General features: G+C 40.5%; 7 gene segments (V, D, J or C); all 7 read left to right on the top strand.

The window, feature by feature from the left end:
• The first annotated feature begins 16764 nt into the window (after nucleotides 1–16764).
• Nucleotides 16765–17298, top strand: LOC114682297. The segment is given in 2 exon segments: nucleotides 16765–16851; nucleotides 16964–17298. Coding segments are annotated over 2 exon segments (384 nt in total).
• A 12981-nt stretch (nucleotides 17299–30279) lies between these two features.
• On the top strand, nucleotides 30280–31015 carry LOC114682298. The segment is given in 2 exon segments: nucleotides 30280–30476; nucleotides 30648–31015. Coding segments are annotated over 2 exon segments (399 nt in total).
• Nucleotides 31016–40384: 9369 nt separating this feature from the next.
• Nucleotides 40385–41062, top strand: LOC114682299. The segment is given in 2 exon segments: nucleotides 40385–40465; nucleotides 40635–41062. Coding segments are annotated over 2 exon segments (480 nt in total).
• Nucleotides 41063–47906: 6844 nt separating this feature from the next.
• LOC114682300 lies at nucleotides 47907–48567 on the top strand. The segment is given in 2 exon segments: nucleotides 47907–47991; nucleotides 48152–48567. Coding segments are annotated over 2 exon segments (468 nt in total).
• Nucleotides 48568–50675: 2108 nt separating this feature from the next.
• Nucleotides 50676–51360, top strand: LOC114682301. The segment is given in 2 exon segments: nucleotides 50676–50765; nucleotides 50876–51360. Coding segments are annotated over 2 exon segments (546 nt in total).
• A 16309-nt stretch (nucleotides 51361–67669) lies between these two features.
• On the top strand, nucleotides 67670–68406 carry LOC119088585. The segment is given in 2 exon segments: nucleotides 67670–67924; nucleotides 68041–68406. Coding segments are annotated over 2 exon segments (390 nt in total).
• A 497-nt stretch (nucleotides 68407–68903) lies between these two features.
• On the top strand, nucleotides 68904–69785 carry LOC114682302. The segment is given in 2 exon segments: nucleotides 68904–68916; nucleotides 69419–69785. Coding segments are annotated over 2 exon segments (348 nt in total).
• Nucleotides 69786–72089: the final 2304 nt, after the last annotated feature.

Here is a 72089-nt window from a genome sequence, read left to right as displayed (position 1 = left end):
AGGGTTTCTGTTTTTTGTGTTTGTTTTTCTTTTTGTGTGTATGTGTATGGTGTGTGTGTGTGTGTGTGTGTGTGTGTGTAAGGATAAGGTGTGGTTTTGTCCACCCTCTTTGGCATGTCTATTGTTGTTGTCCTTGGTCAGGTCATGTCTAGACAGTGATGTTTTACTAAAAGGTATGCATTCAATATATCACTTTCTATGAATAAATACTGTAAATAGACTAGTATAAATTTTCTATTATTTCACATGAATATATATGTACAGCAGAACTGTTGGCAGCCTAACCCTCAAATGGAGAAAAGGAAGACAGAGTTTAAGTATGAGTGATGAAATGGCCAGAATGGATAAGGATAACATTAGAGGAATTTATCCTTGATGCAATGTTTTATTATTTTGATAGTTCATGTTCTCATGCATTTATATATAAACACCAATAAAATCATGAAAACCATTCAAACCATTCTCCCCCCCCCCATTATTTCCATAAATGTGAGTGTGGGAAGAAACTGAGCTTGCCTTCCTCTGAGTCGGACCATCTGTGTGGGCATTTCTGCTGTTCCTGGGATCACACAACTCTCAGTTTATGCTCTTCCCTCATCCTGTTTGTTTCATTCAGATCCCAGTATTTTAGTCTTCTTCATTAGAGAGTAAACCAGTGTCTCCTCACCTTTTATGTGTTCTTAATATTCATTTTCAGTAAAACTTTAGTCAATGCTTATGGAATTATTTTGAACTAAATTATAGAAATCTAATAAATATCACATAAGAAATATGAGCTTATTTAGAGGTTTAATCTTTATGATGTATCACTTTCAAAATGATTCACATTTACCCCCCACTCCATCTTGACTGTCATGTCGTCTGACCATCTTGTATGGTAATATTTTATTTGTGCTGAAATGTGATTTTATTTGTATGTTAATAAATAAAGTTGCCTGGGGTCAGAGCTAATAGCAAGCCATTTAGCAGAAGTCTGGCAGTGGTAGCACATGCCCTTTATCCGATCACATGGCAAGCAGAGTCTGTGTGTTCAAGGACATAGCCAGCATGGAGACACACGCCTTAAATCTCAATACCAACCATAGAGACCTGGAGGACTGTATAGACAGGCAGTGACAAGAAAGTCATGTGGTTGGGTTTACAGTCAATGAGAAGGCAGAACAGAAAGGCAATAAAAAATACAGACACTCAGGAAGTAGGTCTCTCTTTCTCAGGGAAAGGAAGGCAGTGGCTGGTAAGCTAAAGGCTATTTGCTAAGGCTCTGTCCTCTTGGGTTTTTAACTCTTTATTTGGCTCTGTGTTTCTTATTTAATAGGATTGTTTAGAATTACATCTGCAAACTTGCATTTCCTCCATCAGGAACTATGGAGTGAAGGGGGTTGCTTTTGTGTGACATGTGGAGTTATGGCCTGAAGTCACCTTTCCTGATGGTGTTGATCCACTAGGGGGCACTGCAGACTTCCTGGAAATGACTTTCTGAAGTGCCTGAAGGGTTGGGCAGTTAAAGAGACTATAGAGAACATGTGAGGCTGTCAGTCACAGATGCAAAGTTTGTTCCTGGTTGTTAGCTGTGCTGTTCTGTGGAACAATAAAACTAGAGAAGCCTGGAGATCCACTGTGAGGATGATTCCATGAGGAGAGGTAAGGAAATAGAATTTTACTGGTCAACATGACCTCTGAAGCTCAATAGAAAACATCTAACTCCATGACTTCAAGTTTTAAGATTTTATGATGAAAATCTCCAGAGTTCATGGACCCAGAAACTATTCCAATACCTGTGATAGCCAAACTTTTTATTGACTCCTCTCAGACCAGCAGGAACACAAATAATTAGTTGAGAAAAGCAAAATAATAAGGCACAAAAACAGAAAAAAAAACCCATAGAGAATACGAATGAACTTAACTAGCAATGTGTGGGTCTGCAGGGTGCAGGGAGGGGACTGTAGATAAGGACAGAGGTGGAAAATGAATCAGGGTGAATGTTGTGTTCATAACCTGATTGTTTTAACAAATGAAAGTTTCACTGGAAACATTTGTTTTGCAGATGGTGATCTGCTGATTTCAACCAAGTGTATTTATTCCCTAGCACAAATTGCACTCCTTTAAAGAGTTTTCTTTTATAAGAATTTTCATACAACTGATTTCTCAAATTCTGTCAAATTATGGAATTTAAGAAATGGCTTACTCTATCTGTCCTTTTGTACCCTGTGATATATGGAGAACTTGGCTCTTATCTGATATATCATCCCCTCCTTCTCACAATTTCTCTCAAATGTCTCTTACTGTACAAACTGTTACAAACAAACAAACAAACAAACAAACAAACAAAGGAACAGGACAACCCAACCAACACTCTTCAGTTTCACCTGTAGGTGGCATGCCTTCCTTCCTGCTTCCCTTCATGGTTTTCATCCACAGCTTGTGAGGCCTCACTGGGCTGCTGTGGGTGGGGTTTTCCATCAGGATGAAAGAGCTCAGATTTTATTGGTGCTCAGTGGGTGAGGGAGAGCCTGCTGTGGGTTGGAACTAAGCTAGACATTGTCTGGAATTGGGGTAAAGGCACCTCAGCAGTTTGACCAAAGGATCCATGGAGAGGAGCCTGGGAGCTGTGCTGGGGCTGCTGTGGGTGCAGGTTTGCTGTGAGTTGTGGCTCTCCCAGAATGATTAGGGGTGTTCCACAGCTGCCATTGGGAGGGGCAGAACACAGCTGACCCAAAGCTCCTCATGGCTGTCTCCCAGGATATATGACAGAGTGGAAACTGCGGAATGATTGCCCATCATAAGGTTTGTTTTCCTTTCTCTGAGCAGGGGTCAGAGGGATGCAGGTGGAGCAGAATCCTACAGCCCTGACTCTTCTGGAGGGAGCCGGCTCTGCTATGAGATGCAATTTTTCTACCACCACGAGGAGTGTGCAGTGGTTCCGACAGAATCCCGGCGGCAGCCTCCTCAGTTTGTTCTTCACGGCTTCAGGAACAAAGGAGAATGGGAGGTTAAAGTCAACATTCGACTCCAAGGAGCGCTACAGCACCCTGCACATCAGGGATGCCCAGCTGGAGGACTCAGGCACCTACCTCTGTGCTGCTGAGGCACAATGCTCCCAGCAAGCCTGCAGCCTGGCCCCAAACTGCAGCTGTGTGTGCAGCAACAGCCCTGCCCCAGGCAGACTCTGCAGGAGGCTTTGCACAGCTGTGGGGTTTCCAAGTTATGCTGTATCTCTGTCATCTCCACTAACATAGACAGTTCAGGATTGCTGTTTCCCATCAGTGCACCCTTTCCTTACAGATTCCCGTTTTCAGGAAGAAGTTCTCATGAAGAGTACTGGGACAACTGACAAAGATGACAAGGTTCACAGTGCTGTCAGGTAGACCCACTGCACAGTGTTCACTGCTCTTCAATTATTGCTCTACAAAGGCATCAAACAGACATGCTGTTCAGCAAGCAGAAAAAAAATGATTACTCAATGTTTCGGTCAGTTGCATATCTTTCAATTATTGGAAGAATAGAACTTTTATTTGTTTTTTTGAGAATTTCATACAATGCACTTTGATCATATCCACCATTTCCTACCAGTTCCACCCCTCGTCCATACTTTCCAGCTTTTCTTTCTTTGTTTCTGGAAAAAACAAAACTTGGTAAGTGCTGTCCTTACCACTTGGATGTGTGGCCTTCACTGGAATGTGGTTGACCTACTGGGGCCACGCCCTTAAAGAAAATAGATTCTCCCTCTCTTAGTAGCTATCACATGCCAACATGTCCTTAGTTAGTGGTGGGACTCTCTGCCCATGACCCCATGCTGGAATTTTGTGTAGCTTGAGTATGCGTAGGTCTTGTGCATGCTGTTACAGCTGCTTTGAGTTCATATAAATTAATTTTCTTTAAAATTGAAAATTCAATGATAAAAATGCATCAATAAGGATTCTCAAATACATGCAAATTACATTGGTTTAAATGAAAATTGCCCCCATGTGCTCATATCTTTGCAGGCTTTGTCCTCAGTTGATGAACTATTTGGAAAGCATTAGGAGGTGTGGTCTTGTTGGAGGAGGTGTATCTGTGGAAGTGAGCTTTTAGGTTAAAAAGCTCACACCAGGCCCAGTGTCTTTTTCTCTGCCTCCTATCTACTGATCAGGATGGAAAAGATCTCAGCTATTTCTTCACGACCATGCTGGCCTGCTGCCATGCTCCCAGCCATGATGATAATGAATTTACCCTCTGAAAATTTAAGCAAGTCCTGAATTAAATTTCTTTTATAAGTTGCTTGGTCATGGTGTTTCTTTACACCAATAAACAGTAACTAGGATGCAAGTAATGTAGCCATTTTTACCTTATCAGATTTCCACAACTTACAAAAAATGTCTCAGAACATAATTTTTCATTAATAAATGTTTATGTTTACAATAAAAGAAGACTTGCACAAAACTCATTTGTACGAGTAATTAAATCATTTCAGAAATAGTACTCCACTACAATCATCAAATCTAGATTTAATAAAGTCGGTGTTTTCAACTATTCATCAGCAATTTTTATTATTTTTTGAACTGTTTATACAATATGTATTGATTATATTCTTTCCCATCTTTCTTGTCCTCCCTTACCTCCCTACTTTCCTAACTCAATCAATGTTCTCTCAAATAATCCTCAAAAACAAACTAACAAACAAACACCCCCCAAAAACCAAGAAGACAAAACAACTTCCCTCCAAAAACAAAATCCCACTATAGCATAACAATAACAATAACAACAAAAGCATACACACAAAAATGTTTGTGTTGGTCAACTACTCCTGAACTTGAGGTCTGCCCTGGAATGTGATTAAAATACCTATTGTCACTTCACTGGAGAAAACTGATTTTCCCTCTCTCAGCAGGTATCAGTGGCAAAAGGTTTCTGGGTTAGGAATGGGACTTTGTGTCTATTCCCATCTCTGTGCTGACTTGGATTTGTTCAGGTTTTGTGTACACTGTTACAGTCTCTGTTAGGGTGTGTTTGCGTCAGCAATGTCCTTTCAGAGAATATTGTTCAGAGAAAAGTAGATGGAGTGTAGTGAATTCAGAGTGGTTAGGGTAGTGCTGGCCTGTAATCTCAGCACTTGGAAAGCTGAAGCAGGAGAATCATAAGTTAGAGGCCAGCCTTGATTTCATAGTAAGATTTATCTTCATTCAATGAGATGGAGTGTGTCAGCTCATCCAAAAGTAAGTGAAAGCCCAGAAGTAATGCAGAAATGGTTGTGTTGCATTCAAACTTGATGCTATGTCAATATATTCTAACCTGGACCAGCCTTTCTGCAATGTTCTCTGTAGAGCTTGTGCTGTACATGCATCAGCTGTCATAGGCACCCAACTGTAGCAGGCTTTCTTTGCCCGCCAGCCCGCAAATCATGATAAGGAGACTTATTATTAATTATGAATGCTTGGCCTTAGCTTAGACTTGTTTCTAGCCAGCTTTTTAAAAAAATGCTTATTAAACCATTTCTATTAAACTATGTACTGCCCTGAGGCTTGTTTACCTCATTTATGGACTGTTCATCTTGCTATCCTGCTTCCTCCATGTCAGGCTTGCGGACTGGACAGGCTGCTCTGGATGGTTCTCCCTTTTTTTCTCCTTCCTTCTCTCCCCAGAACCTAGATTCCTCCTCCTACTTATTCTCTCTGCCTGCCAGTCCCACCTATCCCTCTCCTGCTTACCTATTGGCCATTCAGCTTTTTATTAGACCAATCAGGTGTCTTAGGCAGACAAGGTGAAACAGCAACACATCTACATAATTAAACAAATGCAGCACAAACAATGTAGCACATCTTTACATCATTAACAAAGGCAGGAGAAACAAATGTAACACACCTTCACACAGATAAAGTAATATTCGGCAGCATAGACAAATGTAACACATCTTTACATAGTTAGAATAATATTCCACAACATCTGTGGGCTTAAGGATTAGTATTTAGAATGTGGTTATGGATTATACTGGCTTAGGAAAATGACAGTGGGAAGTTCTCTTTTAGAGTTTCTGCCCTCTCCAGCCATGGGTGGTTGTTGAAGTTGACAGTATCCCCCCATTGAGTGGGCTGTAAGCCCAATTCAATGGATGTTGGTTACCTCCAAGATATAAGTGACACTATTGATGATTTGGATGTTGTGGCTCTTAGGTATTACAGCTGGATAGGACTATTTTATGCCCTTTTCCATGGCTGGTTTTGGAATATCTCTGGATACTATGAGAGTCCTCAGGAAATAGACTGCTAGGTCAGTTGTAGCACATTCTTCCAAGTCCTATGTCCAAAGTGTGTAACATCTTTAGGAATAGGGAGTTATCCTCAAATCTGTGAATCAACTAAAGACAATAACAATAGTCTATGTTGTTTAGGGAGTCCTGTCTTGGGCTGTCCTGACTGAAACTAAAAATGAGGTTTCTCATGCCAGGTGTTATGTTAAACAGTCTATGGCTGTAGAGGAACTTTATCATCCCATGTGGCATAACATCACTTTGATTATTTATTTATAATACAAAGTGCACTGTATACAAATGCGTTATTAATGGCAGGGATGAGAGTAATTCTAACTCAGTGGTTATCAAGTGAGTCTGTTGATATGATTCAGGTCTACGTTTGTGTGCTGGTGCAAAAGCTGTTCAAGTCTAGCTATGCCTGAGAGTGTGGTGGTCACACACACACACACACACACACACACACACACACACACACACACACACACAGGTTCTGGAAGACTTACCAGTCTGGGTTGATATGAAGGCTGCAGGACCCAAAGCAAGCTTTCTGGGAGTGTGGGGAAGATATGAGTGGATGGGGATCTAGATACTCAACGGGCTGGAAGGTGCACAGGATGTGTAACCATAGTTAGGCCTGGGAATGTGAAGATTGAGTGGGCTAGTGGGTGTTGCTGGAGGGCTTCTCTCCAGGTTCCCCAAGCCCCGCAGTCCCACAATCCACTTATAAAATAATCACTCAGACGCTTATATCACTTATAAACTGTATGGCCGTGGCAGGCTTCTTGCTAACTGTTCTTTTATCTTATATTAACCCATTTTTATAAATCTATAGCTTGCCACGTGGCTGGTGGCTTACCGGCGTCTCTACATGCTCTTCTCCTGGCGGTGGCTGCAGTCTCTCTCCTCCTTCTTCCTGTTTCCCCAATTCTCCTCTCTCTTTGTCCTGCCTATACTTCCTGTCTGGTCACTGGCCATCAGTGTTTTATTTACATAGAGTGATATCCACAGCAAGTGGGGATCTGGAACACTCACCTGGCTAGATTGGTTCACAGTTATGTGACCCTAGGTATGAGAATGTGGTGCTCACATGCATGAGTAAGGAGTTGGTGCACTCAGCTGGTTGAGCAGGTGCACAGTCTGTTTGAGCACAGCTAGGTTGGAAGTGTAAGGATGGTGGCATAGGGCTGACTTCACAATCTTTCCTAGAGTAAGAGAAAAACAAAGTAGATTTCTGCAGTTAGCAATCTAACCACAGGATGGCAGTGCACCTCAGCTGATGCACAGAAAGTTCCAATTGGTCCTTTGTTGTTACAACAACCATGCATGCTGAGTTATTTGCCCAGCCAATAAGAAAAAAGGCTGTTCATTTAAAATTCACTAAGATGGCTTCTAAATGAACAGGCTTTTTCTTATTGGCTGGGCAAATAATTCAGCATGTACGGTTGTTGTAACAACAAAGGACCATTTGGAACTTTCAAGTTGCTCAGCTGGCTAGAGACTGATCACCTACAACTGATCCAAGTAGAAATCACAATGAAGACAGATGTTCATGCTTTATTCATTTTCTTCTGGTTGCAGATGAGTTGTGAGTTGAGGAGTATAAGATGACTGACTGTGTATGTTAGTGGGAGGTCTGTGGATATTCAGAAGAATGGCTTCATTTGGATTTTCTCTATTATAGGAAAAAGATAAGGAAACATAATGACTTGACAACCTTTCTCCTTTCTCTCCATCTTTCTGCAAAGGGGAGAGCCGAGGTGAGCAGGTGGAACAGCATCCTTCCACCCTGGTTGTCCAGGAGGGACACAGCGCTGTCATCAACTGTACTTACACAGATAGCACCTCAGTCTACTTCCCTTGGTATAAGCAAGAGCCTGGGAAGCATCCTCAGTTCATCATTGACATCCGGTCAAATGCGGAAAGAAAGCAGAACCAAAGACTCATCCTTCTGTTGGATAAGAAATCCAAACACCTTTCACTGTACATCACAGCCACTCAGCCTGCAGATTCAGCCATCTACTTCTGTACAACAAATACACACTGCTCCCCAGGCACCTGCAGCCTGTCTTAAAACCTGCCAGCAGATTTGGAGTGACACCTTTTTTTTTTTTTTTTTTTTTTTTTTTTTTTTTTTTTTTTTGCTATGTTAGACATTCTACGACAACATTTTCCACATTGTTCGAGAGTGAAAACTAACATATAGATATTAAAAGTACATAAGACAAGGCCCAAGATGAACCAGGATGTTTAGTACATGTTGTTGTTTGATGCTTAATACTTACTTGGAAATTCGTATTTATTTTATATAAAAGTGTGCTGTGCACTATGATGTCTTAGTTTAAGTAAACAGTGGAAATGAATAGTTTGATGAGTAGGTGTGGAGATTAATGTCTGAAGTAAAGGGTAAGCCTTCACCTCCTTTCTGTGTGAGCTGATTCTAGCAAGTCCATGTGTTCAGCATTCCAAAAGCTCTGTATAACGTTTCTTACAGGAATTGGTGATATTCTGTTTAGAAAACAATGCATCTAGTGAACTTAAATTTGTCATTCAGATTTCTATCTTGTGTAAATCCCTGTAGTTTCAATAACATAATCCCTGGTACCTCTGGACTTTTGGCTCTTCAGATCAATGCTTTTGCAATTTTTGTGACTATAATTGACTTGCCAAATATACATATACATTAAAACAAAATGTATCAATGTGATCTTTTTTCTCAGACTCTAAGTTGCTTAAGTTTGTTCAAAGGTGAGTAATATATTGTATCAATATATCCAATGACCTATTATACAATGTCAAGGCCATATTTAATTAAATTATGGTAAAAATGGATTTTTTAATTAAATAAATAGTTTTGGGTAATCTTGTCAAACATCCAGAAAATAACTGAAAAGGATAGGGATGTTGATTCACTCCATTGTGTGATTATGTGATTACACACATGTATCATATACCAGCCATACTTTGCAAACTTCAAATATGAACAGCACAGTTTATTTTAAAGAAACACATTATTTCTTTCCATTTATATGTTTTATTAAAGATTCCACATTTTCAAGAAAATTAACTCTATTACTACGCACTCATTTTCTGTTGCTACTTTATTTTTCTGGTGTATGTGAAAAAGTGTGTATCAATCACTTATTCAACTCTAGTAGTGGATAGCGAAGGAAATGGACTGATGTTCTATTTACCAATAGTTTTCTACAGATTTCTCTGCTTTATATTCATGTTCTGGAGGAATCAAATATTAGTGTCATTTAAGGTGTATTTTTGAGTGGTGGATTAATCAATGATAATAAAGTGTATAAAAAATTAATTCCTTAATATTCCTACTTCTGACAAAGTTGGAATAATTTCAAAAGCATCCATATTCTTCTAAGAGTAGATATAATTAACTATTGGATTGCTGAATGTGATTTCCTCTTGATAGTCTAACCCTCACTGACTTTTCTTACTTGCCCCTCTGTACCACTTGGTCCTGCACTAGAGAAGCAAGTTTACTCTTGATTGGTCCATTTCCCCTATAGATGATGATGCTGTGAAGGGCAAATATGGCTTACATTTTACTATTATAAGAGAAAAAGTATAATTAAATGATTATTGATTTTCCACAGTAGCATTTAAAGGCATATCTAATAATATCTAGGGTTGTAGCACCGGTGATGGTTTTGTAGGGGTGAATAGTAGTGTAGCTACTGCCTAAGTAAATTCTGTATTAAGAAAATTAGTAAAGAAAATTAGGATAAACTAGAAACACATAGCATTCTACTATTAAAGTAAGAAAAAACACCTAAAGGAAGAAAAACGAGTGATTCTGAAGGAGAATTTGACAAGTAGTGGCTACTGCCATTGAAAATTCTACTATAACAATCATGGTGGGCTGTCTACCTCATGCAAGTGCACAGCATGTGTGTTTCAATGATTCGGAGTCAGTTCTCATCTTCTGAGGACTATGTAGATTTGCTGTAGATTAGTAAATATCTTAACTATGAGTAACTTTTTGATTACTATTATTTAAGGATGATGTCATACTATTTTGCAAAATGTAAACAAGGGGAAATATCTTGTGCTTTGTCTGCTGACCTGGCTGAAAACTGTATTGATGTGGTAATTTCAGTGATGTCTTTCTCCTGAACTGGTTTAAACTACCACCTCATCAGGGTTCGGTCATATAAAGAAAGAGTAGGAAGGTCAAATTTTTGGATTGCTGATGAAGGTACTGTTCTTCATTATTTTATCTTGCTAAGTCTGTGGAAGGATTTCTGTATGTGTTGTGATAATCATGAATGCACAGGTGTCTCTCTCCATTTATGCTGACTTTGATTTCTTCAAGAATTTACACATAAGTGAAAGCATGGAGCCATGTGGTAATTCTATGTTTAGTTTTTGACATCCTTCATACTGATATTTATAGTGGTTGTACAAGTGTACATTCCCACTAGTATTGTGCAAGATTTCTTTTTCTAATACTTCTCACCAACATTTGTTGATTTTTATTTTCTATAGATTATCATGTTAATCAAAATAAGTCAGATTCAAAATAAGACACATACTGAATGTTTTCTTTCATATGAAGAATCTAGATTTGAAAACAAAAAGATATGAATTGGGGGGAGGATACTATTTGGGACAACTAAGAGGAATATAGGATATGGGAGGGTAGGTCAGACTGGGCTATCGTGGAATGGATCTAGTTATAGTACATTATACACAGTCATGCTATTTGTGCAATTAGCATACAGTAAAGAAGTAAATATACATACAATTTAATGTGCCTGTTAGTGACTAGTTCATGGAATATAACATAAGACTCTCTAAGGAAGAAGAGTGCAAAGAGAAGGAATGCTTTGCACAGCCACTGGGGTTCAAGAACAAACTCAGTGATGCATTAGAGCCTTTGCTTGGCGTTCTGGGGATTGAAAGTAGAGTCTTGAAAATGCTCAGCAAGTGTTCTAGCATTGAGTTATGTCCCAGCATAATATCATAATTAACTTCAGATTTAGCATATTCTTCATTTCCACTTTTTCAGAAGATAGCAAGTGATGAAAAAGTGAAATTTCTGTGTGAGTGTAAGGTATAACTCAGTGCTCCAGGAAACATTTCTTAGCAAATAGAATGAATACAGGTAGAGAGCACAAAATGAAACTGGATTTTAGCCATTATGAATGTTGTAGACGGGAGTGTTTCTACTCTTGATGAGCACAAATCTATGTATATATACTTACTTTTCAAACAGGGAATGAAATTTTATAAAACCACTGTGGAAATATTTCAATGATCCCATTGTAGCAGGAATCTTAAAAGTTCTTATTAATAAAATCAAACCTGAGGCAAGTTATTGGGGTCCATGCTGGTAGATCAGAGAGACAGAACAAGCCAGAGCTATCTCACCTCGCCAGATCCTCAGCTGGTCTTGTCTCCTCAGACTGGAGGCCTCTGAGTCCTCATCCGGAATGGGTCTCAGCTGAATTACTGCTCGAAAGCCTGAAGCTTAACCAGGCCAAATGCTTAACCAGCCAAATGCTTCTAGTTTTTAGTCCTCACGCCTTATATATCTTTTTGCTTTCTACCACAACTCCCTGGGATTAAAGGCTGGCTTTCTGGGATTAAAGGCGTGTGTCACCTTGCTTGGCTATTTCCAATGTGGCCTTGAACTCACAGAGATCCAGAGGGATTTCTATCTCTGGAATGCTAGGATTAAAGGTGTGAGTGCCACCATTTTCTAGCCTTTGTATCTAGTGGCTGTCTGTTCTCTGACCCCAGATAAATTTATTAGAGTACACAATATTTTGGGGAACACAATACCACCACAGACGGAGTTCTTGTTAAAACACCAGCTTTTCAGTTTTTATGGGATGTTTGTCATTTCAAAGACAGAACTGCACAATTCCTGCTATTCTAGAAAACATTTCGTATGAACAATTAAGTTGCAGCTATTATATCCATTCCATGATGAGCTGCCTATGCAGGGTTTCACTCCATGAGACTACATTTCTGGCTTGATCATTTCCTTCCTCTATTGATAAAACAAACTAGTCCTTTGTCATGTTTCTGTACAACACATTGGATCACATGTTAGATGCAGGTTTTTCTGTAATTAAGATGGACTTATGACCTTTCCCATGTATTTTTTGGCTTTAAGATGTCCTTTATTAAAGATAGGAGTAACAAAGTCATGTTTAATTACCACAATCATCTTCTCAAGTGGTGGATTAGTTTCAATATTGATGTTGATGTTGTAGGAATTTTTTATGGAATAAATATCTTTGAGTAGTACTAAGATTCAAACAATTCATGCATTTATTGCTCATTTACAATAGGGATACATAGTTTCAAGAAGGTTAGGAAATATCACTGTCACCATAATACATGGAAGTTTTAGACATCAGCATTTTTATCCCACCTCTGCATATTTTTATAATTTGATATACCCAAGAGGGAGCCATACATTTAGCTGCATGATTAATTTTGCTTCTCTGCAAGGATTGGATTTTATACAGAAGTCAAGAGTAATTATTTGCATTATCCACATCAACAGCTAGCATGTTATGACAACCCTCTGGGAGTTATAGTGACACACACATCATAGCAACCAACTAATTTATAATTGGACTTACGACCTACTTAACAAGATGTATACCATGCATACCTTGTACTGGAAAGCTAGCTAATACTGAGTGCTAGTGAAATTATGGTAATATGAGGAGAATTTATAATCACCAGTTTACTACACAAGCATAATTCCTAAATACAAGCTATAAACATTTATTCTTATAACCATAGGTATGTGCATTCTTCATTCCTCATCAAGGGAACGTCTCTTTGCAGTAGATAGAGACTACTACAGAAAACTGCAACCAATCAAAATGCAGAATTGTGGAACCCAGGTCCAAAGGATACACAATCTCTTAATTTTTAAAAAGGATTTATGAATTACAAATATTGTGTGGTGGTGGTGGTGTGTGTGTGTACATATGTGCCTGGTAGACATGAAGGTCAGAAGAAGGCATCATATCTCTTGCAACTGGAGTAACAGGTAGTTGTGAGCTGCCATATGGGCACTGGGTATTTAACTTGAGTCTTCTGCAAGAGCAGCAAGTGCTCTTAACTGCCAACCACACTCTTTTAATTTTTAAGATAAGACTTACTAAAAAGGGATCTGGGGAAATGGCTCAGCCATTGAGAGAACTCCCTGCTCTTGCAGATGACTCGAGTTCAGTACCCAGTGATCTCACCAGGAGGGCACACAACCTCATATCACATCAGCTTAGGAAATCCAAAATGCTCTCCTGCCTCCATGGACTCCTGCATTCCCTGCACAGACCATACACAGACATACAAGCATATACCCAAGTAACAATAAAACAAACCTTGAAAAGTCCTTTATAAATCCAAAATTAATTTAAAATTGGGCATAGCAGTATCAAAACTATAGAATAGAGTGACATATATAATGTAGTTGTATTCTACGAGAAGAAATTATCATTCTTAGCTAACCTGCCTGTAGACAACTGTCAACTATTTGCAGAGAAGATAATGTTATGCAGTCAGTGTGTCATCAGATTGGATGGAGATTTCAGCACAAAGTCTGGAGGTCTTCAGTCAATCTAGACAGTTCTGAAATTACTTGGAGGCAAGGAGACTAGGCTTTGACTAGTATACCTGTCCTAGTTTGATTTCTGTTGCTATGATGAAGTATTCTGAGGAAAAGCAAGTGATGGGTGGTGACCAAGGACCAGAAATTAAATTGCCATGCTACCTGTCACCTATGGATCCTAGCTTCAGATCTTTAGACTTTTATTTTTAAAGTGGAGTCACTGTAGAAGCCAGGAAACTACAATAAGGCCACTGGAGAAGAAAAATTATCTAAATATAATAGTGACATTGTCACGGACTGGCCCATCGGGGGTGCCATGACCTTAGGGGGACCAGGGCTTGGGTAGTCTGGGAGGCAAGAATTCGGCAAATGACAGACAGACAACATATTCAGAGGTGGTTTGAATCTGTTGTAATTTTACTTTTGTAAATCAGTAGATTATATACAGAAAAGAAAACTATCAAGTCATACAGGGAACAACAAGAGCTTGGCAATAATTTAATTACATCATCTTTAAAAAACAGCAAGCATATAATTATTAATCGGCGCTAGACATATCCCTTTATCCATAAGAACTTTATGACCCAAAGAGCAGTCTGTGTTTTTTAAATTTAGCACAGTCCCTAGACTTGTATAGTCTTTTTGTAGTTGTGTCCTTTATCTTTATCTTAGCCACTCTCTAGTTTATTATGCATTTTTATTTTTTTGGTTCTTATGACCCATTTAGCCAATTTAGATGTTGCAGATCCTCCCTAAGTTTTTCTTTAGTTCTTTTATCACATACCTGTTTTAATTTAAAACCTTTTTACCTGTTGGAATATGGACTCTTGTATTTTTATTCCTGTAAGGGGAAGGGGTTGTGTTGTAGTCCTTAAGTTTTTTATGTTGAACTTTCTCAACAGAGGGGCCCATCATCTGTCTCCTATGAGATAATGTTTTCTGCCATAAATCACTTTAGTTGGGATTCCTAAAGGATTTCTACTGGGTGAGTGTTCATTCCCTAGAAGTGCCTGAACTATTATACTTTCTATTATCTAGTGTCTTGGGGTCTTTAAGGAATAGTTCATTCTGTTACATCTAAATAAGGTCCATGTCCAGCTTCCCCTTTCCTCCATAGTTCACAACCCAAGCATTCATTAATTTTGGCTGTGCTTCATAGATTAATTAGAACATTATCAGAAAAGCAGTTATACACAACCCATAGCCCAGGGAGCTCATGATCCGTGAAGTACGTCTTTTTCGAGAGGGAGGCATAACACGGGCACTCTGCCAGGGACCTCCAGGGAGCTTAGTCCCATGGGACACACATCTCCCATCTGCTATCATTGACATAACTGTTCATGTCACACAGATGACACTGGAGTTGGTGTGGCATGACATGACTGTTTTTAGGGGCAACTAACTACCTTCTCATTGAACTTGAGGCCTACTCTGTGGGAGAAGGCAAATATTCAGTGTGTCATCCTGTAAAAAAGCCTATGGATATGAAATTGTAAAAATAAAAGGGAAAAAGACAGAAAGAAAAGTAAAAAAAATGGAAAGAAGAAAGAAAATGTCTTTTAGTACACGATTCTACATCTTATTTAGAAACACAGTGTGAAGAGACCATTCTGAATCAGCTATAGTCCCCATGGGCTCAACCTTCATTACCTTGAATTGTAAGACACAAAGGTTCTGAACCTAAGGCTGACATTTACAGATTACATTTATAACTTAAAAAAACTAGAATTAGGAAACATATGTGGACAAAGGTGAGAAAGAACACCTTTGTAAGAAGACCAATTCTGTCAATAAGGAAAAATTACTAAGACCAAATTGAAGGACAGAAAGACCTCCCACAGAAACATGGCAGACATGAAAGCCAGACTCATGAGTAGAAGCTTTGACACCTGAATGAAGGAGCTTTTCTGAAGACACGTATGTGATCTGGCTGCTTGGAATGTCCTCATCAGATCTGCAAGGAAGTGTCACAAATGTCTCCCCAAACCCAAATGATAGTCAGCTTTGTGATTCCTAACAGCACACACCACTGGTCACAATGACATTTACAGAAATGAGTTAAGAAAATGGTCATAGCCTATGTTTGATGTAGAGTATGGAACAATATGAGTCCTACATGACAGTCACAACTGCTTCCTTGTTGTCATTGTCCTGTACAGTTAATCTTCAAACATTGTTTCAAGACACCAATGACCTTCTGAGTAAATGAGTAGCAGAACCCATTATTTCAAATTTCTAGAATGTAAAGGAGCAGTTTCTAGTCATTACACATTCTTAGGGCCAGTTAATAATTACTATATTTCATAATAACTTATAAATTTTTAAAGACATATTTATTTCACTTTATATACATGAGTGTTTTGCCTGCATTTCTGTTTATGTACCGATGTGTGTGTCTGGTACCCACAGGGGTCAGAAGAGAGAGTCAGTTCCCATGTAAGTGGAGTAACAGATGGTTATGAACCACTATGTGTGTTCTGAGTATTAAACCTGCATCTTCTGCAAGAGCAACAAATTCTTTCAAGTGCTGAGCCATCACTCCAGGTCCACATAGTATCTTAATACAAATTTGAATCAGTAAAAATAAACTAGGAAAATCTACTTCTTTATTTTCAGTTTATATGCTAAAGACCACAACAGAAAAACCATCAGTTGCTCCACTACAACACTTTCATGTCAGGTAGAATCCCAAGAAGGACAACATTGAATATATTTATGGCCACTGTTTATGTTCTTTACATTAAAAAGGGTCGCTTGATGTCTGACATGTCTTGCAAATGATGTTGAGGATGAGAGCACATTTCTGACTTCTGGGAGGTATGTTTAGACAGAGTTTAGTCTCTGTCCACCAGGGGGTGGAGTTTCCTAACACAAGATCATTATCTTTGTGAATTATAAGTTTCCTAGGTTCATCATTTAATGTCATTTCATCATTTCTTCTTGTGAAGAGTCAAGAACATTACTTGGGTGACACTAAAGATGAACATTTCTCCAGCTTTAATGACTGTGATGCTGCTGTTCATGCTTGGTAAGTGAAGTGACTTGGAATTTAGACTTTTTCTTTTATGATGTCAGAAAAATATTTAATCATCTAAGAGCTTTGTCCTTAGTGTGACACAGGTATCCTCTTCTTCCTCCAGAGAGGACCTGTGGAGACTCAGTAACCCAGAAACAAGGTCAAGTGACTCTCTCAGAAGATGACTTCCTATTTATAAACTGCACTTATTCAGCCACATCTTACCCGACTCTTTTCTGGTATGTCCAATATCCTGGAGAAGGTCCAGAGCTGCTGTTGAAAGTCACAACAGCCAACAACAAGGGAAGCAGCCGTGGGTTTGAAGCTACATATGATGAAGGATCCACCTCCTTCCACTTGCAGAAAGCCTCGGTCCAAGAGTCAGACTCGGCTGTGTACTACTGTGCTCTGAGTGACACAGTGTCACAAACTGCAGGGGGAGCTGAGCACAAACTCTGAAAAGCGAAAGAAAGCCTGACTTCTGATCACCTGCCTTTCAGATGACTCTGTTTTCTACAATCTGTGCTGTGTGCCTCAATATTTCTCTGTCTGATGAAAATCATACAAATGGCCAGAGCAGAACAAGAAGTAGATGTTACCACAGCTGGATTTCATAGCAGAAACTGAAAGCCTAGGACATCAGTGGTTCCTCATGGAGGGTCACAGTGATTTCATAGGCCATGGAAACAATGAAGTGGTCAGTTGTGTTTATCTCCATATACACATCATTGTCTTCATACTGATGTGTGTCACCTCTGACCTTGGTTATTCAGAGAGGGCTAAATATGACAGAAATGGTGGCTTCTCGATAATGTCTACCTAATGCTATGGAAGGATAAATTATCAGAGGGCTATAATCCTTCCATACCTCAAGACTTCTATTTAAAACATTTGGGTAGAACAGAATGGAGAAAGGGGGGCTGGAGCAGGTACATTATCTTCAGAGTTTAACTGTCCCCCCTCTTCTCTAAATCTACCCCAGTCTCACCCCCAGCTTTGGAGCTGACTACTTGCTATGGTTTCTTTCCCCTCTTAGTCCCCATTCCCAGAGCACTAAGCAGATCCTGATGGCACACCCTGGTTTCCTCCCTATTGTGGATATCCTAAACCTGCCCATCTTCAAGCCTATTCCCTTGCCTAAGTGTCAGCTCACAACTCCAAGAAACTCATTATATCTGGAACCCTAGTGACCACACCTGGCAGGATTTCAGAAACATTTCCTACCATGCCACCCACAGCCCACCACAGTCTCCTAAGAACCAGAGAGGACAGCACAAACCAAAGAACAGAACATGCATTCAATAAACACAAGACCAGCTATCAGCTCCAGGAATTACAGTGATTCCAAACCCAGATGCCTAGATTTCAGCATTAAAACAATAACAGCCAGATGATATGTTTCCACTAAAGTCCAGAAACCCTACTATAGTAAGCCCTGAGAAATGCAATATAGCCGAAGCATAAAACCAGAACTTCAGAATACCTTTTATGGATATGTTAGAGCTACTGATATCAGAAATGAGTAAATCCCTTGAGGAAACCAAGAAAATACAAACAAACAATGGGTTGAAATGAATAAAAGAGTTTAAGACTTGCAAATGGAAAGAGAATCAATAAAGAAACAAAAACTGAGGGAAAACTGAAAAGGAAAAATTTAGGAAGTCAAACAGGATGCTCAGAGGAAGCCTCTGCAAGAGAATAAAAGAGATGGAAGAAAGAATTTCAACCAATGAATGTATGATAGAAGACATGAATACCTTGGTCAAAGAAGGTGTTAATCTAAAATTATCCAAGCACAAAACATCCAGGAAGTCTAGAATAGTTTTTAAAGACCAAATAAATGAATAATCAGAACAGAGGAAGGAGTAGAAACCCAGGTCAGAGGCACAAAAATATTTTCAACAGAATCATAGAAGAAAAATACCCAATCCTCAAAAAGGAGATGTCCATCAACATACAAGAACATACGACCTCCAAATAGACTGGACCAGGAAAGAAAGTCTCATGGTACATAATATTCAGAACACTTAATGCACAGAAAAAAGAAAGAGTATTGAATGTACAAGATAAAAAGGACAAATAACATATAAAGGCAGATACTTCTAAACAATGCTTCAGTTCTCAATGGAGACTCTAAAAGCCAGAAGGCCCTGAGCAGATGTTGTACAGGTTCTAAGCGACCATACATACCACCCAGACTACTATTTGCAGCAAACTTTCAATCACCATAGATGGAGAAAGACTTTCAATGATGGACCAAATTAAACAGATTCTATCTACAAATTCAGCCCTACAGAAGCCACTAGAAGGAAAACTTAAACCTGAAAAGATGCTCTGCCCCAGTTGCCAGCCAGCAGGGAAAACTCCTGTGGGTAAGCTCCCACATCAAAACCACCCATCGGGACCCTGCAATCTACAAGACCCACACTCTACAATACCTACCCCTTGCCACCCCAGTGGCTTCCTGAGGCATGGAATCTGCCAGCTGTCATTGGACCAAGAGGTGAGTGATTCTTTTCTGACCCAGAAAGTCTTGCCTTTAGGACCTAGGCTTTGGGACACAACCAGTCCCCGGGAACCCCCACCCATCTCTGTCCAGTTACCAGCCAGCAGAGAAAACTCCTGCAGGCACGCTCCCCCACCCAAACCCCCAACCAGACCATGCAATCTATAACGCCCATGCCATACCCCAATACCCATCCGTCTGTGACACCAGTGGCTTCCTGAGATACAATCTGCCAGCTCTCATTGGACCAAGAGAGGCTTCCTGAGATGCAGAATCCACCAGCTCTGACTTGATCAAGAGCTCTGATAAGACCAAGAGTGGTTCCCTGAGCCACAGAATCAGCTAGCTTGGATTGGACCAAGAAAAGCTCCCTGAGATATAGAATCTGCCATCTCCAATTAGACCAAGAGCTACGATTGGACCCAGAGGGGCCTGTGAGACACAGACACATCAAGCACAGATTGGACCACCTCTTGCACCTACTGGAGGAAGAGATGAGTAGACGTCAGTGCAAAACTATACACAACAACATAAAGAGCAACATGGCATCACCAGAACCTAGCCTTTATACAACAACAAGACCTGAATATCACAATGTAGAAGAAGCAGAAGAAAGCAATCTTAAAAATAACTTCATGAAGATGATAGAGCTCTTTAAAGAGGAAATGAAAAATTCCCTTAAAGAAATTGAGGACAAGACAAACAAAAAATTGGAAGAAATCAATAAATCCCTTAAAGAAAACCATGAAAAAGCAATTAAACATGTGAAGAAACAATTCAAGACCTGAAAGGTGAAATGGAAATGATGAAGAAGACATAAACAGAGGGAATGCTGGAAACAGAAAATCTGAGTCAATGAACAAGAACTACAGATGCATGCATAACCAACAGAATACAAGAAATGAAGAGAGAATCTCTGATGTGGAGGATACAGAAAACACTAAAGCCAAAAAAGACATAACACAAAATGTCCAGGAAATCTGGGACACCATGAAAAGGCCAAATGTAAGAATAATAGGGATAGAAGAAGGAGAAGAATACCAACTCAAAGGCACAGAAAATTTATTCAACAAAACCATGGAAGAAAACTTTCCCAACTTAAAAAAGAAAATACTTATGAAGATATAAGCAGCTTATAGAACACCAAATAGACTAGACCCCCCCCCAATAATAATTAAACCACTAAACATACAGAATAAAGAAAGACTATTAAGAGTAGCAAAATAAAAAGGCCAAGTAATTTATAAAGGCAGACCCATCAGAATAATGCTTGATTTCTCAGTGGAGACTTTGAAAGCCAGAAGGTCCTGGACAGATATAATGCTGACACTAAGAGACCATGGATGTGAGACTAGACTAATATAACCAGCAAAACTTTCAATCACTGTAGAAGAAGTGAACAAGACATTCCAAGACAAACCAGATTTAAACAATACCTATCCACAAATCCAGCCCTAAAGAAAGCACTACAAGGAAAATTCCAACCTAAAAAAGGCAGATACACACTCAAAAACACAGGCAATAGATAACCCCACAGCAGTAAATCCCAAAGAAGGGAAATACACACACACTACCACCAAAACACAATAGGAATTAACTGGTTATTAATATCCCTTAATATCAACGGACTCATTTCACCTATAAAAAGACACAGGCTGACATAATGGATATGAAAACAGGATCCATCCTTCTGTGGCATACAAGAAACACACCTTGTTTTCAAAGACAGACACTACCTCAGAGTAAAAGGCTGGGAAAAGACTTTCCAATCAAATAGACTTAAGAAACAAGCTGGTGTAGCTATCCTAATATCTAACAAAATAGACTTCAAACTAAAATCAATTGAAAGAGATCAGGAAGGACATTATATACTTATCACAGGAAAGATCCACCAAGATGAAGTTTCAGTTTAGATTTCAACATCCCACTCTCACCACTGGGCAGATTGGCCAGTCTGAAACTTAACAGAGAAATAAGGAACCTAACAGAAGTTATGACTCAAATGGACTTAATAGATATCTTTAGAACATTCGACCCAAACACAAAAGAATATACCTTCTTCTCAGCACCCCACGGCACCTTCTCTAAAATTGACCATATACTCAGTCACAAAGTAGATCTCAACAGATAGAAAACAATTAGAATAACCTCCTGTGTTCTATCAGATCACCATGGCTTAAAGTAAGATTTCAAAAACAACAAAAAATTACAGAAACCCTACAATCTCATGGTAGTGAATAATGCTCAACTGAATCACCACTGGGTCAAGGAAGAATGGAAGAAATAAATTAAAGATTTCCTAGAATTCAATGAAAATGAATGTACTACGTACCCAAACTTATGGGATACCATGAAAGCAGTGCTAAGAGGAAAATTCATGGCACTAAATGCCCACATAAAGAAGTTGGAGAAATCTCACACTAGTGACTTGACAGCACACCTAAAACCTCTAGAACAAAAAGAAACAAAGTCACCCAGAAAGAATAGATGCCAGGAAATAATCAATCTGAGAGCTGAAATCAATAAAATAGAAACAAAGAGAATAATACAAACAATTAATGAAATAAAGACTTGGTTCTTTGAGAAAATCAACAAAATAGACAAGCCCTTATCCAAACTAACCAAAAAAACAGCGAGAGATCTTCCAAGTTAACAAAATCAGAAGTGAAAAGGGGGACATAACAACAGAAAATGAGGAAATCCAGAGAATCATCAGGTCATACTTCAAAAACCTGTACTCCACAAAATTGCAAAAATCTAAAAGAAATGGAGAATTTTCTGGATAGGTACCACATACCTAAGTTAAATCAAGACCAGATAAACTATTTAAATAGATCAAAAACACCTAAAGAAATAGAAACAGTCATTAAAAGTCTCCCAAAAAAAATCCCAGAACCAGATGGTTTCAATGCAGAATTATACCAGAGTTTCAAAGAAGAGCTAATACCAATACTCTTTAGATTGTTCCACATGATAGAAACAGAAGGAACATTACCAAACTCCTTCTATGAGGCTACAGTTACTTTGATTCCCAAGCCACACAAAGATGCAACAAAGAAAGAGAATTACAGACCAGTCTCCCTCATGAACACTGATGCAAAAATACTCAATAAAATATTGGCAAATAGAATCCAAGAACACAAAAAGTTATCCACCATGATCAAGTAGGCTTCATCCCAGAGATGCAAGGATGTTTCAGCATATGAAAATCTGTCAATGTAATGCACCATATAAAAAGCTGAAAGAAAAAAAAAAACTACATGATCATTTCAGTATATGCTGAAAAGGCCTTTGACAAAATTCAACACCCCTTTATGATAAAGGTCTTGGAGATCAGGAATATGAGGAACATACCTAAACATAATAAAGGCAATTTACAGCAAGCCAACAGCCAACATCAAAGTAAATGGAGAGAAACTCAAAGCAATTCCACAAAAATCAAGAACAAGACAAGGTTGTTCACTCTCCCCATATTTATTCAATATAGTATTGAAGTTCCAGGTAGAGCAATAAGACAACAAAAGGAGATCAAGGGGATACAAATTGGCAAGGAAGAAGTCAAACTTTCACTATTTGCAAACAACATGATAGTATACATAAGTGACCCCAAAAATTCTACTAGGGAACTCCTACAGTTGATAAACACCTTCAGTAATATGGCAGGATACAAGATTAACTCAAAAAATCAGTAGCCCTCCTATACACAAATGATTAAAGGGCTGAGAAAGAAATCAGAGAAATATCACCCTTTACAATAGCCACAAATAATATAAAATACCTCGGGGTAACTCTAACTAAGTATGTGAAGGACCTGTATGACAAGAACTTTAAGTCTCTGAAGACAGAAATTGAAGAAGATATCAGAAAATGGAAAGATTTCCCATGCTCATGGATAGGTAGGATTAACATAATGAAAATGGCAATCTTACCAAAAGCAATCTACAGATTCAGTGCAATACCCATAAAAAACCCCAACACAATTCTTCACAGACCTGGAAAGAACAATACTCAATTTCATTTGGAAAAACAAAAAAAAAGCCTAGAATAGCTAAAAAAAATCCTGTACAATAAAGCCACCTCTGGAGGCATTACCATCCCTGACCTCAAGCTCTTCTTTAGAGTTATAGTAATAAAAACAGCCTAGTATTGGCATAAAAACTGACATGTGGACCAATGGAATCGAATTGAAGACCCTGACATTAACTCACACATCTATGAACACCTGATTTTTGACAACGAAGTCAAAACTTCATAATGGAAGAAAGAAAAAAGAAATCATCTTCAACAAATGGTGCTGGCATAACTAGATGCCAACATGTAGAAGACTGCAAGTAGATCCATATCTGTCACCAGTCAGAAAACTCAAGTCCAATTGGATCAAAGACCTCAATATAAAACCAGTTACACTGAACCTGATAGAAGAGAAAGTAGAAAGTAGTCTCAAATGCATTGGCACAGGAAGAGACTACTTTCTAAATAGAACATCAGTAGCTAAGACACTGAGAGCAACAATGAATAAATGGGACCTTCTGACACTGAGAAGCTTCTATAAGGCAAAGGTCACAGTAAATAAGACAAAATGACAGCCTACAGAATGGGAAAAGATTTTCACCAACCCCACATCTGACAGAGGGCTGATCTCCTGAATATATAAAGAACTCAAGAAACTAGACATCAAAATACCTAACAATCCAATTAAAAAATGGGCTACAGAGCTAAACAGAGAATTCTCAAAGGAAGAATTTCAAATGGCCAAAAGATATTTGAGGAATTGCTCAACATCCTTAGTCATCAGGGAAATGCAAACCAAAATGACTCTGAGATACCATCTTACACCTGTCAGAATGGCTAAGATAAAAAACACTGAAGACAGCTGGTGTTGGAGAGGATGTGGAGCAAGGGGAACACTCCTCCACTTTTGGTGGGAGTGCAAACTTATATAGCCACTTTGGAAATCTGTATGGTGGTTTCTCAGAAAATTGGGAATCATTCTTCCTCAAGACCCAGCTATACTGCTCTTGGGCATATATTTAAGGAATGCTCATTCATAACACAAGGGAACATGCTCAACTATGTTCATAAAAGTATTATTCATAATAGCATCAACCTGGAAACAACCTAGATGCCCCTCAACTGAAGAATGGATTAAGAAAATGTGGTACATATATACAACGGAGTACTACTCAACAAAGAAAAACAATGACATCATGAAATTTGCAGGCAAATGGATGAAACTATAAAGTATCATCCTGAGTGAGGTAACCCAGACTCAGAAGGACAAACATGGTATGTACGCACTCATAAGTGAATAGATGTAAAGCAAATGATATCAGACTACGACCCACAATTGTAGGGAAGCTAGCTAACAAGGAAGACCTAAAGAGGGATACATGGATGGCCCTGGGAAGGTGAAATTGATGAGATCTCAATGAGTAAACTGGGGATGAGGGGTGGGCAATGGAGGGTAGGGGATAGGGGATGAGAACACAAGGGAACGAGATGATCAAGCTGGAACAGGGATGGAGTGGGAAAACAATAAAAGAGATACATGATAGAGGGCAACATCATGGGGACAGAGAGAAACCAGGTGCTAGAGAAATTCCCAGGAATCCCTAAGGATGACCCCAGCTTGGACTACTAGAAATAGTGGAGAAGGTATCTGAACTGAAATAACTTACCCCAGTGATCAGACCAGTGAATACCCTGTCATTACAGAGCTTTTCTCCAGTGACTAATGGAAGCAAATGCAGAGATCTACAGCCAAACACCAGGCAGAGCTCCAGGAGTCCAGTCAAAGAGAGAGAAAAGGGATTCTGAATATGAGCAAGGGCATCAAGATCATGATGGGGAAACCTGCTGAGACTACCAAACCAAACTAGTGGGAACTCATGAAAGTTGGATCAAAGGCTATGGAGCCTGCATGGGCCTGGAGTAGGACCTCTGCATGGTGAGACAGTTGTGTAGCCTGATCTACTTGGGGAGCTCCCTGGCAGTAGGATCAGAATCCATTCCTGGTGCATGAGAGGGGCTTTTTGGAGCCCACTACCTATGATGGGACACCTCCCACAGCCTTGAGGCAAGGGGAGGGGCTTAGACTTGCCTCTCCTGGATGTGCTTCCCCATGGGAGGCCTTGTCACTTGTGAGGAGGAGTAGAGGGGGTGGCTTGGGAGGAGAAGGCTGGGGGGTTGGGAAGAGGGAAGAGGGGGATCTTTGATTGGTATGTTAAAGGAATGGAAAAATTTTCTTTTTTTATTATTAAGAAATTTTCTATTCATTTTACAAACTAATCATAGATTCCTCCCTCTTCCCTCTTCTTCCCCCCCAGCCTCCCCCCTCAACTCACCCCCTGTTTCCACCTCCTCCAGTTCAAGTTCTCCCATGGGGAGTCAGCAGATCCAGGCACATTCAGTTGAGGGAAGTCCAAGCCCCTCTCTCCTGTATCAAGGTTGCACAAGGTGTCACACTTTAGGTACTGAGCTCCAAAAAGTCAGCTCATTTTTTAATAATGATAAAAAAGAGCAACCCCCCCAAAAAAAGATAACCACACCCAAGAAGACACAGGGAATAAATAATGTCAGTCTAGCAAATCTTAAGAACAGTAAAGAAACCCACCACCACCACCACCACCACCACCACCACCACCACCAAAGTAGGGAATTAACAAACACTGCTCATTGATAACTCTCAATAGCAAATGGTCCCAATTCACCAATAAAGAGACATAGACTAACAGAATGGGTTAAAAAAGAAAAAGCAGGACCCATGTTTCTGTTGCATCCAAGAAACACACTTGCTGATGGATGGTCTGTATGTCAAATCTGTTGCTCTCATTGGTCAATAAATAAAAACACTGATTGGCCAGTAGCTAGGCAGGAAGTATAGGTGGGACTAACGGAGAGGAGAAAAGAAAGAACAGGAAGGCGGAGGGAGTCACTGCCAGCCTCCACCATGACAAGCAGCATGTGAAGACGCTGGTAAGCCACGAGCCACATGGCAAGGTATAGAAAACTGCTCAGAAGAGATATGTGCACTATACATACACATCAATAAAAAAATCCACTAAGAAGATGTTGCAATTTTTATTGTTGCATCTAAGCACCCAAAACTTGGCCACCCAAGTTTGTTAAAAAGAAACACTGCGGCAGCTTAAATCATACATTGACATCCACACACTGTTAGTGGGAAACTTTAATACCCTACTCTCACCATAGACAGGTCCCCAAACAAAAACAAACTAGACTGATTGGGCATAATGAACTGGTTCTAAGAGTTAAGTTCAGGGCACTAAGTGCCTACATAATAAAAAATAGAGGAATTTTATAGTAGCAACTTAACAGTACACATGATAGCTCTAGAATAAAAAGAAGAAATAACTTGGAAGGGAATAGATGGGAAGAAATAACCAAACTATGTTTTTGTTAGTTAGTCTATGGCTCTTGTGGGAACATTGTCAGCACAAGTGGCATAAATTAAGATATGTGTGTGCTTATAATTTAAAGTGAACATATATAATACAATTTGAAACTTTATCAAACATCATATATTCTGTCTCTCCTCCCTCCCTCTGCTTCTGTATTGACATCCTTTTCTCTTTCTCAATTCAAACTCCATTCTCATTTTTCCCATTTCCTCCTTCATATCACCTATATCCCACTATTTCCCTCTCTAGATCTCCCCTCACATGGTCCCTTTTTACTTTGCTTGTGCCTGTAATTATTTTCATATAAAACTTATATCAGCAGATTTTGAGCTCAAAACAACAGATGAGAGAGAACATGTGACCTTTGCCTTTCTGGGTCTGGATTGTTATTGAAAGGTGTGTATGGACTTCAATCATTTTGTTGTATTTTTACTATTAGTGATCTTAGTCATAACTTTATGCTTCCATAATTATTGCTTCATTTATTTTTCTTTCTATACTTTCTTGGCCTTATTTATACATCTCCTCCACTTGAAGAATTGCTTCCAGTATTCTTTGCATGTATGGTCTCACGGACATGAATTCTTTTAGCCTGTTTGTATCATGAATAATTTTTCTTTCTCCTTCATCCATGGCAGATGATTTTGCTGGGAACTGTAGTTTAGGTTGGCATGTAGAGTTTTTTTAGAAGTTGGTACACTTTGTTCCAGTCTCTGATAGCTTTCAACATTTCTATGAGAAATCATGTGTTATAATGATAGATTTTCCTTTAGATATAACTTGTGTTTTTCTTTTGCAGCTTTCAATACTCTTCCTTAGTTTTTTTATGTTTAGTGTTTCAAGTATGATATTCTGTGGGGAGAATTTCTTTTGTTTTCTTGTTTGTTTGATGTTCATGTGGTTCCTGTATCTATATGAGTTTGTCTTTTTCTATTTAGGGAAGTTTTCTTCTATGATCCTTCTGAAGAGCCATTCTATGCTGCTGATCTGAGATTCTTCTCCATCTATAGTTATGATTTGAAGACATGATTTTTCAAATTATTATTATTACTTATTGTTTGGTGTGTATGTGTTCTTTACCTGCATGACTGGGCCTTGAGATTGGATATAAACAGTAAGTTGTTTCTAAAGAATATTCTCCCCCTTGGCCCCAGTGAACAGGCTAGTAAGTAGAGAGGGCCCATTCTCCAGTTTGTACTTGCTGTTAGCCAATATTAGGATCCTTAGTTTACTTTATGGTTTACAGCTTAGCAGTTGGGATTTCATCTGGCTCTGTTGTTTACTTCTTCTGCATATTGTTCCACACCTCTGCATATTGCTCCCCTCACCTGGTAGCCACACACTTGATGCTTTGTTTCAGGTTCACAGTGATGCAGGAAAGTGCTGTGTGTCTCATAGGTCATCTTCTTGCTCTTCCATGAGAACTATTAATCCAGTTTTACACATTTTATTGGAATTCTATTACAGGGAGGTGTGTATCTTACAAAACTGTGCTTCAAATTTAGTTTCATGTTTCTTTTTTGACATTTCCCAAGGCCACTATGCTTGTTCTCTTCATTCTTGTCTCTTGTCCTTTAGATTTTTTGAGACAAGGTCTCCCTATATGTCTCAGGCAGGTCTCAAGCTCACATTCTCTTGCTTCAGCCTCCCAAACCTGAATCCCTTCTGGGATTATAATCATGTGACACTATGATTACCTCCTTTCTATAATTTCACATTTACTGAGAAATGATTGTTATTGTAATTGTCATGGACAATGCACTCTTGCAGAAAACAGTTTGAGTCTGAGCATCTTTCCATCATTCTGTTCCCTTTGTACTTGATGCCAAAGGAAGGGTATGATCAAACCATGTTTTGTGTATGCTAATCCATGGCTCTTGAATAGGAAAAGGTCTTTAGTTACCAGCTTCTGCAAGGTCTGAAAGCCCATTGTGGGACAGAGTAGGGGGCACAGAGTTCCTTGTGCTCACAGATATCACTAGAGGTAACCTGGAGTGTGAAAAGTACAAGGTTGTTGCTTCAAAGGAAGGAATACATAATCTGTTGTCTGCCCAGAGGGCTGGGAGCAGAAGTGGTGAATAGCCTGGTAACCTGTGTGCTATCTGTGTGGCCAGAGTCCTCAGAATTCACCCCTTCAAACCCATTCACTCTAACATAAGCTTGTTTTTCTCAGATAGTATATTGAACCCATCTTTATGGAAGGTGTCCCATGTACTTTAAAAAGAGTTTCAATGTTGTCACTTCCAATCTTTATTTAGCTTACCTTGTGTCTCAAGGTGATTTATGTACGCTTTATGGTGCACCACACAGGATTGGGGTAGGGGAAGAGAGGAGGTTGGTGGGTGGGACTAAAAGGAGAGGAGGGATCGTGATCAGGCTGGGAACACTTAATTGGTTAGCTAATTAATTAATAAAAATAAATAAAGAGAGTTAACATTCACTAGAAACACTTCACCAATTTTTGTTGCACTGAAATATGCTTAAAATAAAGTACTCATGATCATTCTGCCAAAGTGTGAACCGACACCTGGTCCTTATCTGTGCTGAACCAAAATGCCTTCTTGCCTCTCTTAGATCTTTTCTTTACTGGCTGTGGAGGTCTCACAGTCTGCTTCAGGACGGTTGTTTCCTGACTTGTTTCTATGTGGACCCAGTTCAGCTCTGGCATTGATGTTCCCTGGGTACACAACGCTTGATGACTGTGTTAGGAATGGTGAGTGGGAGAAAGTGAAAATATTAGGGAAGAAGAGAAAAGGAAGAAAGCAGAGAGATGGAGACAGAAGTCTGTGTCAGAAAGAAGGAAAGTGAGAGAAATTAGATCTAGAACTATTACAGATCATTCACTACACAACAGGACTTCACTCAAGAAAGGAGAATAAAAATTAGATAAACAAACAAGTTTCTTAGGTTTTATTTAGAGTTGAGGTAATGAACACAGCTCTGTCTCTCCTTGTCCAATACAAGTAATATTCTGTTTAGATGCAAATGTGCTCCTGGTCCAAAATGGAATGAATTCCAGGCCTTCCTAGGCTCTGGCCAAGATAACCAGTTTGTCAAGGACATTTGTAAAACTTGAAGATGGATTTGAATGAGGGTGTCTGGAGTAACAATAGTTAGAGCTATGCTGTATGAAAGAACCACACTCAGATTTCAATGCAGACATTTCACAGGTGATTTTTCAGTACAGGTGCCTGTCTGTGTGTGATATCTATGGAGGAAGATAACATGGGCTGAGTGTGCACACACGTGCTCACCTCACTCCCCACCTGACTTGGAGCACATGTCTCTTAAAAACACCTACTGAGCTCTCAAGGACTTTATCTTTTCATGGTTAGGTTAGAAGAGTTTACAGCTTGAATATTTCTTTGGTCACTCTCATGAGCCCACAAGGTGGCAGTGTTTTCTTAGGGATCCTGAGCAAAGTGCTCAAGTGAAAGAGAAGGTGGTGGGGGGAAGAGGGAGGGCAGGAAGAGGAGGAGGGGTAGATAAAGGGTTCTAGGAGAGGCTTGGTGCTGCTGAGGAGGTGAAGAGTCACTTTTCTGATTGCTAACAAAGCTGCTTTTCATGTTTCCTTAAGCAGGAGATGTGGAAACTTTTGAACGTGACTCTATGAGTTTAGATTTGAGAATCTGAATCTTCAGTGAAGAGGGAGGAAGAGAGGATGAAACCCTTGATTGTTTCTGTAGTGGTGCTGTGGCTTCAGTTAAACTGTAAGTTTGGGAATTCCTGTGGGATACCTGTGTGATATGTAAAGTTGTTGCTCACTAAAGCTAATGGTAGAAACATCCATTTTCAATCTCTAGTTAGGGAATCCTAACTAGGCCCATGAAAAGCCATTCTGCATCCAGTCCTGTTTGTCTGACCTTTGTCTTTCTGCACAGGGGTGAGCAGCCAGCAGAAGGTGCAGCAGAACCCGGAATCCCTCAGTGTCCCAGAGGGAGCCATGACCTCTCTCAACTGCACTTTCACTGATAGTGCTTCTCAGTCTTTCTGGTGGTATAGACAACAACCTGGGAAAAGCCCCAAGGCACTGATTTCCATCTTCTCTAATGGTGAAAAGGAAGAAGGCAGATTCACAGTTCACCTCAACAAAGCCAGCCTGCATGTTTCCCTGCACATCAGAGACTCCCAGCCCAGTGACTCAGCTGTCTACTTCTGTGCAGTGAGCACACAGTGCTCCCCAGGCACCTGCAGCCTGCACAAAAACCTACTGGGCCTGTCAAGGCTTTAGATAGAGCACAGATCACAGGCTGGGGAAATTCTGTTCCCATTCTATAGGTAATGGGAATTAAAGGCAAGAGTAGAGAGGGCTTGATTGATTGGAAAAATATTTTGACATTTTGAAAATAACCAGTCTTAAAGGGAAAGGCACACAATTGGTTTGGCTGAAAATAGTTTCCACTCTTCTCGTTTCCTCTCTCCTCTGCTCTCCTCTTCTTTTCTTCTCTTCATTTCACTTCTCTTCTATGTTGATGGTTCTACAAGAATGTACACACTCTTCATGTGGTTATCTTTGTGAGTTGGACGACATGCACATGGCAATGAGACTTACCTTATGCCATGTCATAAAGACCACCATCACCTCTACAGCAGTGTGACTTGCTTGCTTTTTAAAACCTTTCAATTAAAAATATTTGTTTTCTAATTTTGAAAAACTTGCTTACAGAGTAGCACTTTTTCCTCTAGCAATTTCATACATACCCTTCCCCAAGCTAATTTCCTCTGCCATCTCCTTAGTCCCCATTCTTACTGACACCTTCTTGCTCCCAGTATCCCCCCTTCTGCTTACATATCACATGTTCTATTATCTTCACACTCATCTTTCTTAATGCCTCCTTTTCTTTCTTTTTCTAGCTTCCCAGAATCTACACACACTCATAGTCACATAAATACATACAGATAAAATTTAGAAGCTAAGGTTTGCATTTGTTTGTCTCTCTGAGGCTGAAATAACTCACTTAGTATAGAATTTCCCAACTGCATCCATTTTCATGCAAATTCTATCATTTCATTTATTGATGAATTATATTCATATATATATTTGACTTTTTGGCAGACCTATGCTGAAATTGTTGGACCTGGAATTGGAGGACCTGAAAGAATAGGGTGGACTACAGTCTAATGCTGTAGACAAACTTACTTCAGTTTTATTCAGTTTTATTTTACTTTTATACACAAATGTAACAAAGAAAGCAATGATTCAAGGAAGGTTGTTTGAGTTCATAAAAACATGATCAGAAAAAATGTAAGCAAATGTCAATAAGCACATACTAAATATTATCAGAGGAGCCCTTTCTCAGGACAGACCAATTTTTAAAAATTTTATTATTAAGAAATTTTCTATTCATTTTACATACCAACCACAGATCCACCTCTCTTGCCTCCTTCCACTCCCCAGCCTTCCCCCAATTCACCCCCCATTCCCACCTCCTCCAAGGCAAGTTTTTCATTGGGAATTAGCAGAGCCTGGTACATTCAGTTGAGGCAGGTCCAAGTCCCTTCCCACTGCACCAAGGCTGCATAAAGTGTCCCACCATAGGCACTGGGCTCCAAAAAACCAGCTTATGTACCAGGGATAGAACCTGATTTCGCTTCCAGGGTAGCCCCCTAAACAGTTCAAGCTAAACAACTATCCAGAGGGAGTCCAGTACCATGGGGGCTCCACAGCTATTAGTCCACAGTTCATGCTTTTCCACTAGTTTGGTTGGCCATCTCTGTACATTTTCCCACCTTATACTACTAACAATAGTCAAGAGGGTGCCTGAACTGGCCTACTCCGGTAATCAGATTAGTGAATACCCTAACTGTCATCATAGAGCCTTCATCCAGGAACTGATGGAAGCAGATACAGAGATTCATGACCAGGCGCCAGGCCAAGCTCCAGGGGTCCAATTGATGAGAGAGAGGAGGGATTCTATGAGCAAGGGACATTGAGATCAGGACAGACCAATTTAAACACAATTGCCTGGCCCATACATATCTGGGAAAGCATGAAAGCAAAGCAGAATCCACAACCATGTTCAGGGTACATTGACCCGATTGGGTTCTATAGCTATTATCTGACATCCAAGTCATAGCTATAAGATCTAAGCATGTCATTAATTGAATGTAAATGTTTAACACAGGAGGCATGAAATCATGTCCAAGAACAGACCAGTGAACAAAACGCACCTGAGGTAAAAGGCTCTCTGTCTTTTTTTCCTGCAGCCTCTCACAGTTCCTCAAGACACTGTTCACCATGTGTCCTTGTTTTGACTGTGTTCCATATATATATATATATTTATAAAATCTCCACAAAACTTTCAATATCCATCCTTTTATTGATGAACATCTAGGCTGGCTGCATTTCATAGAAGTTTTGACTAGAGCAGTAACAAACATTGTTGAGCAGTTATCTCTGTGAGGTGTATGGAGTCCTTCAGATATATAAGCAAGAATTACAAAGCTGGACCCTACAACACTCCCTCTTTTAGATTTCTGGGAATGCTTCACATTGATTTCCATGGTTGTTACATCAGTTTGTGCTTCTGCTCATGGTGAATGAAGACTCCTTTTTTCCCAGCATGTTCCCCAGCATTTGCTGTCATTTGATTACTTTATGACTGTTTTTCTGGATGGGGTAAGATGAGTGTCATATTAGTTTAACTTTCATTTCACTGATGACTAAGAGTGTTTAATGCTTCATTTATTGGCGGTCTGTATTTCTTCTTTTGAGAGCTCTCTGTTCAGTTCTATGCCCATTTTTGGTTGATTGCTTTCATTGTCTAGTGGGTGAATCCTCTGTCAGAGGACTAGCTCACAACATTTTCTCTTATTTGTAGTTTGTCTCTTTGCTCAGTTAACTGTCTCATACATTTCTTTTCTGTATGTATTTTCATTAATTCATTTATTTTTGAGACAGAATTTTATTTTGGAGCCTAAGCTGGCCTAAAATCTTCTGTTTCATCATCCTGAGATCTGGGATTACAGGCCTGTGCCAACATAAGTATTTCCATTTACTACTTTGTAAGTTGTAGTGCTGAAATGGTCCCCTCACTTAGCATATTCACCCTGGAGCTCACTGAAAATTTCCCACAAGTTCATTCACTGGTTCTGATTTTTATTATGCATTAATACATGGAAATGTTTCATACATTAACAAATGTCCCTTAGAGTTAGTAATATACTTCTTTTTCTTTAGTCTTTCAAGATATTTGGATATCATATTTGGAATGCACTAACAAAACAGAACTAAAAAGGTCATCAAAATTGTCTTGAGAAAGTTGTAAGTTAGAAACTAACTTTATAGTTATAGTTATATAACTATGTTTTAGTTATAGCTCTCACCGCATTGCTTTTCTCAGCTGCAACCACACAACCACATTAAACACCTACATTTATCATGAGCTAAAGGAAGGATCAGAGTGAGTGTGAGAACTGGATGAAACAGCAATAACCACAAAACTTGTATGGCCAGAGAGATCAAAGAGAGGGTTTATGTTGTTTTTATATAGTAAGCTCTGAGTAAGGCTCTATTCCTGTCTGAATCTTGATGCACTGAGTCTTTCTCTCTCTCTCTCTCTCTCTCTCTTTCTTTCTTTCTTTCTTTCTTTCTTTCTCTCTCTCTCTCTCTCTCTCTCTCTCTCTCTCTCTCTCTCTCTCTTTCTTGGTGTAGAAAGAATGTTAACGTGCTCTAGACACTAGTGGGATTTGTCCTGGAGAACATAGACCTGCATAGATCTGTCTCAAAAACACGTTGACAGGCTTTAGATATATGTATGTGAGCAAGTGTGAAGACACTGAAGATCTTATTACCACCCTCTTCTCTGGGCACAGTGGATTTTACCTGGCTTGAGTGCCAAGTCCAGGAAAAATATCTGATGTAATAAGTTCCTGTAACAGATTGAATTACACCTATGAAATGAGGTTACAACTTACACTAATGTAAAGTTGAAGTGGTCTGTATGTTAGAACACTGTTTATGTAGTTTATGGGTTCAGAAATACAGGAAGGATTGGATATTTAATTTGTAGTTTACTATAGAAGAGAGATATAAAGGATGGGATAATCATTCATTTTTAGTTTTTAAGATTTTATGTGCATTGGTGTTTTGCCTGCACATATGTCTGTGTGTTTCAGGACCCATGGAACTGAAGTTATAGACAGCTGTGAGCTACCATGTGGGTTAAGGGAATTGAACCCAAATCATTTGGAAGAGTAGGCACTGTTTTTACCTGATGAGCAATCTCTCCAACCCCATGAGATAATCATTCTTATTTAAGCACATCTCTAGTGGTGAGTTTCCAGTGTTCCAGTGGATGCTCCCATCATGGACATGTGGGTAGCACTAACTGGACTTAGTAGGTTAAAAAAAAGTCCTGAAATTTGAAGAGGAGCTTCATATATATATGATGTGGGAGACTAGGGGTAAATATATTTCATTGTGTACATGTATGGCATTTTCAATAATAAAAAATTTAAAAAGGCATTGAAGAAGAATAAAACGGTGTTCCAGAATAAAAAATAATTTGTCCAGCTTTTTATTGTCTAATTCATGGCATTATGACAGATTGGTAAGAATACAGGATAAGGTTCCAATTTGAATATTGATTGTGTTATTATAGGTCTGTGGTAGTTTGAATGAGAATGTTCCTCATGTTCTCATTATTGAACACAGTTGGTAGCATTGTTTGAGGGAACATTCAGGAAGTGTATCATTGTTGAGGAAGTTAGTCCCTGGGCTGGACTTTGAGAGTTGTAACCTCACCCACTTCCAGTTCCCTCTTTCTGCCTCATGCTGTGGGAAAGATGTGATCACTCAGCTTCCTGCTCCAGCTACTGCTTGCTGACATGTCTTCCATCTGTGAAAAGATAGAAAGAAAAACTATTATCTACGCTTACAAATGGGCTTTGCTCAGCCCCCACTTAATGGGGCTTCCTAGCAGAGCTCTGCTTACCGCCTAAGAAATTGCAGAAGTGTGCCAATCTCCTCTGGCTTCAGAGAAAAGCTCTCTCTTGCTTTGTCTACATAGGGATGTCACAGCAAGGATCTCCTGTTTATCTCCTCCTTGCTCTGTCCACTATGGGATATCTTATCAAGGTTCTTCTGTTTAGTTCCCCCTTGCTCAGTCCACTATGGGACGTTTCAGCAAGGTTCTTCTCTGCACCAGTGAATGAAGATCTTCACACCCAAAACTGTTTTGAGAAAGAGATTTATTTGGGAAGGAGAAGTTCATGAGAGTAGCTGCCTCTACCAGGGTGGAGAGAACAGTTCATAACTGACCAGGCTGGACAGTTTATATAGGATGTCTTGGGGGCAGAGTCAACCAGTGATTAGTTAGTTTATTTTCTGCCCAGGGATTGGCCAGTTTTGTGGGCTAGGGACAGAGATGGCCCTGATTTCAGGGCCAAACTGTGTTTCTTTCACTGGAATTACTTAGATTTTTGACACTAAAACTAAGGCCAGGACACATTTCTTTCACTGACTTTGATTCTAGGGACTAGGAGTGTTTCTTTGGCACTAGTTTCAAAGTCAGGGCATGTTTTCTTGATTCTGGGTTTGGGGCTAAAGTGTTCCTTTCTCTGGCTCAGGTCCTAAACCCAGGCTGTGTTTCTTTCCCTGCTTCTGGGCCTCAGGGCCAGGATTCTGCTGTCCTGATCTGTGATTGGTTCGTTTCACAAGTCAGTTGGCCAGGGGCAGAGATGGCTCTGATTTGAGTCAAACTGTGTTTCTTTCACTAGCCTTATCTGAACCATCCTCCCCTAATTTTGGGCTCCAGGTTCAGGGTGAGTTTCTTTAGCCAGCCCCTTTTCCTTACAACCATGGACCTCACTCAGGATGTGGAGAATTGAACGTGAGAATGCTTATTACTCTGCTAGCTTTCCCTATAGTTGAAAACTCCAGAGCAGGGAATGTTGCCACCAACTTCCAGGCAGGGTCTTCACACATCAGTTGTGTCATCCAAGAAAATCCTCCAGAAACAGGCTCACAGGCCAACGTGATCTAAACAATCTCGCACTGAAGCTCTTCTCAGGTGAGTGTATTCTTGGTTTTTTTGTTTGTTTGTTTATTTTTTATTTCCTACTTTGTAGTCCTATCTTCTATCACATTGACAGATACTTAAAATTCTTTACCACTTTAGAACATATAATGTGTATTTTGCCTTATAATAATCAGTCTTAGGTTAGATGTCTGTATACATAAAATTGCTTCAGTACTGTACATTTCCTTCTGTATCATGCTGTTCTTTTTTCTTCCCACATAGTTGTTCTAAGAAACTCCGTTCCTATTTTCCCCTTTCCCAGCCTTCTATCTTCAGAATCATCTCAATGGTTGGTTACAGAGACTGCACATGAACTATACACAAAGCAGTAATTTTAGAGTTCCTCAAAATAGCTGATCAACTATAGCTACAATTCACAAATCACAAATAAGAACAAAGCCGCATGATACCCCCTGACCTCAGGGACTGTCTTTCCCTTCTCCTTGTCTCTCCTGGTAGGAAAACATGCTAGTGAATAAAGAGGAAAACATGTTACATGTGAATAAAGAGAGGATCCTTAAAGAGCTGGAGCGATGCTGTCTCCCTAGCTAGACAAACAGCAGTGTCTGTGCTGATCAGTAGAGGCTGACACAAGGTAGCAGTATGCCCTTGTGTGCTAATGTAATGAAGCCCACGAGATTTATTAGTACATTTTAATTATGTTTTTATTACTTTTGGTATTATGAGATTATTGCATAATTACATCATTTCCTCTTTCCTTTTTGTCCCTTCAGATCCTCCCACATTACCCCTCTTTATGCTCTCTTTCAAATTCGTGGCCTTCTTAAAATTAAAGGCATATATGTATATGTACATGTTGTTCATGTGTATGTTTATATATTCCTAAATATAACTTGCTCAGTTTGTATAATGTTTCTTGTATGTACGTTTTCAGGACTAACTGTAATTTTTTTTCCTTTTAATTTTATCTTACAATACCATTCAGTTCTACATATCAGCCACGTGTATTTTTTTTAAATTACTCTTCATTCTTTGTGGGGCCATCAACCCAGCTCCCTCCCAAAATTATATGGAGTCTTATTGTTTCTTATAAATGCCTGGCCTTGACTTGGCTTGTTCCTAGCCAGCTTTTCTTAACTTATCCTGTCTATCTTTTGCCCTTTGGGCTTTTATCTTTCTCTATTTTATATACCTTTCTTTAACTCTTACTCTGTGCCTTGCTGTGTAGCTGGGTGGCTGGCCCTTGGTGTCTTCTTCTCCTTCTTTTGATCTTCAATCTTCTCTTCCCAGATTTCTCCTCCTATTTTTCTCTCTGCATGCCTGCCCAGCCTATCCTTTCTCCTGCCTTGTTATTGGCCATGCAGCTCTTTATTAGACCAATCAGGTGCTTTAGACAGGCAAAGTATCATAGCTTCACAGGGTTAAACAAATGCAACATAAAAGAATGCAAGAAATCTTTGCATCATTAAAACAAATGTTCCACAGCATAAATGTAACATATCTTAAAATAATATTCCACAACAGCTAATAATTTGTTATTGGATAGCCAATCATTGCCCTCTTCTCTGGATAAGACTATTTCTCTAACTCTCAGCAATCTTTAGTTGCCTGTAATTTTTTATGTGTAGGGATAAGGTGTGGTATTTGTCCATCCACTTTGGTATGTCTATTGTTGTTGTTCAGGTCATGTGTAGGCAGCCATGTTTAACTAAAAGGTATGTATATAATTTATCACTCTTATAAATAAATACTGTAAATAGACTACCATAAATTTTCTATCATTTCATGTACTTTGTCCATGATTATAAAACTATAGCAAAACTATTGGCAGCCCAACAGCCGAATCGAGAACATGAAGACTGAGTTTCAGTATAAGTGGTAAAAAGACCAGAATGGATAGGGGTACCAATAGAGGAATTTAGTTTTGATGCAATGTTTTGTAACTTTGGTAGTTCATATTATCATGCTTTTTTTTTTTTGTATAAACACTAGGAAAATAAAAAGGCTTCACAATGATCCATGCCTATCATTTCCATAAGGTGTGCTTATGAGAAGAAACTGTGCCTGACTTCTTCAGAGTCTGACCATCTGCATGTGGGCATTTCTTCTGTTTCTGAGATCACACAACTCTCACTACGTTCTTCTTTGATCCTGTTTGTTTTATTCAGGTCCCTGAATTTTAGTCTTCTTCATTAGAGTGTAAACCAGTGTCTCCTCACTTTTTATGTGTTCATACTACTCATTTATGTAAAACTTTAGTCAATGCTTATGGATTTATTTTTAACTAAATTATAGAAATCTAATAAATAGCACATGATAAGAAGTATCAGCTTATTTAGAGGTTTAATCTCCATGATGTATCACTTTCAAAGTGATTCACCTTTACCCCCAACTCTATCTAGACTGTCATGTCTTCTGACCATCTTGCATTTCCTCCATCAGGAACTAAAGGAGTGAAGGGGGTTGCTTTTGTGTGACATGTGGAGTTATGGCCTCAAGTCACCTTTGCTGATGGTGTTGGTCCACTAGGGGGCACTGCAGGCTTCCCAGAAATGACTTTCTGAAGTTCCTGAAGGGTTGGGCAGTTACAGAGACCAGAGAACATGTGAGGCCGTCAGTCACAGACAGCAAAGTTTATTCCTGGTTGTTAGCTGTGCTATCTGTGGAACTATAAAACTAGAGAAGCCTGGAGATCCACTATGAGGACAGATAAGAAAATAGAATTGTACTAGTCAACATGATCTCTGAAGCTCAATAGAAAACATCGAACTCCGTGACTTCAAGTTTTAACATTTTATGATGAAAATCTCCAGAGTTCAGGGACCCAGAATTATTCCAATACCAGTGATAGTCAAACTTTTCATTGTCTTCTCTCTGACTAGCAGGAACTAGAATAATTAGTCGAGAGGAAGAAAATTAATAAGGCACAAAAATAGAAGAAGAAAATAAATACAGAGAAACACTGAATTTGACCAGCAATGTCTGGATCTGCAGGGTACAGGGAAGGGATTGGAGAAGGACAGAGATGGAAAATGAACCAGGGTGAATGTTGTGTTCATAACCTGATTGTTTAAACAAATGAAAGTTTCATTGGAAACATTTTTTTTTTTTTTTTGCAGATGGTGATCTGCAAAGATGGTGATGCTGATTTCAAGAAAGTATATTCATTCCTCAGCACACATTGCACACCATCAAAGAGTTTTCTTTTATAAGAATTTTCATACAACTGATTTTTAAATTCTGTTAAATTCTGTAATTTAAGAAATGGCTTACTCTCTCTATCCTTCCAAGCTCTGTGATGTATGGAGATCTCAGCTCTTTCCTGACATATCATCCCCTCCTTCTTACAATTCCTCTCAAATTTTCTTACTTTAACTGTTACAAACAAACAAATAAACATAAAAATCAACCTCATCAACCCTCTTCAGTTTCAAGCTTTTGGTAGATGTCATGGATTCCTGTTCCCTGCAGGGTTTTCATCCACAGCTAGGGAGCAGTTATTGTGAGGCCTCACGGGGCTGCTGTGGGTGGGGTTTTCCATCAGGATGAAAGAGCTCAGATTTTATTGGTGCCTGGTGAACGAGGGAGAGCCTGCTGTGGGTTGGAACTAAGTTAAACACTGTCTGGAACTGGGGTGAAGGAGTCTCAGCAGTTTACAGGATCCATGGAGAGGAGCCTGGGAGCTGTGCTGGGGCTGCTGTGGGTGCAGGTTTGCTGTGAGTTGTGGCTCTCCCAGATGGGTTAGGGGTGTTCCACAGCTGCCAGTGGGAGGGGCAGGACACAGGTGACCCAAAGCTCCTCCTGACTGTCTCCTGGGATATCTGACAAGGTGGAACCTGCAGAAGGATTGTCTGTTATATGGTTTGTTTTCTTTTCTCTGAGCAGGGGTGAGAGGGATGCAGGTGGAACAGAATCCTCCAGCCCTCAGTCTCCAGGAGGGAGCCGGCTCTGCTCTGAGATGCAATTTTTCTACAACCATGGTGAGGGTGCAGTGGTTCCGACAGAATCCCAGGGGCAGCCTCGTCAGTCTGTTCTTCATGACTCCAGGAACAAAGGAGGATGGGAGGTTAAAGTCAACATTCGACTCCAAGGAGCGCTACAGCACCCTGCACATCAGGGATGCCCAGCTGGAGGACTCAGGCACCTACCTCTGTGCTGCTGAGGCACAGTGCTCCGAGCAAGCCTGCAGCCTGGCCCCAAACTGCAGCTGGGTGTGCAGCAACAGCCCTGCCCCAGGCAGACTCTGCAGGAGGCTTTGCACAGCTGTGGGGTTTCCAATTTATGCTGTATCTCTGTCATCTCCACTAACATAGACAGTTCAGGATTGCTGTTTCCCATCAGTGCACCCTTTCCTTACAGATTCCCGTTTTAGGAACAAATTCTCACGAAGAGTTTTGGAACAACTAACAAAGACGACAAGGTTCAGAGTATTGTCAGGTAGCTCCATTGCAGTGTTCACTGCTTTTACATTACTATCTACAAAGGCCTTAAACAGACATCCTGTTCAGGGAACAGAAAAGAAATGACCCAATGTTTCAGTCAATTGCAAATCTTTCAATTATCCAGAAGAATGGGACTTTTATTAGTTTTTTTTTTTTTTGAGAATTTCATACAATGCACTTTGATCACATTCAGTTCTCCATCAATTCCTACCAGTTCCACCGCTCGTCCTTACTTTCCAGCTTTTCTTCCTTTGTTTCTGGAAAAAACAAAATTTTCAAGTATGTTTTATTCTGTCCATAACTCCCAGATGTGTGGCCTTCCTGGAGTGTGGTTGATCTACTGGGGACATACCCTTAAAGAAAATAGATTCTCACTTTCCTAGTAGCTATCAAATGCCAATTACTCATTAGTTAAGGATGGGACTTTGTACTCATACCCCATGCTGAAATTTTGTGTAGCTTGAGCTTGTGTAGGTTTGTGTGTGCTATTCCAACTGCTTTGAGTTCATATAAATTAATTTTCCTTATAATTAAAGATTCAATGATAAAATGCATCATTAAAGATTCTCCATTACATCAAATTATATTGGTTTGAATGAAAATTGCCTCATAGGCTCATATATTTGTGTGCTTTGTTCTCAGTTGATGAGCTGTTTTGAAATGATTAGGAGGTGTGGTCTTGTTGGAGGAAGTGTTGGAGGAGGTGTGTCCCTGGAAGTAGGCTTTGAGATTAAAATGCCCACACCAGGCCCTGTGGCTCTTTTTCTGCTTGTGGCCTACTGATCAGGATGGAAAAGGTCTCAGTTACATCTTCAGGACCATGCCAGCCTGCTGCCATGCTCCCAGCCATGATGAAAATGGACTTACCCTCTGAAACATTAAGCAAGCCCCAAATTAAATATTTTTGTAAGTTGCTTTGGACATGGTGTCTCTTTATACCAATAAACAGTAACTAAGACACAAATAATGAAGTCATTTTTACCTTATCAGACCTCCTCAACTTACCAAAATGTCTGAGAAAGTATTAAATCATTAATATATAAGTCTATGTTTATAATAAAAGACTTACACAAAATTCATTTGTATGAGTAGTTAAATCATTTCAGAAACATTTCTCCACTACAATCATCAAACCTAGATTTAATAAAGCCTGTGTCTTCAACTGTTCACTAGATGTGTTTGCTGCTATTGCCACAAGAGCTCAAGTGTCAGCTTTGGCCTTTTCAAATTCAGAAACTGTCAAATGTTCATTTGGAGTTTTAAATTTCTGAGGAGCACCTGGCATCATCCAATTATATAACTTGAAAAGGAAGTTGCTAAAAGAATAACACTGTAAACACTAGTGAGTGAAACTCTACAGGGTGATTCCAGGAAAGTCACAGGATATTGTACATCATTGCACCGAAACCCAAGATACACTAACAGAGCAATGTCAGTATTTTATATTACAATTTTTAAATCAATTTTTGAACTTATTACACAGTATGTTTTGATTATATTATTTCCATACCTTAAGTCCTTCCAGATCCTCCTCATCTCCCTACTTGCCCAACTCAATGTTCTCTCAAATTAATCCACAAAAACCAAAAAATCAAGACAAAACAACCTTCCTCCAAAGACAAAACCCACTAAAGCATAACAACAAAAGCATACACACAAAATGTTTCTGTTGGACGTTGAAGCAGGAGAATCATAAGTTAGAGGCCAGCCTAGATTTCATAGAAAGATTTATCTTCATTCAGTGAGGTGGGGTGTGTCAGCTCCTCCAAAAGTAAGTGAAAGCCCAGAGGTGATGCAGAAATGGTTCTATTACACTCAAACCTGATGCTATCTCAATGTATTCTAACCTTAAACCAGCCTTTCTGCAATGCTCTCTCTAGGGTTTGTGCTCTACATGTATCAGTTGTCATAGACACCCCAATGTAGCAGGCTTTCTTAGACCTCCAGCCCCCAAATCATGATAAGGAGGTTTATTATTAATTATGAATGCTTGGCCTTAGCTTAGGCTTCTTTCTAGCCAGCTTTTTTTTTTTTTCTTAACTCAAATAAACCCATTTCTATTAATCTATGTACTGCCCTGAAGCTTGTTTACCTCATTTATGTACCGTCCATCCTTCTATCCTGCTTCCTCCATGTCTGTCTGTCTGTCTGGCCAGCCGACCCTGGATGGTTCTCCCTCTCTTTCTTCTTCTTTCTCTTCCCCAGAGCCTAGATTCCTCCTCCTAATGATTCTCTCTAACTGGTAGCCCTGCCTATGCCTATATTCTGTAGCTAGAGTTTTCCTGCCTTGCCCACAGTCAGGACAAATCTTTGTCACCCGCCAGTCCCACAGCCGCTCAGACCCAACCAAGTAAACACAGAGACTTATATTACTTACAAACTGTATGGCCGTGGCAGGCTTCTTGCTAACTGTTCTTATAGCTTAAATTAATCCATTTCCATAAATCTATACCTTGCCACATGGCTGGTGGCTTACCGGTGTCTTCACATGCTGCTGGTCATGGCGGCAGCTAGCAGTGTCTCCCTCCTCAGCCTTCCACTTCCCAGAATTCTCCTCTCTCCTTGTCCCACCTACTTCCTGCCTGGCCACTGGCCAATCAGTGTTTTATTTATTGACCAATCAGAGCAATTTGACATACAGACCATCCCACAGCACTTCCCCTTTTCTTTTTTTAAAAAGGAAGGTTTTAACTTTTACACATCTCCAAAGCCAGCTTGGTATATTTGGGAATTTGGGCGTAGCTTCTCTTACTACTTCCTGATGGAGGGGGGCGCTGTATCTTATGGGGACACAAAGACAATTTTGGGATCATGGAGTAGTCCATGAGGCTGTATCGTCTGAGCCAGTTGCCTTGAAACGATTCTGGATGTTGGATCATCTGGGCCATGGTGTCATCGGAGACCTTCAGGTGGTCTTGGCTGGTCAAACTTGATGTATCTTAATTTGGAACAAATCCATAGGCTCCGGCTTTCTGTAGAAACAAAAGCAGAGCCTCTTTTTCAAAGCAACATATCCTTATAGCCAAATTTTGAAGTCAAGGTACCTTTAAAATACACATTTTGGCATAACTTAACAGCTTTTGCAATCAAATGTTTTTCTTCAGTTACGAATATCAAAGACAACATAATCCAGATTCTCTGTGTGGTAGCCATCTTTACATGGCTTATTTTTTATATTACCTTGAGCCTATTGCTGTAAACTGCAGCCTTTTAAGTCTGCTGACTCCGTCCACTTCAGCTTCCCAACATGGCGGTGGTACGTTTTCCGCCAGCTCTGGGAGCCATTAATTCTCAGAAATAGTGGGTCTATGCTTCTACCAATGCAGCGTGTAGCCCAGAAACCTCTTTTTTTGTTTTGTACTAGCAAAGGCTAAATCCGCCACACAGCTTAATGTGCCACTTGCAGAGGCCTCATTCTCGCCATACTGCAGGTCGAGCTCGCACACTAGGAGCCCACCAGTAGCTCAAACCGGCAGCTGCCGCTCATTTGAGAGAGACAATTAGGAACTGTTTTTAGCTCTGTTTTAGAATCTTTTTTCTCAGGTTTTAGGTGGAAACTCTTGCCAACACGTTGGGCGCCATTTGTAGCTAGAGTTTTCCTGCCTTGCCCACAGTCAGGACAAATCTTTGTCACCCGCCAGTCCCACAGCCGCTCAGACCCAACCAAGTAAACACAGAGACTTATATTGCTTACAAACTGTATGGCCGTGGCAGGCTTCTTGCTAACTGTTCTTATAGCTTAAATTAATCTATTTCCATAAATCTATACCTTGCCACATGGCTGGTGGCTTACCGGTGTCTTCACATGCTGCTGGTCATGGCGGCAGCTGGCAGTGTCTCCCTCCTCAGCCTTCCGCTTCCCAGAATTCTCCTCTCTCCTTGTCCCACCTACTTTCTGCCTGGCCACTGGCCAATCAGTGTTTTATTTATTGACCAATCAGAGCAATTTGACATACAGACCATCCCACAGCAATATTCCCTAGCTATTGGCTGTTCAGCTTTTTATTAGACCAATCAGGTGCCTCAGGCAGGCAAGGTAAATCAAAGGTAACACACCTCTATCTAGTTAAACAAATTCAGCATAAACAAATGTAATATGTCTTTACATATTCTGTAATACAAACAAATGCAACACATCTTTAAAAAGTTAAACAAATATTCTATCTCACAACACCCCTTGGTCAGTTGTTCTCTGCATTTTGAATTGTGTTTTCTTTTCTGGTCCCCTACTGCTGCAAAAAGAACCTACTTTGATGAGGTACACTTATTTGTGTATAGCAGGTTTTTTCTTTTAGGCCACCAGCCAGCTCCCAAATCATGACAGGGAGATTTGATTAATTATGAATGCTCAGCTTTAGATTAGGCTTGTTTCTTGCTAGCTTTTATAACTTAACCTGTTTCTCTTTATCTACATTTTGTCTTAGGGGTTTTTACTCCCCCCTTCCTTCTGTATATCTTACTTTCCTGTTGTCTCCATGGCTGGCTGGCTGGCAGCAGCCTGGCTTCTGGTCCTGGGCATGTCCCTCTCTTTCTTCCTCTTTCTCTTTATTCTTTTCTTTCTCACAAACCTAGATTTCTCCTCCCACTTTTTCTCTCAGCCTGCCAGCCTTGCTTATTTCTCTCCTGCTTAGTTATTGACCATTCAGGTTTTTCTTTTTAGACCAATCAGGTATCTTAGGCAAGCAAGGTGAAACAGCAACACATCTTTACATAATTAAACAAATGTAGTGCAAAAAAGTAACACATTTTACATCATTTATAAAGACATCAGAAACAAATGTAGCACACCTTTACATAGTTAAAGTAATACTCTGCAGCATAAACAAATGTAACACACATTTACATAGTTAAAATAATATTCCACATCTGTGGGCATAAGGATAAGTATTTATAATGCTGTTTGGGATTACACCAGTTTAGGAAAACGGCAGTGAGAAGTTCTCCTTTAGAGTTCCTAAACTCTCCAGCCATGGATGGTTGGTGAAGTTGACAGTACCAGGTATGAATTCCCTCCTACTGAGTGAGCTATAATTCCAATTCAATGGTTCTTGGTTACCTCCAAGACAGAAGTGACACTATTGAAGATTTGGATGCTGGTCATTGTTGTGGCTCTTAGGTATTACAGCTGGATAAGACTATTGACTGCTTTTTTCCCTTGGGTGGTTTCAGAATATCTCTGAATACTATGAGAGTCCTCAGGCAATAGACTGCTAGGTCAGTTGTAGCCTATTCTTCCAAGTCCTGTGTACAAAGTATATAATATTTTGGGAATAGGGACTTATCTTCAGATCTTTGAGTCAACTAAAGACAATAGCAATAGTCTATGTTGTTTTGGGAGTCCTGTCGTGGGCTGTCTTGACCGAAACTTAAAGTGAGGTTTCTCATGCCAGGTGCTATGTTAAACAGTCTATGGCTCTAGGGGAGCATTATCACCCCAAGTGGAACAACATCATTTTGATTATTTATTTATACATACAATTGCACACACACACACACACATTACATGTAATTTGGGGTAAATAGAAAATAATATGATTGCCTGTGCCTTTTTCAAACACCCTGAAATTTATTTATCCCTCCTCTCTCCCTCTCCCCCTACACTGATCTCTGTCCTCACTCTCCATTTAAAGCCCCCTTCACTCTTCCCATTTCCACTTAATAGAAACTGTGTCCTGCTATTGCTCTTTCTAGAGCTTCTTTTTCCCATACCCTCTTAGTCCCTCTTTACTGTCCTGGGGTTCATGTAGGTAATTCCCTTTGCAGAACATTTCTATAGAACTGGTGGGTTTTTTGGGTGTGGGAGTTGCCTTGCCTTTCATAATGCTTGTGTTTTGTGATATGGTGTAGGCCTGTAGACTTCTTTCACTGTGTCTGATACTGTAGCCTGCCTTTGTTGAGTAGAATTTGGTTTCTGTTTTTGCTATTGCTCAGGTCAGGTTGGTTTCAGATCAGATATGAAGAGTTGGTAGGTCAGTCCTTCAAATAGAGATACCCATTATTGATGGCGGGAATGAGAGTGCTTCTAACTCAGTAGTTATCAAGAAAGTGTGTGACTATACCTCAGTTGTATGCCTGTGTGCTGGTGCAAAAGCTGTTCAAGTCCAGCTTTGCCTTGGAGTGTGGGGATGACATGCAGACTTTTTTGGCAACTTACTACTCTAGGTTGGTATGAAGGCTGCAGGACCCAAAGTAGTCTTTCTGGGAATGTGGGGAAGATGTGAGTGGATGGAGATCTCACTTAACTGGCTGGGCTGGTGCACAGACGGTGTAACCTTAGCTAGGCCTGGGAGTGTGAAGACTGAACGGGATAGTGGGGATCTGGAGCACTCATCTGGTTAGACTGGTTCACAGGCTGTGTGACACAGCCAGGACCAACAATGTGGTCCTCACATGGGAGTTAGCGCTCTCACCTGGGTGAGCAGGGAGTTAGTGCACTTATCTGGTTGAACAGATGAACAGTCTGTGTGAGCACAGCTAGGTTGGAAGAGTAGGGATGGCAGAGTTGGGTTGAGTTCAGAATCTTTCCAAGAGAAAGAGAAAAACGAACTAGATTTCGGCAGTTATAAATCTGACCACAGGGTGGCAGTGCACCTCAGCTGATGCACGAAAGGCCATCTTCGTGAGTTTTAAATGAACAGCCTTTTTCTTATTGGCTGGGCAAATAACTCAACATGTATGATTGTTATAACAACAAAGGACACTGCTAGGTAATGACCAAGCACCAACAACTGATCTCATAGAAAGCACAATGAAGAGAACTGTTCATACTTTATTCATTTTCCTCTGGCTGCAGATGAACTGTGAGTTGAGGAGTGTAAGATGACTGGGTATGTTAGTGGGAGGTCCTTAGATGTCCATGAGAATGGCTTCATTTGGGTTTTCTCTATTTACTGCAGGAAAAAGATAAGGAAGAAAAATGACTTGACAACCTTTCTCCTTTTTCTCCATCTTTCTACACAGGGGAGAGCAGAGGTGAGCATGTGGAGCAGCATCCTTCCACCCTGAGTGTCCAGGAGGGAGACAGCGCTGTCATCAACTGCACTTACACAGACAGTGCCTCAGCCTACTTCCCTTGGTATAAGCAAGAGCCTGGGAAGCATCCTCAGTTCATCGTTGACATCCGGTCAAATTCGGAAAGAAAGCAGGAGCAAAGACTCACCCTTCTGTTGGATAAGAAAGCCAAACACCTTTCCCTGTACATCACAGCCACTCACCCTGCAGACTCAGCCATCTACTTCTGTGCAGCAGATACACACTGCTCCCCAGGCACCTGCAGCCTGTCTTCAAACCTGACACCAGGGCTGGAGTGGCACCCTTTTTGCTGTGTCAGACATTCTAGGAAAACATTTGTAACATTGTTTCAGAGTAGAAACTAACATACAGATATTAAAAATACATACGAATAGGTCAAAATGACCAAGGAAGTTTAGATTATATTTTTGATTGATGCTTAATTTTTTAAAATTCACATTTATTGTGTATGTTAAAGGTATATTGTTCACTGTGGTATCTTGGTTTAAATAAACAGTGGAAAATGAATTGTTGAGGAGTAGGTTGAGAGAGCAACATCTGAAGTAAAGGGTAAACTTTCACCTCCTTTCTGTGTGAGCTGATTCTAGGATGTCCATGTGTATGGCAATCCAAAAGCTCTGTATAACAGATTCTTACAGGGGTTGGTGATACTCTGTTTCAAAATCATGCTGTGTGCTGTGGCCCCAGTGTTCTAAATGACAAACCTGACAAGCAAGTTGTGCCCACTGGTGCAGTGGTGACCTGACGATTTGTAGGGGTGACCAAGCACTTTCTCCTGGGATTGAGGCCTGCTTTGTAGGAGGAGGAACATATGCAGTGTGTCAGTCTGTGCAAAAGTCTAAGGCTGCCGGGCGGTGGTGGCGCACGCCTTTAATCCCAGCACTCGGGAGGCAGAGCCAGGCGGATCTCTGTGAGTTCGAGGCCAGCCTGGGCTACCAAGTGAGTTCCAGGAAAGGCGCAAAGCTACACAGAGAAACCCTGTCTCGAAAAACCAAAAAAAAAAAAAAAAAAGTCTAAGGCTGTAAAGTTTGTAAAGTTGTACAAATAAAAGAAGAAAGAAGAAAGAAAATACTTCTTTAAGAAATAATTCTAAATCTTATATAGGAAAATAGTATGAACCACACATTCTGAAGCAACTTCAGAAGTTGTAAGTGAGGATAGTCCAGATGGGCTCAACATTCATTACCTTAAATAGTAAGAGACAAAGTTTCTGAGCCAAAGGCTGGCATTTGCAGATTACATTTATAATGTAAAAACAAGAATTAGGAAACAGATGTGGACAAAGGTGAGAAAAAATAGCTTTGTGAGATGACAAATTGTGTCAATGATAAAATATTACTAAAACCAAATTAAAGGATAGAGTGAGCTACCAGAAAATCATGGCAGCCATGAAAGCCAGATTCATGAGTAAAAGCTTTAATACTTGAAAGAAGGAGCTTTTCTGAAGACTCTTATGTGATCTGGCTGCTTGAAAGGCCCTTGTCTTGTCTGCAAGGAAGGGTCACAAATGTCACCCCAAATCCGAATGATAGTCAGCTTTGTGATTCCTAAAACCCTACACCACTGGTCACAATGTCATTTACAGAAAAGTGTTAAGAAATGGTCATAGCCCACATTTGATATAGAGCATGGCACAGCATGTGAGTCCTGCATGCCAGTCACAACTGCTTCCTTTGTTGTGGTTGTCCTGTACATTTATATTCAAAACTTGTTTCAAGACACCAATGATCTTCTAAGTAAATGGACAACATAAATCATTATTTCAGATTCCTAAAAGGTAAAAAGAGCAGATTTTAATGATTACACATTCCTTGGGCCAATATGTAATTACTCCATTTGTTAATAACTGTAAGAAAATTTAAGGATTTATTTTATTTTATGCTTATGGGTGTTTTGCCTGCTTTTGTATTTAGATACCATGTGTGGTCCTGGTGCCCATGGAGGTCAGAACTCGAGTTATAGATAGTTGGGAACCACTATGTATGTTGTGAGAATCAAACCTGGGGCTTCTGTCAGAGCAACAAGTGCCTCCAAGTGCTGAGCCTTCAGTTTAGGCTCATGTAATATCTTAATACAAATTCAAATCAGTGAATAGAAACTGGTAAAATCGACTTGTTGCCTTTAATTTATCCTATGGTAAAAACCAAAACAGAGAACTCATCAGTTGCTCTACTATAAAACTTTCAAGTCAGGTTGAATCCTAAGAATGACAACATTGAATATATTAATGGCCATTGCTTATATCCTTTCTATTTATAAGGGGCACTTAAAATTTGACATGTGCCTTATGAATGATTTCAAAATGAGAGCACATTTCTTACTTCTGGGAGGTATGCAAGAGACCCTAGTTTATTCTCTGTCCACCAGGGGGAGGAGTTTCCTAACACAAGATCATTATCTTTGTGAATTATAAGCTTCCTAGGTTCATCATTTTATGTCATTTCATCATTTCTTCATGTGAAGAGTCAAGCACATTACTTGATGACACTAAAGATGAACATTTCTCCAGCTTTAGTGACTGTGATGCTGCTGTTCATGCTTGGTAAGTGAAGTGACTTAAAGTTTGCACTCTTTCTCCTATGATGTCAAAAATATTTAACCATCTAGGAGTTGTGTCCTTAATGTGAGACAATTATCCTCTTCTTCCTCCAGAGAGGACCCATGGAGATTCGGTGACTCAGAAACAAGCTCAAATGACTCTCTCAGAAGATGATGTCCTATTTATAAACTGCACTTATTCAGCCACAGGGTATCCAACTCTTTTCTGGTATGTTCAGTACCCTGGAGAAGGTCCAGAGCTGCTTTTGAAAGTCACAACAGCCAACAACAAGGGAAGCAGCCGTGGTTTTGAAGCTACATATGATAAAGGATCCACCTCCTTCCACTTGCAGAAAGCCATGGTCAAAGAGTCTGACTCAGCTGTGTACTACTGTGCTCTGAGTGACACACAGTGGCAGAAACCACTGTGGGAGCTGAGCATAAACTCAGCACAGGGGCCTGATGCTGAGCACCTGCCTCTGGGATCTCTTTTGTTTCTCTGTGCTGTGTGCCTCTCCATTTCTTTAGTTGGCACAAAAATCATAGGAATAGCTACAGCAGAAGAACAAGAAGTAGAGTCTTCCGCACTCAACTCTTGATTGGGACCAAAGCAAAATCTGATACAAGAAAATCTTATCAGAGCATGAGATTCTCCCAGTAAAGCCTGTGACTAAGGGAGTTGTCTGCTTGTTGTAGGAGATGAAGTCTGTCCTCCACATTTTCTTCAATAGCTCTCTGGAAGAGTTCACTGTATTTTATATTTGCAGGGGAGAGGACATGCTGGGAAAGGGGGCTTCTGCATAATATTTTCTGAAAGTAAGGTGGGAAGGATGACAGGAGAGCCCAGTGTCCCCAGTCCTAGGATTCCCGCAGAGAAGGAAGAGAAAGAAGGAAGGGGCAGAAACCAGAGAGGAATGGGACTTCCACTGCACAGAGAAAGTTCTCCTTTCTGTTAATAAGATCAGGCTGATGCCCAAACACAAGAGTTTGAGAATCACAGGTGGAACTTTTGTGAACTCTGAGCAGTTACAGGGCAGCTGGCTCTCTAAAGAGCCTCAGAAACAGTTTCAGTGCTTGGGGGAGGGCAAGCATACAACTTAATATACTATCACATAAAATACACACACCATAAACTAGATGCCGTCTACACTCTCCCAGTCTTTAAATGGCTTTATGTTTTTTTCTTTCTAGATGCTATGATACACACTGTTGCACAGAATTTGTACAGGCCTGAACTGTCAATGTCAGCTTTTTGTGGGGGGAAGATCCCAATTCTCTACAGCAGCAATGCTGGTCTCTTTTGACTTGCTGAACTTCCCAGATGTGGTCCTAGGCTTTCTGAATAGGAAACACTCTCTGTCTAAAACTTGGTAAACCAGACTCTCGACCATCTTTAAGTCTCAGCTCAGGTATCATTTCTGTGAGGAAACCCACAGATTCTGCTGGTCTTCCCATGTAAAGTTGCATGCCCCTTACTCTGTCATAGTCCTCCTGTTACTCTATCACAGTCCCCCTGTTACTGTATCATAGTCCTCCTGCTACTCTGTCATAGTCCTCCTGTTACTCTATTATATTCCTCGTGTTACTCTATCATAGTCCTCCTGTTACTCTATCACAGCCCTTCCTACTCTGTCATAGCTCACCACATGCTCCATCATATCCCACTTTTATCTGCATTATAACCCTTATTTTAAAATATCATAACTCTTGGGCCGGATGGTGGTGGGACTTGGGAGGCAGAGCCAGGCGGATCTCTGTGAGTTTGAGGCCAGCCTGGTCTCCAAAGCGAGTTCCAGGAAAGGCACAAAGGAACAGAGAAACCCTGTCTCGAAAAACCAAATATATATATGTATATATATATATATATGTATATATGTATATATATGTATATACATATATATCATAACTCTTTTATTCCATTAACACAGCCTTCCTCCATCTCTACCATAGCCCTTCTCCTAAACTGCCATAGCTCCCACTTACTCTATCATACCCCCTTGCTTTATCATTGCTCTCCCTTATTCTACTTACTCTATTATAACACTCCAGTTATCACTCTGATGCTGAGACTCATAAAATTGAACTATGCAGTTCATTTGTGTGTCCGTGTGTTCACTGTCAATTTCACCAATTAGAATAAAAATTCTAAGATGTCAAGGTCTTCCATTTGTAGCAGCATTATTCTTAGCATATAGACTTGTGAATAGTTCACTGTAATCAGTTCAGAATTATCTACTGATTACATGAGTCAGGAGGTAAACAAGCAAAGGTCACTTGACTCTTTGTCCTTTTCCTCTTCTCCTTATTCCTCCCTGACCTACTGTGTGCTCTCTGTTTGGCTCCATGGTATACTAAGATGCTCTAGGAACTTTCCATCCACACTTACATTTAACTTTCCTGTGCTCATGGACATCTGTCTAATAATTACATCTATTCAGAGTCCTAGACTTCCCTCACATAACTAACCTCTCCTTAGCAGCTGTAAACAGAAGGGCTGAGTCAAGCCCTAATGCAAGTATATCAATGGAGAAACCTCAAAAAGTAAAAGCAGGTATAATTAAAAGAGGTGCAAACATAAAATAGCTCTAAAGTCAGGAGATTATGAACACATTTTAAATTTTACTTCAAAACAAAGCAAGGTAGAAAGGTCCTAGGGAATTAAAATAAGACCTTGGGAGACATTTTATAGGATATTTGATTTTTTTATATTGTATTTATTTTCTTTTAAAAACTAAATATAATCACCCTACTTCCCCCTTCCTTTTCCTTCCTCAAACCCCAGTGTGGATGTCCCCTTGCTCCCTGAAAATCATGGTCTTCTTTTACCTGTCATTATTACACAAATAGACAAACACAGACATACTGAAACACAGACAGACAGACAGACACACACACGTGGTGATATATTGTGTCCCCCAATATATTATGCATTCTAATAAATTTATCTGGGGTCAGAGGACAGAACACCCACTAGACAGACATAGAGGCCAGAAAATGGTGGCACACATGCCTTTAATCCTATCACTTGGGAGGCAGAGATCCATCTGGATCTGTGTGAGTTCAAAGACACACTGGAAACAGCCAGGCATGGTGACTCATGCCTTTAATCTCAGGAAGTGATGGCAGAAAGCAGAAAGGTATACAAGGCATGAAAACCAGGAACTAGAGTTAGTTAAGCTTTTAGTCTTTTAGTAGCAGGTCAGCTGAGATCCATTCAGATGAGGATTCAGAGGCTTCCAGTTTGAGGAAGCAGGATCAGCTGATGAATTGGCAAGGTGAGGATAGCTGTGACTGGTTCAGTTTCTCTGATCTTTCAGCCCAATACCTGGCTCCACTTTTGTTTTTATTAATAAGACCTTTAAGATTTGTGCTACATACACACATGCACACATGTATACACATATGCACTCGTACACATGTACATGCCACAGGCACACAACTGCCTAAATACATTAATAAAATCTGATCAATCTTTTTAGTGTTATGTATAGGTATATAATTCAGGGCTGGTCATTTGGCCTTGGTAACGAATTAAGGGGTTCATTCCTGTGGAGGACAATTTCCCACTCCCAGCACTTCTTAGTTGCCTGTAGTTGTTTCTCAGTGGGTAGTGTCTCATGAGATTTCCCATTTCCATGTTAGCAATTTATTGGTGCTGTACTTCTTCAGGACTTGTTTAGATACAGAGAACAAGAGAGGTGCCCAGCTTCAATTGATACATTTACAACATAATTCCTTCACTGAAGGCTCAGGGAGCAGAAAGAAGAGAGAGTGGAAAGATTGAAGGAGCTAGAGGACCAGGAAACTTGCCATGAAATTGTGTCTCTTTAAATGACAGGAAACCTCACTCAAGAGATTTTATTTTAAAAACATATGGTTAAGGTTACTGTAGTGGCCAATGAACTGGTAAAAACTGTCTTCCCTTCACTCTCTCTGCTGTGACTGTAATGTTCTTCCTACATTTACTAGTCATCTGGGTGTGCAGCACCAATTTCACAGGAGTTCCTACTATTGAAGATTTGTTTATGTGTGTCAACAGAAGTAGTAATTAATGTCCATAAATAAATATATTTTCTAACCTTCATAAAGAGGTCAAGTACTTTTGGGAATGCTAACTCTTTCGATTGTAATTCCAAGTTCCTGGTGTGTCTTCTGCTTATACCACAGGACCTTTTCCATCAGGGCCCCAGCGCATTGGGTTGGACTCACTGTAAGAGACTCAGACCCCACATAAGTCTATCATCTTCCCCCAGGAACCATGTCTGCAAAGTCTCAGTCCCCATGGTCTCACTCAGCAAGACTGACCCAGCTCCAGTGTGGCTCTGGCCCCTCTCAACCCCTCCAATCCATCACCTTGCAGTTTCAGCTCAGGATTCAGGATCAGTGGGCTAAAGTCTCATATCAAAGACACAACCAACAGCTTAACTCTAGATGGAGTGTCTCATAGGAAAAAGAGAATAATAATAAAATCCAAAACAATATCTCCCTTCTCCAAAAACCTAACATGTTCTATTGGTTCCCAATGAGAGGGAGTTAGAAGAAACTGGAGAACATGAATCACAAATAACTATGAAGATGGTAAAAGAATTTGTGAATTACCAAAAAAAAACCTCCCTAAATAACAAGTAGTGGACATAAATGAAATTTTGATTGATCCAAGAAAACACAAATAAATGACTTAACGAAATAATGGGATTATTCAGGACATGAAAACTTAATTCAGTAAAAACTAGAAATGCTGAATGAACACCAGGGTTGTTTGATAATGGCTCAAGTAGTTATACTTTATAAATATAACCTAAAATTATATATGTGCAGATGTTTTATACTTTTTATATTGTACATGTGTTATATACTTATGATATATACATATATTTTAAGATACATACATCTTAAAGGAATACATACTATTTTAAGATATATAGTAATAAGATAATATCTACCTTAATATGATAATATATAAGTCTTAATGAAAGATTAAGTTATATATTCCTTTATATATAAATATATCTATATCTTAAAGGAAGTTAAGCCATTTGGGTTGAAAATGCTCTCCACAAGAACCAGAGACTAACCAAAAACAACAGTACCAGGCGTGAAGAACCAGTTCTTGAATGACTGATCTGGTTAGTTAGTCTAATTGACTCCCAAAACAATATAGATTATTGATGTAGCCCTTGATTGCCTCTCAGGGCTGAGGCCCCTTTTGCTGAAGACACCCCACACTTAGGACGCATGACTTGGATGATTCCACCTGGATCTTACCTGAAAAGCTCTTTCATGTGGTCTCTCTTCCATGGTTTCAGAAAATACAATGCAAACTGCCAAGGTACAAGGGATGGAACAATAAACTGACCAACCCAACTGTCAACACCCATGAACAATGACAATTACCAGTATGTCAAAACATCCATAAGGGTACAATAAGTAGCACTCACAGGTTGCTGTCTATTGGACTTAAGGTCCACTCACAAGGGAAATCACATCTGATACTGAAAACCTAGCATGCTTTCTGGGGCTGGCAAGGTCTTGGTCTTTAGAGAATAAATTACTACCATCACTTTGCTAGATGAGCATAATTTCTTACTACGTTCTAAATCTTATCTTTTTACTCACAGACAATTGCAGTTACTCCATTGTATAAATGTACCACATTTCCATTATCCATTCTTCTAGGATGCCTCCAATATCTGACCATTATGAATAGAGCAGCAACGAACATGGTTAAGCAATGTCTCTCTAGTAGGATGGAACATTCGTTGGGTATATGCCCAAGAGTGTTACAAAAGGATCATAGGAATATTGATCCCATTTTCCTGAAGAACTGCCACACTGTTTCCATGGCTCTATTCTTAGGAGGAAGTGTTATCAGTCTCTATCAATTACTATTCATCCTGTGAATAGTTCTGCCCATGTTCTTGCTTTAGTTGTGGTTTAGAGTCTCTGGTTTATCTTCACAGTACCTCTCAAGATGCTAAGGGTCATGTTAATAAAAGGGAAACAGGAAACTAAAATGAAGGTATAGATCAGAAGCTTTCTTCATGCCTTGATTGTCAAAATTCCAAGTTTATAGAAAAAAAAAAAAGAAAATAAACTGGTGGTCACAAGAGAAAAGGACTGAGTTTCTCATATAGGCAAGAAACTCCAAAGGCCAAAAGAGCATAATGACAGGCTTCATGCCCTGAAAGAAAACAACATCTATCAACCAAGATGACTGTATCTAAAAAACTATCCTTCAAAATTAAAGGCTATAAAGATCTATCCTAAGTATAGTAGAAACAATCTGTGATATCCAAGTCAGCATTACAGGAGATTCTAAAGGAACATTGCACACAGGTAAGAAAGCCAGAATAAAAGGGAGATCTCTGGAAATAATAGACAAATTACTCAACAATAAACCATTATTTTAGTAAACCAATAAGATACCAAGATGAGCAAAGGATGATCAACAAAAGTAATTGAAATAACCAGAGAAGAAAAGAATGTGGAATTGGAGTTACCCTATTATCCTGCAGCTGCATGATGGACAGTTGCCCTAGCACCTGGAACTGCCCTGGGATCCCTTGCCTGCATCTTAGGAAGCACAGGGAAAGAGACTGCAGAACTGCTCTAGCCTCTCATGGATGGAAACAATCCCCTCCCCCACCCTTACAGAGTCACTGCCATACTTTCTCCACACAGACACCCTGCTTCCTACAGGGCAGTGTCTGTCCTTCCCTGTAGAGATCAGGCTCTAGTCTCTTTTTCTGCCTTCTGTCTCCCTATGCTTCTGAAGAAATCTAACAATAGTTTAATAAACACAGAGAGTAGAACATCCTTGTAGTTTCAGCTGTGCCCACTCCTCACCATTGCAGGCCATGCTCTCTCACCAAGATGATGTGGCCACCACCAGATGTCTCCCCTTCCTCACACTCCCTTGGTTTGATATCAGAGAGATGGGGCAGAGGAGGGTGGAGGCAAGATGGTTGGGGAGAGACAAAGGGAGGGGGGAGGGAGGTGTTTGAACTTGCTTCTGAGACTCTTCAAGGCAGATGCTCAGAAACCAATCAACCTGTGATCAGGCTGGAGCTGCATCTCTTGTGGTCTGCTCTTCAAAGAGAAGAATGGACAGACTCCTGGGAGTGTGGATGGTGACACTATGGCTGCAACTGACTAGTGAGTTTGGGTTTCTGGTGAGGGCAACAGGGACAGCAAAGTTCATAGTCCACATCCATGTGAGATGAAGCCTTCTTATTAATCTGGAAATGCAGTTTGAAAATGTAACCACTGACTCCTGTTCTCTGGCCTGTGTTTCTACGTAGGGGTGAACAGCCAAGTAGGAGAAGAGAATGCTTGGGCCTTGAGCATCCAGGAGGGTGAAAATGTCACCGTGAACTGCAGTTATAAAACAACCATAACTTTCCTACAGTGGTACAGACAGGAGTCAGGCAGAGGCCCTGCCATGCTGATCTTAATACATTCAAATGAGAGAGAGAAACGCAGTGGAAGACTAAGAGCGACCCTCGACACCTCCACCCAGAGCAGTTCCCTGTCCATCATTGCTGCCCAGGCTGCAGACACTGCTGTTTACTTCTGTGCTACAGATGCACAGTGTGCAGCAGGCACCTGCAGCCCTGACACAAACCCTCAGAGCTGTTTCCTCAACCCCGATAGTGGATGGAATGGTGTTTTATCATTTCACAATAAGAGTATACTGGCAATGAAAGAGAATTCTTTCAAATTTGTGATTTTTTGACTTTATTTTCCTAATCAGTCTTGTGAGGAAAAGATATAGGAATGAGAGTCTTGACACCCTGACATTCCAGGACGGAGGTGGTACTGACCTCCACTGAAGTTATACAGAATTACACTGGTTTAGGCAAGGTCTTGGGAAATGGCCAGACTAGATTCCTTTTCAACTTATATCCTGCTATACCTTTTCCTGTGGATGAAAACAGAAAGGCTTAAATCACAATATCAAAGAAGTAAAGCTCTCTGCACAGCACTACTTCTAGGCCTGAAGACCTCTGTGCCCTCTCAGGCATCTAAACCTAAGCCCTGGGCTTTAGCACAAGGGCAGAAGCCTCCCTGTCATTTGTCTCTGCAAACCAGTAATTATCCCATATGCAGGATCTCCTTCCAAGCAGCATTATGGACAATAAACCTGTGATGCAGCCAGAGGAGAGAGATGCCTGTCAATCTCATTCTCTGACCCAGACTGTTTCCTGTTCATGGACATAGGTCTACAGAGCTTCCCTTCCATGAATCTCAGAGGTACAGCTGGGACAGGGAGCAGCAGGATTCTAGTATTGGGTGTCATGGAAGGAGACTGTACAGGTACACATGCTTTTCTGAAATATTATTCTTTGCTGTTCATAATAATCTAGCCACATGGTTAAAAGGGAAACCTCTATGTTTTCTAACATAGTCCTTTTGTAGACCAAGATGGCCATGAGTTTCATCTTTGTGTCATCTTCAAATTATTAGAAAGAATTCTGTGTAGTTAGTACCTTTATTTTCTTAAGTCAATCTTGCCTTCGCCAACATCAGTTCAAGACATGGCCATGGTAATATCAGTGTCCATTAATTTAATAATGCCAGGGGATGCTTTCAGAATACATTTTTTCTTCATATTTTGGCACTTTCCTTTCTTCCTTCTAAAATTTATTTTTTATTAAAAAGGCACATATGTTTATAAGACAATGCGATGCTGTACTGTTGGAACCAGGCTGCACACTTTATCCATGCCTCCCCGAGGAGTAACTTTTTATTATCAGGATGGTAATGGTTCTGTTTCTTATCTCATGATTTTTAAAGTCTGTTTTTTTCTTTCCCTTTCTTAATTTTAAATACATTAGAACACAAGTACAGAAATGATAGGCACAGAGGTCAATGAAAATGAATGCTTGTTTATATCCAAGTAGGACGATTGTGTCATGAGTTGAAAATTTCCTCTGCTCTAGCTTTCCATGAGCTCCTTTAACAGCTCCCCACCCTTCACTTGAGGGACAACAATTTAGAGTTCTATCATTTTCTCTTGAGATTTCCCAGGAGGCTGGAATAATATAAAGCCACAGTGTAAACCCTCCCATATTTGGCTCCTTCCACTTAACCAGCATGCTGCAATTCATTAATTGTGTAAGTCGCCCACTTAGCACATGAACACAGGAAGAAAATATTGTATATTCACAGAAGGGTAGTACTTAGGCATAAAGAATGAAATCCTGAACAATAGCTACACCCATGTGGCTGGGGGACTCAACCAAATGCAGCCTGGCATTTCTAACTCCCGGCCCAGGAGAGGACTCTGCAACACCAACCAGGTGAACTCTGTTCACCAACCAGGAGCAGTGCAGGGAAGTTGGTCACTATTTTGATCTCTTTGTGATGCGGAAGCATGGTCCTGCCTAGTGTCATGATGGAATGAACCAGACAGAGACTCACATACAGGTTTGAAGCAGTTCGCATGGTTGGTGAGCAAATGCATGGTGTAGTGTGGGAGGAAGAAAGAGACAGAAGGGTTCATATCCTGTGGACAGAGGCATGTCTGAAAAGGTAAAAGAGGTGAGGAATGGGCTAAGGTGGGTGGCTTGATTGCTACACAGGGCCATGGTGATGTCTGTGTCTGGGTTGCTGCTGCGGCCCATGTCTGAGTTCATGGCTCTGTTGCAGTCACGGTCTCTGTTGATGTCCTTAACTCCTGATACCCCCAAAGGCAGAGAGGATAGGATTGTACAGAGTTGGCTCTGCCCCTCACCCACTGAAGCACTCAAGAGAGAGGGTCCTACACCTCACCTGGGTTGCACAATAAAGATGATCCTGTTCTCAGGGGCATGGGGAGCTGACCCTGAGGGAGTGAGAATGAGAGATCAGGTAGCACCCCTCCTGTATGCCTTGTGGTGGCATGAGTGAGGGAAAGATGCCCTCTGCCCCTTGACCCTGCCACCTGTGGTGGGTGAGGGAGCTGATCCTCAGCCTCACCAGCTACAGCACTCAGGAAAGTGGACCCTGAACATCACTTGGACAGCACAGCAGAGCTGACCCCATTGACAGGGGTGAACCAGCCCCAGGAGCAGGAGAGTGGGAGACCTGGCCCCGCCCCTCATCTGCCATATGGTGGTGTGCCCCACCTCTTCCCTGTCTGTGACAGGTGTGAGAGTTGTCTCTGCCACTCACCAGCGGCAGCATTCAGGAGAGTGGCCCCTGAACCTCGCCCTGGCAACAGAGTAGAGCTGGCTCTGACAGTCTAGATGTTCGCGTCCTGACCCTGAGGGCATAAAAGCAGAAGAACTGTCCCCACACCTTGCTTATCACTGCAAAGGATGAACTAGCAAGAGCTGGCAGGGTGACCATCCCTGCAACTATCCAGGCCCAGAGCCAGGGTCATGAGTTCTTCCACCCCAACATCTATCTCATCTGTGATCTGCTGGAGGATGTGTGGTGGGAGGAGTCTCTGGACCTAGGGCCACAAGATCTCCATGACACAGGGCAGCACATAGAAACCTCTTCAAATTCCAGAATGTCCTGATGTCCTGTGAAATAAAACAAATCTTTTTTTAAATTATTCTTCTCTCATCCCAAACGGCAGTTTCATCTCCTTCCTCTCCTCCCAGTCTCCCATCCCCCAACACCCCTCTCCTCCAGATCCATTGTTGCTCCATTTCCCTCCAGTAAAGAGTAGGCTTCCCAGGTATATGAACCAAAACAAGGCACAATAAGATACAATAAGTCTCGACTCAAACCCTCCTATTACGGCTGGTTGAAGGAACCCAGTTAGATGAAAAGGATCCCAAGAGCAAGTGAAAGTATCAGAGAAACCCCTTCTACCACTGTTAGAAGTTCCCTCAAACACAAAATTAACAACAATAAAATGTACAGAGGACTTAGTGCAGACCAATGTGGGGTCAATCTCTGTGAGTACCTACAAGACCTGCAAAATTGATTCTGTGGGCCATGTTCTCCTGCTATCCTCTATCCTTCTGGCTCCTACAATTCTTTCTCCCCCTCTTCTGTAGCATTCCCTGAGCTCCAAGGCAGGGATCAGATGGAGATCTCTAATATGGGCTCTCTCTCTGCCTAGTGTTTGGCTGTGGTTCTCTGCATCTATTCCCATCAGCAGCTGGAGGAAGACTCTCTGATGATAACTGGCCTAGGAACTAATATATGAGTATAGCAGAATATTATTAGGAATCATTTTATTAATTTTTTTAAACTATTCTAGGTTTCTGGGCTATCCAGCCTCCAGTTCATGATCATCCAGATAGTGTCAGGCTTGGACCACTTCTCATCGCATGGGTCTCAAATTACAGCAGTCATTGTTTGGCCACTCTCACAAGTTGAATGCCTCCATTGCCCAAGCATATTATTCAGGCTGGATACATTGCAGGTTTTTTGGCTGGGTTGGTGTCCCAGTCCCACTACTGGAAGTTGCTTGGTTACAGAAGACGGCTGATTCAGGCTTGTATCATCCATTACTAGGAGGTCATCCTCATAGAATGCTGGGAGTTTCTACTGCACTAGCTTTCCACATCACCTCCCCAATGCCCTCCAATTCCAGTCATCTCTCCTCTCTGTACTCTTTCCTTCCATCCCACCTTCACCTGATCCTTCCTATTTCCCCTCCCACACTCCCCAAGCCACAGTGGCTTTATTCATAATACCCAGAAACTGGAAACAATCTAGAGGTCCCTCAACTGAAGAATGGACAAAGAAACTGTGGTATATTTACACAACGGAGCATTACTTAGCTGTTAAAAAAAATGACATGAAATGCAGGCAAGTGGAAGGAACTAGAAGAAAATCATCCCAAGTGAGGTATACTAGACCCAGAAAGACAAATATGATATGTTCTCATTTATAATTGGTTATTAGCTGTCAAGTAAAGTATAATCGTGTTGTAATCCACAGACCCAGAGAGACTGAGTAACAAGGAGAGCTCAAGACAAGGATGCATGGATCTCCCTGAGAAGGGAAATAGAACAAAACAAATCTTAACACATTTAAAAACACTGAACTTCATGTGTCCTATCTGATCACAATAAAATAAAACAAAATCAACAGCAACTAGATTCCTAGTAAATACACAAACCCATGGAGAGGAAACTCCTCATTACTGAATTGGGTCAAAGAGGAAATCGAGAAAGAAAGAAAATATTTGCTGGAACTAAATGAAAATGAAAACACAACACAATCAAACTTCTGGAACACATTGATAGTAATCCTAGAGGGAACTATAAAGCTCTCAGTACCTATAGAAAAAAAAACCACAAAGAACATAAATAAAAGACTTAGTGATGCAACTCAAAAATTGAAAATCTCCCAAGGATGGGCAAATGGAATATATAGTTATGGAGAGACAGAGGGGAGACCAGAGTGGAAGGATTTGATGAAGTAAGGGAGGGAGGGAGGGGTAAGGGAAGAATATAGGGAAGGACAACTAACACTAAGGGCCATTTGAGGGGTTGTATGGAAACCTAATAAGGTAGAAGATTCTTAAAATGTATACATATATGAAGAAATCTAAATGGAGTCACCAAATAATAGGGGAGACAATGCCCCAACTAGGTACTGTTCACCATTGAGTAGAACTCCCAGTACCAGGAATGGGTTACATCTAATCAAATTCCCAAACAGCTCAGGCTGTTGCCAAGGCTATTAGTTGTTGTCCACAAACTGATGGCAAGTTATAATTCTGAGGAAACATTTACATATCTCATTAAACATGGAGAAGATGAGTGGGTGTCTTGACCTCTATTGATTAGTGTTCATGATACTGGAAGGTATTTTTGATGATACCAGAGGAGAAAAGTAATCATTAATCCTTCTATATTCTTTACCCTTGACAAGGTTCACCCTTTGCTTAATCACTTCTAGCTCGGAATTGGTCAGAATTTCTGGCTGTGCCTGATCCCTCAACCCCCCTACTATATAGGGCAAGGGACCAGTCAGACCATCAGTGCACCAGAAAACAAAAACAACTGTAACTGTGAAAAGCCTAAGTTAACACTGTGGTCCTACTTGGAACTGGAACCTGTCTGGTGTCCAGGACTTTTGGCTTAGAGGATTCACTTTACTCTGATGCTTGCTATTTCACTCTCCAGGTCAATTCTTATCAGCAGGATACTTTATGGCCCCTGAGACCACAAAGGTGAACCTTGTCAAGGGTAAAGAATATAGAAGGATTAATGATTACTTTTCTCCTCTGGTCTCCTTGGTGGGCATGCTCAAATGGTTTACCTAAATGTGCCTCCTCCAAGACATCCAAAATAGTAATTCCCTTCTATATGTACTAGTACACATCCTGCCCCAGGTTTACTTATTTTATGGGGAAGAAGAGAGAGTTCATTTAAGATGAACCTCAGGCCTCAACTCAAGAAGTGAGGTATACCTCTCCTCATTCCACTTCTGATTGGAGCCAGTATTGCTCAGGCAACAGCCATAGGAACATTGGCCCTTATAGTCAGTGATCAAACTTCAGAGAATTAAGTAAGCAAGTGGACCAGGACTGTCTTAGTTAGGATTTCTATTGGTGTGAAGAGACACCATGACCATAGCAAATCTTTTAAATGAAAACATTTAATTGGGACTGGCTTACAGTTTCAGAGGTTTAGTCTTTATCATCATGGTGGAATACATGGCAGCATGTAGGCAGACATGGTGCTGGAGAAGCAACTCAGAGTTGTACATCTTGATCTGTAAGAAGCAGAAGAAGACAGTGTACCACAATGGGCATAGCTTGAGCATAAAATACTCAAAGCCTGCCTCCACAGTGACACACTTCCTCCAACAAGGCCACACCTTTTAATAGTGCCACTCCCTATGGACCAAGCATTCACACACAGAAGTCCATAGAGGCTACATCTATTCAAATCACTACAAGGACTTAGGGATATTAGAAGACTCCATATCCAGATGAGAGAAACAAGTAGACTCTAGCAGAAGTAATTTTGGAAACCCAAGGAGGCTTAGATTTTCTCTTGATGAAACAAATAAGGTTCTACATAGCTTTAGGAGAAATCTATGGTTTCTATTTCAAGTAATCAGGGATTGGTTTGAGAAAATCTCAACAAAGGGAAGAAAGGAGACATAGATCAGATAATTGGTATCGGTCTCTCTTACCTGGTCCCCACTTTATTATCAGCATTAGTCATTTCATTCTTATCCTCATCAGGCTAATGGTGGAACCCTGCATCTTCAACTGCTTTGCCAACTACATCCAATAGAGTAAACTCAGTTAAGCTTCTGGTCTTAAAGACCATCGGTGTCTCCCGCCTAGGACAAGACAAGGAAATGATTGACACATGCCCATAGAACCAATGGGGAATGTGACAAGTTAAGACAGTGCAGAGGATCCTCCAGCTTGTGTTTTTGCAGGAACCAGTTTTTTTTAGGCTTGACTAGAATTTGATCTTCTTGATGAGAAGCCCTGTGGAAAACTACCCAACTCACTTTTAGGTCAAGATGTCACAGCTAGCTTATCTTCGCTTATGTTAAACTGGTTGTTTGCACAGAACCCCCTCCAGCTAACTGCTTATCGTAGTAGTTTCTGAGTAATTTTCCACAGGAATCTTCATCAAGGAGATCCTAGGTAAAGAACCTTCTCTGATAAAGTCTGCACATTTGTTCACATGTGTACACATACAGACCAGGATAAGATAAACATATGAGGGAGAGCTATTTTTTTAAGCTGCTGAGATTGTGTGACCTCACTTAATATTCTTTCCTGCTTATTCATGAGATTCACACTTAAAATGCATTTTGATACTGTGTTGATTTAGCAAAATAATGGGTTTATCTGTAGGGTCTATGAGCTTCCAGCCACAGGTTCTTGATAGGACTTACATTACCATCCAGTATGTGTTCAGTCAAGGGTCACTACATTGTGAAAATGTCTAAATCTGTTTTTCCTGATTGAGGATCAGTCTCTAGCATGCTCCCTGTGGAAGGGGAAGACGTGCTTCATTGGAGCACTGCCATCTTGTGTCTGGCTCACATATGTGTGATGTCTGTACTGGCTCCATTGCTGCGCTGCAGAGTTCATGTGTTAAATTTGACAAAGCCTAGCTTCATAGAAGCATCCATCCCCAAACTGAAGTAAAATTCCTGGTGTAGCAGTCATGCCAGGAAAGATTCAGGGAGACAGGCTCTTCTTTCAGCTGTTGCTTTCCTGGTTTGTTTGGACTGAAATGAACAATGCACACACAGAGCTGGAGAGTTAGTCCTGTGCTTTGGAAACGAAGCCTGGTTTTGATATGCAGGTGGGGGACATTTCTTCCTGCTAAGTGAAATTGTGTCTACTGCTCTGTCCCTCACTCCGTTTTAGAAATATTATGAGAAGTGGAGACAAGTGTTGATGGAGAAAATGTGTCATTTAAGGGCGATTACACAGTAGAGTGTTTTTAAATCCTCTTTATTCTGGTGTGTATTCTATTTATAGTACCCCCCAATGTTCCAGTTCAACACAGCAATATAGCAACTTCCCAAGTAAGAAACTTTCAGAAGAATGGCATGCTATTGGCCACAATCAACTCTGCTCTCATTAGACTACTCAACATCTACCCACTTCAAACTGTTGGATACTAATGTATCTAGGCCAAGCTGTTCCCATGGTTTCTGTTTCTCTGGACAGTGCTTCATACTACTCCCACTAAGGAGTCCATGCTTCATGTAAATATTATTTTATTCTTTTCTTAAATCTTAAACCTTTCAAGGTGTGTGTGTGTGTGTGTGTGTGTGTGTGTGTGTGTGTGTGTTTTAAGTACCTTCATTAGTAAGCCTACTTTCATCTGCAGATGCTCCTCCAGTCTATTGTTTCTTTGAAGCTGTATCATCTCAGGACTATTTAGATCAAATGATATTGGGGTTTTGCTGTCTTTTCTCCATATTGCATTATCATTTCTGCTTATCTGAAGTCACTGAATCTTCATAATTCTTAAAATAGATAAGCTTGTTTCATTTTTTAAGGCAAGGGTTTACATTTTAGACTACTATTTTATGTATCCTTTTTTTTTCTTTCATTTCACCAAAGTCACTATCTTTATATCCTACCAGAACTTTCCTTGATTGGATGCTCACTGCTAGCAAAGGCTTATAAAATACAGCCAAGGGTGTCTGATTTGAATGTGTCTGCATATGTAATGGTTGTCCTAGGACACAGTGACCGGGCACTGCTTCTAAATTGTAAGAGCATATGTGGATGTTGTCTGTAAGAAGGAATCTGTAGGCAAACACACTGCTAATGATTTCTTTGTTCTGAGTTAAACTAAGGGTTGGGTGGAGGTAGAGAGGAGAGGAAGAAATGGGAGAGAGAGAGGAGAGAGGAGAGAGAGAGAGAGAGAGAGAGAGAGAGAGAGAGAGAGAGAGAGAGAGAGAGAGAGAGAGAGAGAGAGAGAAAGGATATCTCAGACCCAAGAGCATCTGGCCAGAAGGATAACGCTGAACTTCCAATTGATTTCCTTTGTTCTGGCTCTCTACAAACATGCTAATGAGGAAATGCCAGGATGGCAGAGTTTTCTCTGGCTTCCAGGAGTCAACGAAACACACATTAAAGATTCATTCTCTGGGTTTTGACTATGTTTCAGGCAGCAGGGCTGCTTGCAGCTTTTGCTTTTATACTCAAGTGGTAATGGTCTCCAAATTTAATAGTTTTATCATATGATCCTTTTTTTTCAAAATAAAATTGCCCTTCCATTTTGCATGGTCTATTTTTCATTAGGTTAGGATTCAACATAGCACAGATTAGCTTAGAAACACAATGTGTGCTGTAGACAGGAAGAACACAAGGATTTGCTTCAGAGTCTTCATCCTGCACTGGCCGCCAGAGGGCGATGTTGCACAGACTAGCTGCCTCCATTTCTGAGTTGATCCCCACTTTCAACTCAGTCCCTCCCTGCATCTTGTAGAGTTCTTAGAACATCTGATGAGTGAAGACAGTCAGAGGCAAGGAAGTTCCCAGGACCAGGACCACTTCTGTAGCGTTTTGTTTGTTTGTTTGTTTTAGAATTTTATCTAAAGAAGGAAGGTGTCTGGACAACTTTGTGCTCTTGGTCTTCAAGAATTGGGAACTGCAGCTGCTTTCCTGCTTGTGCCAAGCTTTTCCAGAAAGACACCAGAGGTGTTTCCAGTGCTCAACCATGGCCATGCTTCTAGTCCTCATCTCATTCCTGGGGATACATTTTTTCCTGAGTGAGTAAAATATCCTTATCGTTTGTAGATGCACATGATTCACCGTTTTTCTCACTTGAATTTTATTAAGAATATTTTTCTCCATCACATTTACTGATTTATCATTGATTTTGCAGGAGATGTCCAAGCACAGTCAGTTACCCAGCCTGATGCCCATGTCACTGTCTTCGAAGGAGACTCTGTGGAGCTCAGATGCAACTATTCCTACAGTGGAACTCCTTACCTCTACTGGTACAAGCAGAACCATGACCAAGGCCTCCAACTTCTCCTCAGGTACTTTTCAGGAGACCCTGTGGTTCATGGAGTGAATGGATTTGAGGCTGAGTTTCAGAAGAGTAAATCTTCCTTCCACCTGAAGAAGACATCTGTGCACCTGAGCGATTCAGCTGTGTACTTCTGTGTTGTGAGTGCACAGTGTCTGAGGCTGCAGGGGGAGCTGAACACAAACCTGTGAGATGCTGGGGAGGACTGTAGCTGGTTGACTTTAGATCATCCATGCTCCTGTAAGTAACCTAAATAAACTTATCGGTTCTCCAAGTTGAACTTCTGTGGAATCATTACTTTGGTCTGTCATTGGTGCTCTATCTGTGGTATATAGACATCTGGTCACTGATCCTATAATATTTAAAAAATTTTAATAATGTATATGTAATATAAAATTGTCATTTTTCTTTGAAAAACTTTTATAAAGTTAAGTTTCTTATGATAAATGTTTCAAATGTGAAACAAATGGCTACTTCAAATATTCCTTTACACAAACATCATTCATTTATTAATTTAAGAAGTGTCTGTTAGCTATCTTTTAGGTTTGTGACATCTGTCCAATGTAGGGTAATAAAATGGAAAAAGTTTGTTTCTTTTCTCCAAAGTCATCTGGTAGTGATTAAACATGTGTTGTCATTCCTTAATTGTGTGATTTTTCCAGTGGATTACCACATGGCCAAAACTGGCTACATAAGAAACTTAGAAATGGCATGAAATGGCATTCCCAGGTAAGACAATGTACAAGGTGCAAATAAGCCTATCACAACTATTCTTCAGATTGCAGAAGCACCATCCAATAGCTACCAGGTGTGAGACAAAATAAAAGAGCCAAAAGTGGCACTCCATCGCTGACTTTTGAGAATGTAGGTCAACAATCTTCTGAGCTTAGCGAAATGCCTTAAACAGGGGGTGGGGGGATGGTGCATCTACCTAGCACACACGCATTTCCTGTTTAATTCTCAGCTCACATTCATCCTTTCCCTATAACCTTAACATTTCCTAACTTAAGAAATTAAGATTCACACACTTGGGTGGCACAGAAAATGAACTCTTTCCCTGGACTAGCGATTGTACTCTTCTTAATGTTTGGTAAGTGGAATGACATGTGGAGCTTCTGTCTTGTTCTATGATATTGATGTAAATTCTAAGGACAATTTTTCCTATAAGGCAGAATACAGATCACCACCAAGCTGGCCCACAATAATTGTTATTATTAATTTCTCTTTTTAGGAGAAAGCAATGGAGACTCAGTGACACAGACAGAAGGTCGAGTCACAATCTCTGAAGGGACGTCTCTGACTGTGAACTGTTCCTATGAAACCAAACAGTACCCAGCCCTGTTCTGGTATGTCCAGTATCCCGGAGAAGGTCCACAGCACCTCTTCAGAGTCTCCAAGGCCAAGGAGAAGGGAAGCAGCAGAGGGTTTGAAGCAACATACGATGAAGGATCCACCTCCTTCCACTTGCAGAAAGCCTCGGTCCAAGAGTCAGACTCGGCTGTGTACTACTGTGCTCTGGGTGACACAGTGGTGGAAACTGCAGGGGGAGCTGAGCACAAACTCTGAGAAGCAGGGCCTGATGCTGAGTGTGTCTGAGATCACTCATTTAGGGATCCCCTGTGCAGGTCTGCTATTGTTGACACTCACCACACACCCAGGCACTGTTGCAGTGTAAACCTTGCAAATTAACACTAAGAACACATTAGGAGAACAGGAAATGAGCATGCCTTACTTTAAGCTTGACCAGAAAGAGTGAAAAGAGTCATACACCACGATGACTTTTTTTTTTTTTTTTTTTTTTTTTTTTGAGATGGAATTTCCAGTAGCTCAGGCTGGCCTTGAACTCCTTCCTTATGAAGCTGAGGTTGGCTTTGAATTCCTTTTCTTCCTGCCTGCACCTTCAAAGGGCTGGAGTTATAGGCATGACCCACCTTACTAGTCTGAAATTGTGATTTCTTAAATACAAATCTCTTGCTGAACTAAACTGTCTATGTGTTCATCATCCCCTATAATTCTTATCTCCCCGAATCCAACTCATGTCATTAATGGAATTATCATGGCTTAAAAGGGTGCACATGCTCCATATCTTCCTGGTAAAGTGCAGTAAGAAATGGTTTATTTATCCTTCCTCTCTAGGCCAGATGGTTTACTTGTTATTCCTAAAGATTCTTACATTTGACTGAATTTAGAAGTAGAAATATCGGTGGAAAAACATTCATGTCACTTTTATTTGGCTTCCTTTATTCTTTTGCCCCCAAATATATCATATACTGTAGCATCTTCCTTCTGTTTCTAGTTTTTTTTTTTTTCAGTGCACTAGGTCAGTGGCTGTGATCTGCATGGAGGAAAAAGATACTGAATCTTGGGTGCTTTGGTCCTGGGGAAAAAGTGAGTTAAGATGAAGAGATGAGTGTTCTCAATTCTGTTAACAGGTCAAATGAAGAAGACTTAAGTACCAGGGAAATTAGGTGACATTGTTAGGAGAAAGAAACTTGGATTGTGGTGGACTTGAAACTTAATATAGGCTATGAATTAGATAGAGTGGACAACTATTCCAAAGAGACTCATAGTCCTCAAAGAAAACCAGGGTCAAATGGATGGGTATTTACCTGTTAATGGAAGGAAGGATTCCTTCTTTCTGTAGTGTATTGTAAAAGACCAGAAGGGATCCCAGACTCAAAATGTAACAATCATTTTTTACTTTTGTCAGTGCTAGGAACTAAACGCAGGCATCTTAAATGCAAGGCAGGGGCTCTACTGAGCTATAGTCTTAGCATTAACATGTTTATGCTTTAAAGTGCACCATTGATAAAGTGAACGGAGAATCCCGAAGTTGAAGGAAATGTTTGCAAATTGTGTACCTGCTGAGGCAGTGCCAAACAGAATGTGTAATCACATCACTATTTTTATTTTTATTATTATTTTAAAAATGTATTCTCTCACACAATACTTGCCCACTACAGCATCCCCCTACCTCCCCACTCACTTAGATCCACTGCTCCTCAGTTTTCCTTTAGAAGACAGCAGGCCTCGCAGTGATTATGAAATGAACACAGCACAAGATACAATAACACTCGGCATAAATCCTCACATCAGGGCTGAATGAGGCAACCAAGTGGAAGGAAAGGGGGCTCATGAGTAGGCAAATAGAGACACCCAATTCTCATTATTAGGATTCCAACAAAAAACCCAAACTAAACAATCACAGCATGTATGCAGAAGACCTAGCACAGACCATGTAGGTTCCATGGATGCCGCTTCAGTCTCTGTGAGTCCCTATGAGCCCTGCATAGTTGATTTTGTGGGCTGTGTTCTCATGGTGTCCTTGACCACTCTGACTTCTCCAATCCTTTCTCCCCCTCTTCTGCACGGTTCCCCAAGCTCCACCTAATATTTGGCTGTGAGTCTCCGTATCTACTCCCATCAGCAGCAGGAGGAAACCTCTCTAATGACAACTGGGATAAGCAGTGTTCCTATGAGTATAGCAGCATATTACTAGGAATCATTTCATTGCATTTTTTTGGTGTGCATGTGTGTGTGTGCATGGGTGTGGGTGAGGGTCAGTTGTGTTTGGTTCTACCCTAGGTTTCTGAGCTATCCTGCCTCTGGATCCTGGCCATCTAGGCAGTGGCGGTCATGGGCTCTTCCCTGTGGTGTGGGCCTCAAGTTAGATATGTCATTGGTTGGCCACTCCCACAAACTGAGCCACCATTGCCCTAGAGCATCTTGCAGGTTAGACTGTTTGTGGGTAGAAGGTCTTGTGGCTGGGTTGGTGTCCCAATTCCACCACTGAGTGACCAGCCTGGTTACAAGGAGACCAGTTCGGACTCCATATCCTCCATTACTAGGAGTCCTTGCTAGGGTCACCCTTCTAGGTTACAGGCAGTTTCCCTGCACTAGGT

This window comes from Peromyscus leucopus, chromosome 9 (genome assembly GCF_004664715.2).
Source record: "Peromyscus leucopus breed LL Stock chromosome 9, UCI_PerLeu_2.1, whole genome shotgun sequence".
In the NCBI taxonomy this organism is placed as follows: domain Eukaryota; kingdom Metazoa; phylum Chordata; class Mammalia; order Rodentia; family Cricetidae; genus Peromyscus; species Peromyscus leucopus.
This window is presented reverse-complemented; position numbering and strand designations above follow the sequence as displayed.